Genomic DNA, 72,089 nt, shown 5'->3' on the forward strand with positions numbered 1-72,089 from the left:
ATAAAAATAATTTTTTTTATTTTTATCAAAAATAAATTGATAAAAATAAATTTTCGTTCAAAATGTAAATTTTGTATGGATTTATTTGACCTGCTAAGATTTTAAGTGCATATTCGCTTTCAGACCCATATTAAAGAAAATTTTAAATTTTTTTTAGGGACAAATAATATATAGAAAATAATTTGTTCATATACAATTTTTTGTTTTTCTTAAGAATTCCCATGGATCTTTGTTTTGATTTTTTTTTAAACTTTTGATTCATATTCTTTTTTTTTCAAGGATGCATATTTAAAGAGATAAGAACAAAATAATACTTTCATTCATACTTTAAATTTGCAATTTTTGTGAGTGGCCAAGAATTTTCGTCTTTCTCGCTCCAAAACGAAGATATCATACTATTTATGGAAATCTAAAGATTTTTTTTGGGAAGTCACAAATTATCGTTATTTAGGCTATAGGAGGTACATTTAAAAAGTTTTTCGTATAAAAATTTGGATCTTTTGAGAATTCTTGGACACGGTTGCCACTCAAGCCAAAAATAATCTACCAAAATTTGGAGAATATTTTAACAAAAAAATACCAAACAAAAATTTATTTCTACAGAAAATATTGTAAAAAATTTATTTCTATAGAAAATTTTTTCAAAATTTTATTTCTATAGACAATTTTTTCACAATGTTATTTCTATAGAAAATTTTTTCAAAATTTTATTTCTATAGAAAATTTTGTCAAAATTTTATTTCTATAGAAAATTTTGTCAAAATTTTATTTCTATAGAAATTTTTGTTAAAGTTTTATTTCTATATGAACATTTTGTCAAAATTTTATTTTTATAGAAAATTTTGTCAAAATTTTATTTTTATAGACAATTTTGTCAAAATTTTATTTTTATAGAAAATGTTGTCAAAATTTTATTTTTATAGAAAATTTTGTCAAAATTATATTTCTGTAGAAAATGTTGTCAAAATTTTATTTCTGTAGAAAATTTTTCCAAAATTTTATTTCTAAAGAACATTTGTGAAAATTGTATTTCTATAGATATTTTTGTCAAAGTTTTATTTCTATATGAACATTTTGTCAAAATTGTAATTCTTTAGAATTCTCTAGAATTCTTTAGAATTTTATTTCTATAGAAAATTTTGTCAAAATTTTATTTCTATAGAAAATTCTGTCAAAATTTTATATCAATAGAAAATTTTGTCAAAATTTTATTTCTATAGAAAATTTTGTCAAAATGAAATTTCTATAGAAAATTTGTCAAAAATTTATTTCTATAGAAAATTTTATCAAAATGAAATTTCTATAGAAAATTTTGTCAAAATTCTATAGAATATTTTTCCAAAATTAAATTTCTATAGAAAATGTTGTCAAAACTTTATTTCTATAGAAAATGTTGTCAAAATTCTATTTCTATAGAAAATTTTATTTCTATAGAAATTTTTGTCACAGTTTTATTTCTATATGAACATTTTGTCAACATTTTATTTCTATTGATTTTTTTTTTGTCAAAATTTTAATTCTATAGAAAATTTTGTCAAAATTTTATTTCTGTAGAAAATTTTGCCAAAATTTTATTTCTATAGAAAATTTTGTGAAAATTGTATTTCTATAGATATTTTTGTCAAAGTTTTATTTCTATATGAACATTGTGTAAAAATTTTATTTCTGTAGAACATTTTGTCAAAATTGTAATTCTTTAGAATTCTCTAGAATTCTTTAGAATTTTGTTTCTATAGAAAATTTTGTCAAAATTTTATTTCTATAGAAAATTTTGTCAAAATTTTATTTCTAAAGATAATTTTGCCAAAATTTTATTTCTATAGAAAATTTTACCAAAATTTTATTTCTATAGAAAATTTTGTCAAAATGAAATTTCTATAGAAAATTTTGTCAAAATTTTATTTCTATAGAAATTTTTGTCAAAATGAAATTTCTATAGAAAATTTTGTCAAAATTCTATAGAATATTTTTCCAAAATTAAATTTCTATAGAAAATGTTGTCAAAATTTTATTTCTATAGAAAATTTTGTCAAAATTCTATTTCTATAGAAAATTTTATTTCTATAGAAATTTTTGTCACAGTTTTATTTCTATATGAACATTTTGTCAAGATTTTAGTTCTATTGAAAATTTTGTCAAAATTTTAATTCTATAGAAAATTTTGGCAAAATTTTATTTCTATAGAAAATTTTGTCAAAATTGTATTTCTATAGAAAATTTTGTCAAAATGAAATTTCTATAGAAAATTTTGTCAACATGAAATTTCTATAGAAAATTTTGTCAAAATGAAATTTCTATAGAAAATTTTTTCAAAATTCTATAGAACATTTTTCCAAAATTAAATTTCTGTAGAAAATGTTGTCAAAATTTTATTTCTGTAGAAAATTTTGTCAAAATTTTATTTCTATAGAAAATTTTGTCAAAATTTTATTTCTATAGAAATTTTTGTCAAAGTTTTATTTCTATATGAACATTTTTCCAAAATTTTATTTCTATAGACATTTTTTCAAAGTTTTATTTGTATGGAAAATTTTGTCAAAATTTTATTTCTATATAAAATTTTGTCAAAATTTTATTTCTATATGAACATTTTGTCAACATTTTATTTCTATAGAACATTTTGTTACAATTTTTTTTCTATAGAAAATCTTCTCAAAATTTTATTTCTATAGAACATTTTATCATATTTTTTCTATTTTTTATTTTTTCTTTTATCAAAATTTTATTTTTAAAGAAATTTTTGTAAAAATTTTATTTCTATAAATTTTGTAAAAATTTTATTTCTATAAATTTTGTCAAAATTTTATTTCTAAAGAAAATTTTGTCAAAATTTTATTTCTATAAAAATTTTGCCAAAATTTTATTTCTATAAAAATTTTGTCAAAATTTTATTTCTATAGAAAATTTATCAAAATGTTATTCCAATAGAAAATTTTGTCAAAATGTTATTTCTACAGAAAGTTTTGTCAACATTTTATTTCTATACAAAAATTTTGCCAAATTTTTATTTCTATACAAAATTTTTGTAAAATTTTTATATCAGTATATTTTGGAAAATCCACCAAACTGTCAAAAATTCTACCAATCTACCAAACAATAAAAAAACTACCATTTTTGTTTTTGTTTTATAGAAATAACATCGACGTTTAAATTTGTTGCCGGTGGTATCGAATAAACCTCCCTTTCGCTCTACATTTAGAGATATGACCAAGATAAGTTTTTCAAATAAAAAATTGAATTTTTCGAGGATTTTCATCAAAATTTTGATTTTGTGGCAGTGGTCACGAATTGAGGTCTTTTTCGCTGTAGGACGCATACTTAAGGATATGTGGCCAAAATAAATTTTTCATGTAAAATGTTTAATTTTTCGAGGATGTTCATCAAAATTTTAATTTTTTGGCAGTGGTCACGAATTAAGGTCTTTTTCGCTGTAGGAGCGCATATTTAAGGAGATGTGGCCAAAATAAATTTTTCATAAAAAATTTTAATTTTTCGAGGACTTTCATCAAAATTTTGATTTTTTAGCAGTGGTCACGAATGAAGGTCCTTTTCGCTGTAGGACGCATATGTAAGGAGATGTAGCCAAAATAAATGATTCATATAAAAATTTCAATTGTTGAAGGATTTCCATCGAAATTTTGATTTTTCTGTGGTGGTAACAAATTGAGGTCCTTTTTGCTCTATGGCGCATATTTAAGCAGATGCAGCCAAACTAAATAACGGCAATTCAAAATAAGCTTTAGATTTAAAAAATTAGTTTTTTTTTATAGCAATTTTGAGTTTTGGTGGGGATGGCCACGAATTAACGTCCTTTTCTATCTAGGATGCACATTTAAGAAGATATGGCCAAAATAAAAGTTTCTTATAAAAATTTGAATATTCGAGGATTTTTATTGAAATTTTTATATATGGGGAATAGCCCGAATTGACGTCATTTTCGCTCTCGGACGCTTTCATAAAAATTTTTATTTTTTCATTTTGAGTTTTTGGGGGGTGTTCATGAATTAACATCCTTTTCGCTCTGGGACGCATATTTTTTGAGGATAGTAAGGAATTATCATCCTTTTTGGCTCTTGGATATATTTTAGGAAGTTTTTCGTATAAAAATTTACATTTTTGTATTATTTTTATCGAAACTTAAAGAGATAAAATCAAAATGGATTGTTGTCGATATTATTGGACGCATGTTTAAAGAGATATGGGCCCAATAAGCGTGTTATATAAAATTTTTAATTGTAATGATTTTCATTGAAATTTAATTTTTTTGACAAAATTTCCTATAAAAATAAAAATTTTTATATAGAAATAAAATTTTGCAATAACTTTGTATAGAAATTAAATTTTGACAAAATTTTCTACAATTTTCTATAAAATTTAAACTTTTGTTTTATTAATTTAATTTGGAAAAATGGTGCGCTCGTACGAATTTTGGTCCAATTTTGGAAAAATGTTGGTTCAAAATAAAAATTCATTGTGACAACGCTGATCTACATGGAATGGGAAAATGTGCTTGTTTTGATATGCAAATATGAGACATTCTTAAAACATGTTTATTTAATTGCAAAAATTTAAGGAAAATCACAACGAAAAAAATTATTTATTAATTGAGACAAGGCGCAATTTTTCTTTTTTTTTTTCTTCTTTTTAACAACCGCAACTGTATAGTCCAACTGTAAAATCCAGCTGCTGTTGTTAAAAAGAGACAAAGAAATGCTTTCAATCTTCTCAATCTATTTGCATGGATCAAAGGTTTGTGCCGCTCTCAATAACAGGGTCTCATAAATATTTTGATAATATAATAGAGAACATATTAAGAGGGTACAATTATGATGTTTCCTAATGCCTACAACGAAACAAAAGATTGTTGGAATACGTTTTTTTCTATTACCATCTAACTTTTAACATTATTTTGCATAGGTACCCTCTAAAGGGAAATAACAATGGCACCATTCATTTTCACCCGTATCAAATTAATTTCCTCTATAAAGGGAGAGAACACATTCATATAAGTGTGATAACATACATTAAGGGTCCCTTTTGTATCAATAACACTTTAATGATGGTTGATTGTTACTTTAATTGTTTCCTTCCGTTCCCTGAGTTATGACAAAAATTTCAAAGATATTTGCCGCTCTTCATACCAGGCATTCAGAATTAGGGAACACTAGGGATAAAGATTTTTTATTGGTGTATTTTTCTAATATGGGAATTAGATCTGCATTTAAAAATTATATAAAATTAACAAAAAATTGATTGATTGATAAAATGTATACAAGAATTTGAATTATTGAGGGTTTTCATCGAAATTGTGATCCCTTTCGCTCTATGTCGCATATTTAAGGAGATAGGGCCAAAACAAGTATTTCATATAAAAATTAAGATATAAGGATTTTCATCGAAATTGAGATTTTTTGAAGTAGCTCACAACTAAACGGCGTTTTAGCTCTTGAACGCATATTTAAGGAGATATTAATATTTGGAGATCAGACTTCTAAAAATATAGAGTTTATGAGAAGGATGGAGGGGCTCTTCTAATAATAAGAGCGGCATAACTCTCTGATCTATGAATGTCACTTCCTACCCTGATGTAAGGGATACTTACTTATAACATACATAAAATAAGGGAATGTGTTTTTGTTGGGTTTAATGAAATACAAATATTTGGTTATTATGATATTTACGTAAGAAAAAAAATCTAAATAAAAATTAGTTTATTTATTGGCAAACATTTTGAGGATCATCAGAATGAAAAATTATCTATTGCTTGAGATAAGGCGAATTTTATTACAACAACAATTGTATGGCAAACAATCAAAGAGTCGTTTTCAATTCTCTCAATCTCTTTGCAATGATCAAAGGTTTATTCCGCTCTCAATTATAGGATCTCATAAATATTATGAAAAAAGAGAATATGAAGAACAGTGTACGATTATGATGTTTCCTAATGCATATAACGAATCGAAATATTATTGGCGTACGCTCTGTTCTATTACCCTCTCAATTTCAGCATTTGTAGCATGTAGGGTATGTACCCTCTAAAGGGAAATAACAAAAGGCATCAATAATTTTCACCCATATGAAATTAATTTCATCTATGATGAGAGAGAGAGCACATTCATATAAGTGTGATAACATGCATCAAGAGTCCCTTTTGTTTAGTTAACACAATAATGATAGTTGATTGTTACTTTAATAAACGTACTTTTACCTCGTGAGCGTATATTTCAGCAGATATGAAAATGGGTTTTAAATTTGGAGACTATCCAGCTAAAACATACAGTTTGAGAGAAGGATTAAAAACCAGTGCTATGTCAAATCTGTCAGTGATCAGTGAACATGATTTGGGTTGTGGTCGATCCATTATTATGTAGGTCAAATTTATTGTACCCTGAACACATATCAATACATTTTTGTCTCTACTAATATTTATGAATTTCAGATAGCAAGAGCGACAAAACTTTTTGATTAAAAATGTTAATTGTTCCCCCGTTAAAAAGGATACATATTTATACCATTAGTCTACATAGGATATGGGAATGTGTTTTTTAGTATTAAATGCAATAAAAAATGCAAATATTTGGTTTTGTTTATTTAATTGCAAAAATTTGAAATTTAGTTTTTTTAGTATTAAATAAAATACTAATATTTGGTTTTGTTTATTTAATTGCAAAAATTTGAGGATCATCAAAAGCGTATATTTCAGCAGATATGAAGATGGGTTTTAAATTTGGAGACTATCCAGCTAAAACATACAGTTTGAGAGAAGGATTAAAAACCAGTGCTATGTCAAATCTGTCAGTGATCAGTGAACATGATTTGGGTTGTGGGTCAAATTTATTGTACCCTGAACACATATCAATACATTTTTGTCTCTACTAATATTTATGAATTTCAGATAGCAAGAGCGACAAAACTTTTTGATTAAAAATGTTAATTGTTCCCCCGTTAAAAAGGATACATATTTATACCATTAGTCTACATAGGATATGGGAATGTGTTTTTTAGTATTAAATAAATAAAATGCAAATATTTGGTTTTGTTTATTTAATTGCAAAAATTTGAAATTTTGTTTTTTTTAGTATTAAATAAAATGCAAATATTTGGTTTTGTTTATTTAATTGCAAAAATTTGAAATTTTGTTTTTTTTTAGTATTAAATAAAATACAAATATTTGGTTTTGTTTATTTAATTGCAAAAATTTGAGGATCATCAAAACGAAAAAAATATATATCTATTGATTGAGACACGACGAAATTTTTAACAAAAAAAATGTATGGCAAACGAAAAAAGAGTCGTTTTCAATCGTTTCAATCTCTTTGCAATGATCAATGGGTTTGCCGCTCTAAAGAACAGGGTCTCATAAATTTTATTACAAAAGAGAGAATATGACGACGATCGTATAATTATGATATTTCCTAATACACATAATATTTTTAAACGGAAGATTGTTGGAATACCCTGTTTTCTATTACCCTCTCAATATCAGCATTTTTAGCATAAGTACCCTGTTAAGGGAAATAACAAAAGCCATCATTAATTTCCACCCATATCAAATAAATTTCATCCATAAAGGAAGAGAGCCCATACATATATAAGTGTGATAACATATATTAGGGGTCCCTTTTGTTTAATTAACACATTAATGATGGTTGATTGTGACTTTAATAGTTTCCTATTGTTCTCTGAATTATCGCAAAATTTTCAAAGATATTTGCCGCTGTTTCTACCAGGCATTCAGAATTGGGGAACACAAGGAATAAATATGTCTACTAGTGTATTTTATAATAAGGGAATTATATCTTAATTTAAAAAATATATACAATTATAAAAAAAAAAATATTGGTTGATAAAATGTATACAAGTATTTGAATTGTTGAGGTCTTTAATCGAAATTGTGAATAGAAAAATTTAGATTTTTAGGAAGTTTTGGTTTTTTGAAGGTAGTCACAAATAAACGGCGTTTTAGTTCTTGAACTCATATTTAAGGAGATATGAAGATCAGTTCGGAGAGTTTGTCAGAAGGAGAGCCAGTGCTAAATGAATTCTGCAAGCGAATTTGAGTTGAACAAGAAATATGATTTGTTATGTGGTAAACACATTTCTATGTAGATCAAAGTTATTTCACCCTTATAAAGCCAATATTATTTTAATCTCTACTAATATTTATGCACTTCTGATAGTCGGAGAGGCATAACTCTCTGATCTATGAAAGCCAATTCTTCCCCCGTTGTAAGGCATACTTACTTATAACATATAACATATCTTCATAAAATAAGGGATTGTGTTTTTGTTGGGTTTAATGAAATACAAACATTTGGCTTTTATGATATTTACGTGAGAAAAAAATCTAAATTAAATTTGTTTATTTATTGGCAAAAATTTTGAGGATCATCAGAAAAATGTTTTTTTTTTTTTATTGATTGAGATAAGGCAAATTTTTAACAACAGTAATTGTATGGCAAACAATAAAAGAGTCGCTTTCAATTCTCATAATCTCTTTGCAATGATCAAAGGTTTATCCGCTCTCAATAACAGGATCTCATAAATATTATGAAAAAAGAGAATATGGTGAAGAGTGTACGATTGTTGTATTTCCTAATGCATATAACGAAACGAAATATTGTTGGCATACTCTCTGTTCTATTGCCCTCTCATTTTCAACATTTGTAGCATACATACCCTCTAAAGGAAAATAACAAAAGACATCATTCATTTTTATCCATATGAAATTAATTTCATCCATAAAGGGAGAGAGCCAATACGCTTATAAGTGTGATAACATACAATAGGGGTCCCTTTTGTTTAATTAACATATTAATGATTTGAGTTTAGATAATATTTAGGTGAAAAAAAATCTAACCAAACCTAACTAAAATTTGTTTATTTAATTGCAAAATTTTGAGGATCATCAGAATAACAAATGGCCAATTGATTGAGACAACGTAAATTTTATAACAACAACAATTATATGATAAATAAATCAAGAGAGTTCTTCACTGAAATACATTTGCTGTTTTAAATAGGAGACAAAGAGTCGTTTTCAATCCTCTCAAACTCTTCCCAGTTATCAAAGGTTGATGCCGCTCTCAATAACAGGGTCTCATATATGTTATAAAAATAAAGAGAATAATATGTAGAGTGTATGATTATACATATGCCATTTATAAACGAACGATTGTTACAATTGCCTCTTTTTCTATTACCCTCTAAATTCCAACATCATTTCGTATAAGTACCCTCCAAAGGGCAAACCAAACAAAAGCCACCATTCATTTTCACCCATATCAAATTAATTTCATCCATAATGGGAGAGAGCATATACACATAAGTGTGATAACATACATTAGGGATCCCTTTTGTTTAATTAACACATTAATGATGGTTGATTGTTATTTTAATTGTTTCCTTCCGTTTTGTGAGTTATCGCAAAATTTTTCAAAGATATTTGCCGCTTTTTATACCAGGCATTCAGAATTAGGAAACACTAAGAATAAATATTTCTATTGGTATATTATGGGAATTAGATCTACATTTCAAATAAACAGAGGGAGAGTAAATTGTAGTTTTTGGGAAAAAACTGGGGGTTGAACAAGCGGAACTATAAAGGCAGCTGTGAGTAGTTTTATTTCTAATGGATATGCTCATTTAAAAATTTTAAGTGGTTTTCTATGTCAAAGGCTTCCGATTTCCATGTTTCTACTTAACATTCTGTTGATTCTTAAGTGATCCTATTTCTTTAAACATTAGCTATTGATGAATGCCAACACTACAAGTATTGAATACTATGAATATGACATTATATGGGTATTTTAAAATTCAAATAAAAGAAGGGATATACACGTAATTTGTATACCATACACACCATTTGATATATTGTGTGTGTGGTAAATAAAATGGATAATGGATGTATCACTTCTTTTGTAATACAGTGAAACCTCTCAAACTTGGACACTCCGAAACCCGGACATGGACAGTTGTCTGGCGACGTTTGCTATATTATAAGTTTGCTATATTATATTAAAATACCTCTCATGCCTGGACACCTGTCAAAGGTGGACAAAATTTAGGCGACCGTGGGTGTTCACCATTCAGAGGTTTCACTGTACATAGAAATATTAGACGTCTATCTATCTGTCCATTTTTTGTAAAAACTCTACCCAGAAAATATTATCACAAATAGTTTATCATTTAAATTTTCAATTCAATATAAGTAACTACACCCAGTAAAAAGTGACCATGAAAGACAATTTAGCTTCCCAGCAAAAAAATTTGGAAGTTCTTCCAAAGGCACAACTTTAAAAGCACGTCCAGAAGATGCGCTCCCAATGATGTTCTTTAGTTTAACTACCCAGGAAGTTCTTTTAATTTAATTTTGTATAACTTGGTTTTTTCATACTTTTAATGGGTAATTTAAACTTTTTTTGTTTCAAATACGTTAAAAACAGAGTAAGAATTCATGAAATGGTACAAACCAATTAAATTTTGTCGACAAAAATGCTGAATACAATCTGAAAAAATTGTGAATTTTAGAAAATATTTGAGGTCAAACATTTCCGGCAAGCGTTAGAATCCATTAAAAATTATAAAAAATATGAAAATTATTTATTTGACAAAATATCATAGAATTTTTTAATTTACATCCAAAACATTGAATTCGGATCATACCTAAAGAAGTGATGCAAATTCAGTGCAAGGGCTGTTGAAATGGAGGACTTCCGTCCTATGACAAGCCCATGTTAAATTCATCGCTTCTGCGTCAATTTTGCACCACTTCCGGATCCAAAGAGAACATTTTCATTACTTTTTTTGGCGATGCTTTTTTTGCTGGGTTTATTTGAGAAAATTTTTATTCAAATATTTTTCTAATTGCAGCATGCCACAAATAATTTTAAAAAAATTTTGTCAAATTGAAGAAAAAAAAAATTAAGATAATAATTTTTTTTTTCAGTTGTTTAAGAAAATGTCATATTTTGAAGGAAAAAATTGGAGTTACCAGTAGTTAAATTTTTTTTAGCGCTATATGAACTTCAAGACAGACACAATATTAGGTAAATTTACTCATTTCAGAAACTTATGCTGGCAATTTACCCACACATTCACCCATTTTAGGAAAATATTAACTACAGTGAAACCTCTGAAAGGTGCACACAAAAATTTTTTTTTCTGATTCAATCACGAAATTAATTGATCCAATTAATTTTTAATTGAAATGTCTTCAATCACAGAAATGATAGTATCAATTAAAAAATTAATTGAATGTCAATTAAAAAGTTAATTGATCCAATTAAAAAATTAATTGATACTATTATTTTTGTGATTGATTTTTGCTTCAATTAAAAAAATTTGTTGAATCAATTAAATATTTAATTGAATATTTTTTAAAACTCAATTAAAATTTTAAATGGAAAATTTTTCGTGAAATTTTTTGTGTGTGGACATCTACGCTAGAGGTGTGCACGGAAAAATCTTACTCACGCACGATATTGTTTGGTAGGACTCACGCTCACGCACACTCACGAAAATGTCGTGACTCACGAAAAATACCGTGACTCACGAAAAATATCGTGACTCACGAAAAATGTCGTGACTCACGAACAATTTTTTGAGTAATTTACCTTAGAGACGCGTCTGAAAACATGAGCATTATTAAAATCGAGAGCGTTATTACACTCTTAACATCCCAGGTTTCACTAAAATTGTAAATGAATTTAACTCTTAAGCGTTTTATGTTGGTGAGCAGGATTATTTTCGTGAGCGTAAATCTTTACTCACGCACACTCACGAACATAATATTTTCGTGACTCACGCTCACGCACGACATTTTGGTTTGTTAATCACGCACACTCACGCCGTTGCCATGAGCGTGACTCACGACTCACGCGTGAGTCACGAAAATTTTCGTGAGTCACGACAATTTCGTGTCACGTGCACACCTCTAATCTACGCTAGCCTAAATTTTGTCCACATTTGAGAGGTATTCAGGTATGAGAGGTTATTTTTAGGATGTGAAATTTACAAAATATTAAGGACAAATTTCTTTAAAATAATGAAATTTTAATTAAAATAAAGTTTATAATCTTTGCTTCATACTTTTTTTCATTAAATTTAGGACACAAATTTTGTAAATTTTCGTTCCTTCGTTAAAGTCGCATGTCTTTGAACTAAGGCCCTGCATACACAAGGCGGGCATGCACCCCGGGAGCCACCGTGGTGCAATGGTTAGAATGCCTGACTTGCATACACAAGGACGTGGGTTCGATTCCTGCTTCGACCGAACACCAAAAAGTTTTTCAGCGGTGGATTATCCCACCTCAGTAATGCTGGTGACAATTCTGAGGGTTTCAAAACTTCTCAATGTGGTTTTACTGTAATGTGGAACGCCGTTCGGACTCGGCTAGGAGGTCCCTTGTCATTGAGCTTAACATGGAATCGGGCAGCACTCAGTGATAAGAGAGAAGTTCACCAATGTGGTATCACAATGGACTGAATAGTCTAAGTAAGCCTGATACATCGGGCTGCCACCTAACCTAACCTAGTTCGTACTACTGGTTTTTGGTTTGAAAATATTTTTATATACGGCAAAATAAAAATTTTGTTGTAAATTATGTTTTTTTTTTTTTTTTTGTGGAAAAATTAAACTTTTCGGATAGATGCGAAAACCAATAACATCCGATTTATTTGTTTTGCGTGTACTCTCTTCGATTAGGATGATTTGAAAATTGCCTTTTAGAAAATTAAAAGTGTATCTGTTATAGTCATACCAGAGTCTATGAAATTCGAAAAATTATTTTTTATCTCCATAGAACGGGTGTTCTTCGGCCATATACAATTTTTTATACTACCCAGCAGTGGGGAAAGTACAACGACCTACCTCAATCCCCATAAGCAAATCTCATCTCTATGAATTGTAGAATTGTGGTAGTATTCCATTAACTCAGATTTTGCTTTTTTTTCAAGCAAAACGAATTAAAAACAAAACTGGAGATTCATTATTCCACAACGCTTAGTCTCAAAAATTTTTTTTTACGCTTCACTTGTCATTAAAACTCGAATAAAAGGTCATGCGGCACGTTTTATATCTGAGGTAATTAAAATTTCACAGGTGCGTTAGAGTAACGCTCAACTGCACATCTGGAACATGACGAATCAAGTGAATGTTGGAGTTGTTGGTCTCGTCGTCTCACAAAAAACAAACACTGGGTCAATATCTGCACACCTGGTAGACGGAAGCGGTTAACATTTTTGAAGTGTCGGCTTAGCAATTAGATCAAAGTAGCAATAAAAAAAAGCAAAGCAAAGCGAAAAAAACAATCTGCCACAGACCGAATGTATGTTAAAGTGGAGTGTTGCTGATGCCAATGAAATCAAGGCCGCTAAGGCTTTTAATCCAGTACGCGTTTATCTTATGATAAGCACTTGAAATTAAAACAGGATGTTCTATCAATTTCTATGGCCTCCAAAAGGGGTTGTTGGAGGGGTGGGGTGGGTCTCATTAGAGAAATCGCCTAATGTGGCCTACCTTTGATTTCTTCTGTCAGCCTGTTAATGTAAGCGGCATAAGCTTTTGAAGATGCCAATTTCCCCTTGAAAGATCAAAAGGAAGATTAAAAAACAAAACACACCACAGTACAACAACAACAACAAACATTAATGAAATTCGTCTCACTTTCATTTGAGGGGCTCTTCCCATGAGTCTCAAACACACACACACTCTCTCTCCCTCTCTGCCGTATGTTCGTGGCAGACAAAGTGGCACTTTAATCACAACACCAAAAAACATATGTAATTAAATTAAATTGTAATGGCCACTCTTAAAAATGATTTATTCCTCCTCCTTTGTTTTTGTTTTTGAGAAAATTCTCTTGATTACATAGTATGTGTGCCAATGATTGCATGTCAAGGTCGGTGTATCAAAGTGGTGTTGGGAATTTTAATGTTTTAACGCTTCTGGTTTCTCCACCATGAGAGAAAGGGATGATCACTCACATTTCTTTGAGTTATTTAGACGTAATAACACTTATAGAGAGGTAATGTTGCTGTTGCACAGTGGGTAAGTGAAAATCAAGTGAGCACAAATAATCGAAATAATTAAACCATTAGCGATTAATGAAATTTAATTGAGATTTAATTTAATTTTATTTATTTGGTATAATAGATAAAACTAAAAACACAATAATTGCAAAATTATTTGACTTACATTTTTTATTTAATTTATATTTCATTTAAATTTATTTTTACTCATAATTAACATTTTGTGTTAACTATTTGTATTTATAATGAAACAATGCCACAATTATATTATTTGAATTTTAATTGATTTTATTTAATTAAATTTATTTTGTTTGTATATATTTCATGTTAGTATTTATTATAAATAAAGGTAATCACAAAATTATTTATTTATTTGATTTGAATTTGAAATATATTTTTTATTTAATTTAAATTCATATTATTTTTTTGTTAGTATTAATTGTTTAAATTAAAATAAATAATCACAAAACTATTTGATTTTTCTTGATTGGAAATTGATTAATTTCATTTAAACTGTTTTTTATTTATTTGGTGTTAGCATTAATTATTTAAATTAACAAACATAATCACAAAATTATTTGATTTATTTAATTTATCTAATTTAATTTACTTATTACATATTTACATTTTATTATTACCATTTTAATACGAGCTTATGGACATCTAATTTAAATTGATTTATTTTGTGTTAGTTTTAATGATTTAAATTAATAAAAGCAAGACAAAATTATTTTATTTGAACTTAGTTTGATTAAAGCTTAACTGGTTTTAAGTTAATTCAATTCATTTTAATTTGTTTTTACAATTTTTTTTGGGAGCATTAATTATTTGAATGAATAAAGAAATAATCGCACACATTTTTTGTTTGGAATTTTTAATGAAGCTTAATTTTTTTAAATTTTTTAATTTAAATTTTAAATAATTTATTTTTTTTATTTGAATTAATAAAAATAATTGTTTCATTTAAATTTGAATTGATTGAAATTTAATTTTATTTAAGTTTTTTTTTTAATTAAGGTTTATTTTTTTGGTTAATATTAATTATTTAAATTAATAAATAAATAATAACAAAATTATTTGATTTGAATTTTATTGGAATTTATTAAAACTTTAATTGAATTTAACTTTTTAAATAAATAAATTTAATTTTTTGAAATAAATAAATAAATAATAAATTTAATTTTTTAAATAAATAAATAAATAAATAGATAACCACAATGTTTTTTTATTGGAATCTTAATTTATTAATATTAACATTAATTATTTAAATTAACAAATAAATAATAACAAAATTATTAGATTTGAATTTTATTAGAATTTATTAAAATTTTAATTAAATTTAGCTTTTTAAATAAATAAATTTAATTTTTTTAAATAAATAAATAATAAATTTAATTTTTTAAATAAATAAATAAATAAATAGATAACCACAATGTTTTTTTATTGGAATCTTAATTTATTAATGTTTTATTTATTTATTTTTAGTTTTTGTATTATCAATAAAAATAATTACAAAAATATTTGTGTTGAAATTATTTGAAACTTAATTTTATATAATTTAAATTTATCTTTATTTATTTAGTGTTATTGTATTTATTTAGTGTAAGTAAATCAGAAAAATTTACTTAAAGGCAATTTGATTTTGAATATTTATTTTAAGACAATAAACTTAGCTATGGGTGCTTTTTATTTTATAATTTGTAATTAAAAGGCACATTGTAATAAATAAACAATAAATGTATTTAGTTTAAGTTAAATACATATACTTTCTTTGAATTAGTTGTATGTAATTAAAGTAAATTTGGGTACACTCTTTAATTAATTACTTACATTAGATAATAAATAATTAGCGCCTTTTCATAAACTTGTAATTATTTTTCATTTTACAATTGTAAATTAAATACAATACAAATACAAATTGTTTAATTTAATTACTTATACCATATTTAAAATTAGTTTTTTATTATAGTTATTAAGGTTAGGTTATAAAAATTTATTTTTTATTTTTTAATAATAATAAATAGAATTAAAAAATCATTTTATTTGAATTTTAATTAAATTAAATTTAAATTATTTCATTTAAATTTCATTTTTTTTAATTTAGTGCTAATTGTTTGAATTAATTATTAAATAATTGCAATTTTTTTGTTTAAATTTACATAAAGGCAAATTTCGAAAATTTTTTAAGTCGATAGCCTTAGTTATTGGTGCCTATTATTTTATAATTTCTAATTATAATAAAGATTCTAATAAATAAACAACAAGACAAGTAAATAAAATGTTTTATTTAGTTTAATTTAAATATATATAAAGGGTGATTCTTTTGAGGTTAGGATTTTCATGCATTAGTATTTGACAGATCACGTGGGATTTCAGACATGGTGTCAAAGAGAAAGATGCTCAGTATGCTTTGACATTTCATCATGAATAGACTTACTAACGAGCCACAACGTCGAATTTTCAGTGAATGGGCCCTAGAAAAGTTGGCAGAAAATCCGCTTTTTTATCGACAAATTTTGTTCAGCGATGAGGCTCATTTCTGGTTGAATGGCTACGTAAATAAGCAAAATTGCCGCATTTGGAGTGAAGAGCAACCAGAAGCCGTTCAAGAACTGCCCATGCATCCCGAAAAATGCACTGTTTGGTGTGGTTTGTACGCTGGTGGAATCATTGGACCGTATTTTTTCAAAGATGCTGTTGGACGCAACGTTACGGTGAATGGCGATCGCTATCGTTCGATGCTAACAAACTTTTTGTTTCCAAAAATGGAAGAACTGAACTTGGTTGACATGTGGTTTCAACAAGATGGCGCTACATGCCACACAGCTCGCGATTCTATGGCCATTTTGAGGGAAAACTTCGGAGAACAATTCATCTCAAGAAATGGACCGGTAAGTTGGCCACCAAGATCATGCGATTTGACGCCTTTAGACTATTTTTTGTGGGGCTACGTCAAGTCTAAAGTCTACAGAAATAAGCCAGCAACTATTCCAGCTTTGGAAGACAACATTTCCGAAGAAATTCGGGCTATTCCGGCCGAAATGCTCGAAAAAGTTGCCCAAAATTGGACTTTCCGAATGGACCACCTAAGACGCAGCCGCGGTCAACATTTAAATGAAATTATCTTCAAAAAGTAAATGTCATGGACCAATCTAACGTTTCAAATAAAGAACCGATGAGATTTTGCAAATTTTATGCGTTTTTTTTTAAAAAAAAGTTATCAAGCTCTTAACAAATCACCCTTTACTTCATGTAAATTAATTGGATGTTATTAAAGTAAATTTGGGTACACTATTGTGGTAAAGATGAAAAAATAAATAGATTTTTTTATGATTTTTTTTTAATTTCACGTAAATTAAATTTAAATTTACACTTTTGAATTCACATTTAATAATAATTTTTTTAAATACATTTAAATATAACTTTTTTATTTTATTTTGTATTTTTTTTTTAATTATTTTTAAAAAATATTTTAATTTATATATTTTTATATTTAATTTATACTGAAATTAGACCAATTAATAATTTATTTAGTTTAGATTTAAAAAATTTTTTTTTATTATTTTTTTTTTTAAATAATGAAAATTGTTAATAACAAAAAAAATTGTAATACTAACATTAATTAAAATTCTTAGAAAATATTGTTTTGGTCAGTTTATGACATTAGTGTCTTCCAAAACAAAACCCAACAAACTTAGTGATTGAGTTTTAATTTGTCACCACAACCCACAGTTTGGTTCATTGACACCCCAAAAAAATTAGGCTGTTCTGATTTTTGATTTCATCTACATGATATTATGAACTCCTGTTACTGAAAGCGGCTTTGTTCTTTGAAGATTACCATAGTGAATGGATATATAATTTAATGGGCGGAATGATCTTTTCATGCGATTGCTGTTTAATTTCCAAAGGAAAAAAAAAATTGGCAGTGGCATTTATTTACTTAGGAAGTTAAACAATGCAAAATGTATTTATTTATTTTTGTACTTTATGAATGGATGATGGATGAAATAATACTGTTGTGGTGGTATATTCAATTTGTTCTTCGACTGACACTATCGAGGGAAGCAAATTTAATTTTTTTTTTAATTTTACGGCCTACACTACAATGTGTGCACAAAAAAATCCATCGTTAAACTGATGCCACAGTAAGATATTTTTATTGCATAAAAATATTTTTTTCGATTAAGTTTTTAATCGAATTTAAAAAGAATTCCGGTTTCCAAATCAATTAAAGTATTAGTGAAGGAATTTGCACTGTTTAAAAGGTATTGACGTTTTTACCTTAGTTTGAATAGCAGTTGTATTTGTAGGTTTTCTGTTGGCATTTGTTATGCTAAACAAGTTGGCGATTTCAAATAAATATTTAATACAAATACTATGACTACCATGATTGCGTCAGAAAAAACATTTTCACAGTGTATGAAAATTTCGATTCGTTGCAAACAAAATGCCAAAGTTGGTATACTTTCAATCCATGTTGAAGTGTATAAAAAATTTGAACTGAATATCCCTCTTGTTGAATGAAATCAAAGAAAGTAAATTTTAGCTTGCAATGTGACTTCTACAATGTCCCTGGTATGTTTATTTACATTACTGAGAATTCCCTCTCCCCAACAATTACTTCTGTGGTTGACCATACACTCGTCACACATTTGCTTTGATTGACCAAATGCAGAGAAATAAATCAGAATTAGTAAATAAATCCCCCCAAACAAAAACCACAATAAATACAACAACAGAGGTAGCAATAATAACAACAACAACGCAAGTAGAGAATGGAGATTTGCACATTGCCAAAAAAAGAAACAAAGGCCCAATAATTAAACCATGATGAGACGAACTATGAAGAGAACAAATGAACCTATAACACATGTCCATCTCTCTCTGTCTCTGTCTCTCCTTTTTCTCTTCTGTCAATTGTACAAAAACAGAATTGTAGGCCATTAGGATTGATAGACAGAAACCTTGGCAGTCTAATGGCAGACTAGACTTGCTGACCACCCAACAACAACAACAACAACAAAACTGGGCATGAAGTGCAATGCCCCTAGGACAGTGATAGCAATTCAAATTGCTTTCCGGTTGGTTGGTCGTTTGGCCACCTAAGCCGGACAAGCAGACAGACAGACATACGTTTGGTTTATTTGCAAACCAATAACCAAAAAATATATCAGCAACAGGAAAACGAGACAACCCAAGTACTTTAGCAATAACTACAATAACAATATCGACAACAACTGTTGTTGCTGACGTAGTAAAATCCAAAAAAAAAAAAGAAAATAAACTTTTCTGTAGTTTTGTTAGTTTATACAATGAGAGTTGCACAAACGACAACGACTGAGAGGGGGGGAGGGGGCTGAGACAAAGCGTTCGTCATATGGCCAGAGAGTCAAATATATTGCTGTTGTTTTGTTTGTCTGTTATTATTGCTGTTGGTGTTGTTGTTCGTCGGTAAGGGAAGCTATATTGGTGAGGGGGTTGTTGTGGGGTGAGGTGATCCCCATTGAATGAACAACACTTTTTGGTCGAGTGTAAACGAAAATGTTGATTGCTGCTGTTATTGTTGGTGCATATGTAGTTGTTGTTGTTGTTGTACTTATTGTTTCGTTCGTTTTCGTGTATTTGGGTCGGTTTGGTTTGGTGCAAATTTTTATACATTTTCTGTTCTCCTGTTAATAAAAGCGGCAATTATCTTTGATAATTTGCAATAACAAAAAACACCCCTTAGAGTCCAAGCAAACATTAATCCCTCGATTGACGGCAGTATGGCCAGACAGCAAAGTGGTCAACAAACCCAACCTCTATCAACCCTTAAAGATAATAAAGAAGACGATGAAGTTTCGTCCATGAAGAAGTTTTGTCATTACTCTTTGTCAAGAAGGCCTTTAATTGAGTGTCAAATGAGACCTAGATAATGAGTAGTTTGTGTTTAGTGAGAATACGTGTGTGTTAACATGTGCCATTGCATGACTTATGGTCATTTCATACTTGCTTGTTAAACACCAGTGTTTACTGTATGGGGCCTTCTTATAAAGAGACATAAAACAGCGAACTTGGTGACAACATGAAGTGGGAAAGAGAGTTTACTCTCAATGTCACTGCAGATGTAGTTAATAGCAAACTACTGTACGAAACCCCCCAAAATGCGTATTACTTAATAAAAGCCTAGTTCTCACGATTTCTCAAATGGAGCTAGACATTTTCGAATCAATCTAGACATACACTGAGAAAATGTTCGCCATAACAATATTTAGTACAGAAATTAATCTTAATCTAATACGAAAATATTTATCTTGACTCAATGGAAAATGTTGTCAACTTTTTGATACTACGAAATGTTGTCAAAATTGTATGTTATTCCTAATATTTTTTAATATTATTTCTATAGAAAATATTTGCAAAAATTGTGTTTTTTGTAACAAACTTTTTTTCAAAATGTACTTCTATAGATTTTTATACCCTCCACCATAGGATGACTTTGTCATTCATATTAACTTTGTCATTCCGTTTGTAACACATCGAAATATTGCTCTAAGACCCCATAAAGTATATATATTCTGGGTCGTGGTGAAATTCTGAGTCTATCTAAGCATGTCCGTCCGTCCGTCCGTCCGTCCGTCTGTTGAAATCACGCTAAACTATCGACTTGAAACTTGACACAAGTAGTTGTCATTGATGTAGATCCGATGGTATTGCAAATTGGCATCGGTTCACTTTTACGTATAGCCCCCGGCTGAAATTTGGTACATAGTTTTAGTATATGGTCTCTAACAACCATACAAAAATTAGTTCACATCGGTCCATAATTATATATAGCCCCCATATAAACTCATATTAGTATATGGTCTCTAACAACCATGCAGGAATTTGTCCATATCGGTCCAAAATTATATATAGCTCCCATATAAACCGATCCCCAGATTTGGTTTTGGAGCCCCTTGGAGGAGCAAATTTCATTCGATTCAGTTGAAATTTGGTACATTGTGCTAGTATATGGCCGTTAACAACCATGCCTAACCAGGTCCATATCGGTCTATAGTTATATATAGCCCCCAGATAATCCGATCCCCAATCATACAAAAATGGTTCCATATCGGTTCATAATACCGCGCAAAAGTCCATATCGGTTCGTAATTATTTGTAGACTTACCTATATATACCTTTTTTGTCTAATATATACCACGTATGGACTAACTTACAATTTAGAAGACGATGCTAAGAAATTTTAAGATACCTTACCATGGGTATGTATTACCACAACCCAAGTAATTCGATTGTGGATGACAGCCTTTCGTAGAAGTTTCTACGTAATCCATGGTGGAGGGTACAGAAGATTCGGCCTGACCGAACGTACGGCCGTATATACTTGTTTTTTTTTCAAAATTTTATTTCTATAGAAAATTTTATAAAAATTGTATAAAAATTTTATAAAAATTTTACTTTTATAGAAAATTTTAATTCTATAAAAAATTTTGTCAAAATTTTATTAATTAGAGAATTTTGTCAACATTTTATCTCTATAAAAAATTTTGTCAAACTTTCATTTCTATAGAAAATTTTGTCAAACTTTCATTAATAAGAAAATTTTGTCAAACTTCCATTCCTATAGAAAATTTTATCAACATTTTATTCCTTAGAAAATTTTGTCAAAATTGTATTCCTATAGAAAATTTTGTCAAAATTTTATTTCTATAAATATTTTTTCAAAATTTTGTTTCTGTAGAACTTGTTTACAAAATTTTACTTCTATAGATAATTGTCTCAAGATTTCATTTATGAAGAAAATTTTCTTAAACTTTTAATTTGTCAAAATTTACTTCAATAGAAAATTTTGTCAAAATTTGATTTCCATAGAAAATTTTTGAGAAATTTTATTTCTATAGAATTTTTTTTTTTCAAAATTTTATTTCTATGGAAAGCTTTTGTTAAATATATTTCTATAAAAAAATTTGGCAAAATTTTATTCTATAGAAAATTTTTGCCAAATGAACATTTTGTTTAATTTTATTTCTATAGAAAATTTTGTCAAAATTTTATTTCTACAGAATTTTTTGCAAAATTTTATTTTTATAGATTTTTTTTTTTGTAAAATTTTATTTATATAGAAAAATTTTGCAAAATTTTATTTCCATAGACAATTTGGTCAAAATTTTATTTCAAAAAAATTTGATTTCCATATAAAACTTTTGAGAAATTTTATTTCTATAGAATTTTTTATTTCAAAATTGTATTTCTATGGAAAGCTTTTGTAAAATTATATTTCTATAAAAAATGTTGGCAAAATTTTATTCTATAGAAAATTTTAGCAAAATGAACATTTTGTACAATTTTATTTCTATAGAAAATTTTTGCAAAATTTTATTTCTATAGAAAATTTTGTCAAAATGTTATTTCTACAGAATTTTTTGCAAAATTTTATTTTTATAGTTTTTTTTTCGTAAAATTTTATTTATATAGAAAAATTTTGCAAAATTTTATTTCCATAGAAAATTTTATTTCTACAGAAATTTTATTTTTATATTTATTTTTCATTCTACAGAATATGTTTGCAAAATTTTATTTCCATAGAAATTTTTGGCAAAATTTTATTTCTATAAAAAAATTTTGCTAAATTTTAGTTCTTAGAAAATGTTCCCAAAATTTTATTTCTATGGAAAATGTTTGCAAAATTTTATTTCTATAGAAAATTGTTAAAAAATTATATTTTCTATAAATTTTTTGAGAAATTTTATTTCTATAGAAATTTTATTTTATAGATTTTTTTTTTCAAAATTTTATTTCTATTGAAAGCTTTTGTAAAATTATATTTATATAAAGAATGTTGGCAAAATTTTATTCTACAGAAAATTTGTGCAAAAATTTATTTCTATAGGATTTTTTTTCCAAATGTTATTTCTATAGAACATTTTGTACAATTTTATTTCTATACACAATTTTTGCAAAATTTTGTTTTTATAGAATTTTTTTTCGTACAATTTTATTTATATACAAAATTTTTGCAAAATTTTATTTCCATAGAAAATTTTGTCAAAATTTTATTTCAAAAAAATTTGATTTCCATAGAAAACTTTTGAGAAATTTTATTTCTATAGATTTTTTTTTTTCAAAATTTTATTTCTATGGAAAGCTTTTGTAAAATTATATTTCTATAAAAAATTTTGGCAAAATTTTATTCTATAGAAAATTTATGCAAAATGAACATTTTGTACAATTTTATTTCTATAGAAAATTTTTGCACAATTTTATTTCTACAGAATTTGTTGCAAAATTTTATTTTTATAGATTTTTTTTTTCGTAAAATTTTATTTTTATAGAATCTTTTTTTTCGTAAAATTTTATTTATATAGAAAAATTTTGCAAAATTTAATTTCCATAGAAAATGTTGTCAAAATTTTATTTCATAGAAAAATTTTGAGAAATTTTATTTCTATAGAAATTTTTTTTCAAAATTTTATTTCTATGGAAAGCTTTTGTAGAATTATATTTCTATAAAAAATTTTGGCAAAATTTTATTCTATAGAAAATTTATGCAAAATGAACATTTTGTACAATTTTATTTCTATAGAAAATTTTGTCAAAATGTTATTTCTACAGAATTTTTTGCAAAATTTTATTTTTATAGAATTTTTTTCGTAAAATTTTATTTATATAGAAAAATTTTGAAAAATTTTATTTCCATAGAAAATTTTGTCAAAATTTTATTTCTACAGAAATTTAGTTGCAAAATTTTATTTTTATAGAAAGTTGCAAAATTTCATTTCTACAGAAAAACTTTCTATGGAAAGTTTTATTTCCATAGAAATTTTTGGCAACATTTTATTTCTATAAAAATATTTGCAAACTTTTATGTCTATAAAAAATTGTTTTCTAAATTTTAGTTCTTAGAAAATTTTCCCAAAATTTTATTTCTATAGAAAATCTTTGCAAAATTTTATTTCTATAGACATTTTTTAAAAAAATATATTTTCTATAAAAATTTTTGCAAACTTTTATTTCTAGAGATTTTTCTTGCAAAATTTTATTTCTATATAAATTTTTTGCAAAATTTTATTTCTATAGTTTTTTTTTGCAAAATGTATGTTTATAAAAAATTTTATTTCTTTGAAAAAATATTTTCTATCGATTTTGTTTAAATTGTATTTCATTGACATGCCATGTTTGCAATTGCAATTCCTTCGTGACTTTGGGGTGCATACAGTTTCTGCATCGGTCATGTTATTGAATTTCAAATTTTAGTGACATTTTGATTTCATTTTGTAGTTGAACAAGTACTAAGTAGGGATGACCTTAGTAAACTTGTTATGGTTGTTGTGCATTTAAGAGGTAAAATTATTGCCTGTGGGAATATTATGAGATATAATTTTTGTAACCATTTATGTAATTTGTACAAATGTAGATATTTATTTTTTTATAAACATTAAAAATATTTATTTTCTTAAAATTAGTTTAACATTTTTTGTAATTTTGGGTTTCACACTTGTAGTAGTCTCTAAATTACATGGAATTGTTTTCCATATAAATTTCAGGTAATTCTGAACTGTTTATCTTATATATTTTTATATATTATATTTAAAGTATTTATATATAAAGTGAAACCTCTGAAAGGTGGACACCCACGGTCGCCTAAATTTTGTGCACCTTTGAGACATATCCAGGTATGAGAGGTCAATTTTAATGTGTTAATATAGCAAATGTCCTCAGATAACTGTCCATGTTTGGGAGGTGTCCGGTTTTCAGAGTGTCCAAGTTTGAGAGGTTTCACTGTATTATATTTAAAAACTGTTAAACACATTCGATCACGATGATAACACCTCCCAATCCACTTTTCCTTGAAATTTTCCAAAAAAAAATCAGAGAATATAAATGACTACTTCATAATAAAATATCGAAAATTAGGAAACATATGTTATCATTATTTTTGTTCCCTAGAAATATTTAGCAACTAAGTACACAAAATTCTCTTAACCAAAGATATCTTCAAATCAAAGAAACATTTTCACTTATGTATATTCTAACATTTTTGTTTCTCTTCATATCCTAACTTTTGTTGGGTTATCAAGAGTTGATTTAGTATATAATAATTTAATTTTATGAATGATATTTGACGTCTCAAATATTTTGTCAAAGTATGTCTGGTTTGGCATCCCTATCTAATGAAAACCAAATTAGTTAGAAAAAAACTTGATACTGATAACTATCGTAACCTGTTTCAATCGTGCACAATTTGCTTTGCAGAAAACATTGGAATATTTTTAATGTTCCTCTAACATTAAAAAAAAATTAAATTAAAATCTCAGCTAAGCTTACTGAAAAATTAATAGGACCACAATCAACTATCTTTGAAAATTTAGTTACCTGCAAAAAAACATTAAACTTTATAAACAACTCGACATTTACTAAGCTCCCATGTTAAAAGAGACCTCAATGTACTTTCATACTCAATATTATTTATAGGTGACTGATGTCAAGTCTCTCCCCTGTGTAGATTTCTTCAATATGAGCGACTGTTTATTTTATTATGAACTCCTGATATTGCAAGCGGTTGAATTCTTTGATGATACGTTTGAGAAGTTGCGAGACATATGACAGACCGACCAACAAAAAAAAACAAAAACACAAAAACGTCTTAAATTGCAGCCAATGTTGACAATGGTTCACAGCTGCAACAAATGGCCAAGGCAATGTGGGACAAAGAAAAACAACAACAAAACATAAAAGAGGTCCTAATTGCAAAAGGCTTGCTTTGATGGTATTAAGGTAATGCCAACAAAGCCTTTTGACTTATAGAGAGCAAGGAAATACACAAATACCGATAGCATACAATGCTCGCACAATTTCAACGATAATACATGAGACTGGCGCAGATATTACCATATTGAACAGTAGCAGTCATATGGTATGTACATGTTGTGGTTTTTGGTGAGTTAAATGAGTGAATGTGGTAGATATCACATCTCTAACAGAGAGAGAGATTGGCAAAATTCTCTTAACGGTTCTATATTCTCTACCATAGGGAGTGATATTTAGTGAGTTTACCATTTCATTTGTAAATTATCTATATACAATTTTATTCATATAGAAAATTTTTGCAAAATTTTGTTTCCATAAAAAATTTTGTCAAAATTTTATTTCTACAGAATTTTTTTTGCAAAATTTTATTTTTATAGAAATTTTATGCAAAATTTCATTTCTACAGAAAATGTTTGCAAAATTGTATTTCGATGGAAAATTTTGGCAAAATTTTATATCTATAAAAACATTTGCAAAATTTTATTTCTATAAAAAAATTTTTGCTAAATTTTAGTTCTTAGAAAAAAATTTTATTTCTATAGAAAATGTTTGCAAAATTTTATTTCTATAGAAAATTGCTAAATTTCAGTTCTTAGAAAATTTTCCCAAAATTTTATATCTATAGAAAATGTTTGCAAAATTTTATTTCTATAAAAAAAAAATTTTGCTAAATTTTAGTGCTTAGAAAATTTTTCCAAAATTTTATTTCTATAGAAAATGTTTGCAAAATTTTATTTCTATAGAAAATTGCTAAATTTCAGTTCTTAGAAAATTTTCCCAAAATTTTATTTCTATAGAAAATGTTTGCAAAATTTTATTTCTATAGAAAATTGTTAACAAAAATTATATTTTCTATAAAAATTTTTGCAAATTTTTATTTCTAGAAAATTTTTTGCAAAATTTTATTTCAATAAAAATTTTTTGCAAAATTTTATTTCTATAGATTTTTTTTGCAAAAATTTATGTTTATAAAAAATTATTATTTTTATTTCTTTAAAAAATATACATTTTCTATCGAAAATTTTATCCAAATTGTATTTCATTGACAAAATTTGTCCATGCCATGTTTGCAATTGCAATTCCTTCACGATTATCTTATAAATTGAATTAAGTTTACAATAGCTCTGTTCGAAAACCCGATAATTTTTGATTATTATCACAAATTTGTATTGGAAGTCGTTCGTTTACTTCAAAAAGCCAACAAAAGAGAGCCATAGAGAAATCAAATTTGACGCAGATAATGCTGAATATAATTTGGAAGTTCTTCTAAACGCACAACTTTAAAAACACTTCCAAAAATTTCCTTCCAAATATGTTCTTTATTTTAACTATCGAATTAAAAAGTAATTTTAAGTTTTTTTGTTTCATACATGTTAAAAACAGAGTAAGCATTAATAAAATAGTACAAATAATTTAAATTTTGTTATAAACAAACGCTAGAAAAATTGCGAATTTTCAAAGCAACGGCTGTTGAAGTGATGGACATCCGTCCTATAAGCACAAGTTAAATTTATCGCTTCTGCGCTAATTTTTCACCACTTCCGAATCCAAAAAACATTTCCACTACTTTTATTGTTTTAATTGGTATAAATGCTGTAAATTGGTTTACGGCAAATTGTTATTAGAATTGTTACTAGAATTCACGTACATTTCTGCTAATTTTAGCAAAGAGAGTAAAATCAATTTTTACTCTCTTACAACTGTTTGCCACCGTGGTGCAATGGTTAGCATGCCCGCCTTGCATACACAAGGTCGTGGGTTCGATTCCTGCTACGACCGAACACCAAAAAGTTTTTCAGCGGTGGATTATCCCACCTCAGTAATGATGGTGACATTTCTGAGGTTTTCAAAGCTTCTCTAAGTGGTTTCACTGGAATGTGGAACGCCGTTCGGACTCGGCTATAAAAAGGAGGTCCCTTGTCATTGAGCTTAACATGGAATCGGGCAGCACTCAGTGATAAGAGAGAAGTTCACCACTGTGGTATCACAATGGACTGAATAGTGTAAGTGAGCCTGATACATCGGGCTGCCACATAACCTAACCTAACCTAACCTACAACTGTTTGCTGGATAATTCTTAATGAACCTAATAATATACCGATAAATAGAAAAATATTATAAAATAATTAAACGTATTATATAGAAAATTTATGATAAAATTTAATTTCTATTGAAAATTTGTCAAAAATTTATTCCAATAGAAAATTTGGCAAAATTTGTTGGTCGTCGCCACTAGGTGTCATATTCTGCAGGCCTCGAGAAAACGTATATTTTTAGCGGGCCAAAAATAGTTGAATTATCGCAGGACCAACTATAACGACTATTTTGAAAGAAACAATTTTTGTTGTTTGTTGCTTTCTTTTTGTGTAGGCTAAGTAATTATCAGACCATCCTTCCAGGAGATGGTCCAAGTTGACAACTAGGGTATCTAGATGCAATAACTTTGATACGATTATCAGGAAATTTTATTTTAAATTAAAAAAAAAACGATATGCCAAATACGTATTAGTATCACGGTTGCCACTCGAGCGAAAAATAATCTATCAACATTTCGTACCAAACAAAACATTTAATTCTTGTACACTGAAAAAAATATTGACCTAATATTGAAGATTATGCATCTTAAACTTTACGCAATGCTAAGGACAAAATTCTTTGAAATAATGACATTTTATTTAAAAGAAAGTTTATAATCTTTGTTTCAAAAAATTTTTTTTTCATTAAATTTAGGACACAAATCTTGAAATTTTGCATCCCTCTGTTGAAGTTGTAGATCTGTGAAGTAAGGCTAATGTTCCTTAAAATAAAGAAAAACATTTTTAATTTAAAGAAATCGTCTTTAACTCAACTGACATATTGAATTTTTAAATTTAAGATAAAAATGCTTCAAATATAGGCTAGGATTTATTTTAAGGATTAGCATCTTTGGTTTAAAGTTTTTTTAGCATTAAGAAAAAGTTTTTACTTTGAAGTACTTGGCATAATTTGGATTTTGAAACTCGAATTTGTTTGTACATGAATACCTTTATTAATACATCGCAAACAGAGAATAAAAATTCGATGAATGAGATCTGTATCCAATTTTAATTTTATCGATCGTAGATTTAAAGCCAGGGCGGTCCCAACAGAATGTCTTTATTTTAAAGAAGCCGCATCCTTAGCTCGGAATCAATACCAAACTCCTTAAAGGAAGGTCAAAATCTTTGGATCCAAGTAAACTTTTTTTGAGTGTAGAAAATTTAATATATATTTTTTAGGTGGTAAAATGTGCTAGCGGAATTTTTTTTAATTTTGTTTATAAAGTCGTAACCATAACGTTTTCAGATCATGAACGCTTGTTGTTGTTTTGCCAATGCATTGTGTCATTATATCCTTGTCAGATTGACACCGCCTGTTCTCAGTTTGACACCACATATGTGTTGATTCAAAATTTTATTTCTATAGGAAATTGTCAGAATTTTATTTCTACAGAAAATTTTGTCAAAACTTTATTTATGTAGAAATTTTGTCAAAACTTCATTTCTATAGGAAATTGTGCCAAATATTTTTTTCTGCTGAAAATTTTGTCAAAACTTCATTTCTAAAAAATTTTGTTACAATTTTATATCTATAGAAAATTTTGTCAAGATTTTATTTCTATATAAAATTTGTGAGATATCTCCTGGAGGAATATTTGCCTAAATCTACCAAAACATCAAGAATCTAACAAGTAGTAAAAAATGGACCAAATGGATATTTTGTCAAAATTTTATTTCTATAGGAAATTTTGTTAAAATTTTATTTCCATAGGAAATTTTTTCAAAATTTTATTTCCATAGGAATTTTTTTCAAAATTTTATTTCCATAGGAATTTTTTTCAAAATTTTATTTCTATAGGATATTTTGTCAAAATTTAATTTTATAGGAAATTTTGTCAAAATTTTATTTCTATAGGAAATTTTGTCAAAATTTTATTTCTACAGAAAATGTTGTCAAAATTTTATTTCTACAGAAAATTTTGTCAAAATTCTATTTATGTAGAAAATTTGTCAAAACTTCATTTCTATAGGAAATTTTGCCAACTTTTTTTTTTTTTTGCTGAAAATTTTGACAAAACTTCATTTCTATACAAAATTTTGTTACAATTTTATACCTGTAGAAAATTTTGTCAAGATTTTATTTCTGTAGAAAATTTATGGGATATCTCCTGGAGGAATATTTTTCCAAATCTACCAAAACATCAAGAATCTAACAAGTAGTAAAAAATTAACCAAATGGAAATTTTTCCAAAAATTTATTTCTATAGGAAATTTTGTCAAAATTTTGTTTATAGAAAATTTTGTCAAACTTTTATTTCTATAGGAAATTTTGTTAAAATTTTATTTCCGTAGGAAATTTTTTCAAAATTTTATTTCCATAGGAATTTTTTTCAAAATTTTATTTCTATAGGAAATTTTGTCAAAATTTTATTTCTATAGGAAATTTTGTCAAAATTATATTTCTATAGGAAATTTTGTCAAAATTTTATTTCTACAGAAAATTTTGTCAAAACTTGATTTCTACAGGAAATTTTGCTAAATATTTTTTTCGGCTGAAAATTTTGTTAAAACTGTAGAAAATGTTGTCACAATTTTTATCTATAGAAAATTTTGTCAAAATTTTATTCCTATAGAAAATTTGTGAGATATCTCTTCGAGGATTATTTTCCCAAATCTACCAAAACATCAAGAATCTAACAAGTAGTAAAAAATGGACCAAATGGGAATTTTGCCAAAATTTTATTTCTATAGGAAATTTTGTCAAAATTTTGTTTATAGAAAATTTTGTCAAACTTTTATTTCTATAGGAAATTTTGTTAAAATATTATTTCCATAGGAAATTTTGTCAAAATGTTATTTCTATAGGAAATATTGTCAAAATTTTATTTCCATTGGAAATTTTGTCAAAATGTTATTTCTATAGAAAATTTTGTCAAAACTTTATTTATGTAGAAATTTTGTCAAAACTTCATTTCTATAGAAAATTTTGTCAACATTATATTTCTATAGGAAACTTTGTCAAGACTTAATTTCTATAGAAAATTTTGTCACAATTTTTATCTATAGAAAATTCTGTCACAATTTTATTTCTATAGAAAATTTGTGAGATATCTCTTATTAGGATTATTTTCTCAAATCTACCAAAACATCAAGAATCTAACAAGTAGTAAAAAATGAACCATTTTTGGTAAAATTCTACCAACTGTGGCTACCGTGATTGGCGTAACGCTATCTCTCGATTTCAGTCTTTGAGATGTAGGCTAGTCTGAAATTCTGAATCTAGTAGGCAATTAATTTCCATACAGTAATATAACTTCATATTGCGTACATTAATACATTAATATCACTTCATATCTCTAGGTTCGACATTTTGATGATATTGAAATCCTTGTGTTCCTTGTGTTGTCTCAAAGGTAAAAAAAATTCAAACATTGTCATCAACCCAAAAAAAATTTTTGGCCAGATGTGGATTGCTATTTAGTCGTAGGGTATAGGGTGGTCGGTTTCGTGCAACTTTTAATAAATGTTTACTTAAATTCTTTCTTATTTCGATATCCATTTATATTTACAAAACTTAATGAGAGGATTGCTTGCGAATAAAGAGATGGAGGAAGATATCTTTAATCTCACAGTATAAAACAATTGTGAGAATTGCATTTGGGCACTCACATACCCAAATATACGAATGGGGCAATAATAGTGAGAATTGCATTGGAGCTCTTACACACACACACATACATAGATACGAATGAGGGAAATACTACAGTGTTGTTGTATACAAACAATGCTTTATGCAATAAAACAAATACTCTGGGGGATCAGATAGATTTAAGTGAGTGATATCGCGTGTTGAGTGACTGTAGCATTGGTCCCATGTATTAGGATGGATAACGATTGATTTGAAATTGAGAACTTTTGTATGTAAATGTTCACTCGATTTTATATTGTACTAACAATAACTACCTATTACGACTAGATTTAATCATAATTTAAAGATGAAAATCCAAAGAAATGCAAGAAAAAAGAAACATTTTTTTTAATGATATTAATACACAGATTAAGTAAGGGTTGCCAGCACTAAATTTAATCATAGGGCTACTCTATGTAACTATAGGGGAACCAAACATTACTTATATGTCTTATAAACTCAGATATTGTACGGGGTGGCTGATATTTAAAGTAAATTGGAAACCAATTTCTGTAAGTTGTCACAGGTTGTTGTAGTTGACTGTAGAAACAATAAGCATTGTTCGACTGTTCACCACTTAGGTGAATTCTAACAAATTAACTTTCTAAAAATAAATTTCGTGTTGTTGCATTACTATGTAACAAAACGAAATAAAAATAAAAGATTAAGGGACTTGTAAGTTATATGAAAAGATGATGTACAGTGGGAGAAAAGATGTTTTCTCCATAAGGAGTTAGCATAAAGGGCCCAAAATTGAGTTATCTCTCCCAGCCAGATCTATACTAAAGGCTGTGGAAAGGTTCATTCGCCCGAACTGAAACATGAAATTGTTGAATCAGTTTATATTTGTTCGTATTAGCTACCGTTGGCACGAATTGTGGCGTTCGAATGGCCGACAAAGACATCAATCGCTGAATGAATATAGTATTTTGACCCATTCCCGGCGGAGCTGTGGCTTGAGATGATTGACATTTTTTCGTGCCAGTTTTTCTCTCTTAAAATATCCCAAAGGCAAAACTCCAACACATTGAGACCCGGAAATTTTGGTGCCCATTGTGCGGTAGAATTTACTACGAGTTTCCAGCATTAAATTTATGTATATTACTCTCGAAAATGCCCAGCTGCAAAAGTACAACGAATTGAGATCCGGAGATTTTGCTGACCATTATACCGGTAGAAATGAAGCGAGGAACCTCCTTTTTAAGTCATTCTTGGTTGATGATGCTGAGTTCTTTTGGAATGTCCACGATCTGCAGTCGAAATGTTTGTCGTCTTCAATACTATGTTAAGGAAATTTTCACTATAATATTCGACCCACGTCATCACCATCGGCGGTGCTTGAATTCTGGTGACCAATACAAGGTGACCTCGCAACAGTCCAACGGAATGAGATCCGGATATTTTGGTGGCCATTGTGCGGTAGGAACACCCAGAGAAGGAATACGATCACCTCAAACATGTTTGAGAGCAAAATGTTTTTTTTGGGTGTTGATCATGTAACATGGTTTTCGCAACCATGTTATTTTCTCGGAAATCATGTATCTGATTTCTGCAAGCAGGTTATATTTGACGAGAAAATAACATTTTAGTGACAAACAAAAATAACATTTTGCTCTTGAAACATGTTTGAGGTGATCATATTCCTTCTCTGCGTGAATGAAGCGAAGAACCTCCTTTCTAAGCCATTCAGGGTTAACGCATGCCCAGTGCGATGGTGCTGGCCAGTCCTGCTGGAATGTCTACGGTCTGCAGTCGGAATGTTTGTCTGCGCAGGGTTTCAATACTGCCTTTAACACATTTGCCCGATAATTTTAAGCCCACACCATTACCGACGACGGCGCTTGAGTTCCGGTGGCATAGTGCCTTTACACATTTGCCCGATAATTTTAAGCCCATACCATTACCGTCGACGGCGCTTGAGTTCTGGTGGCCACACAATGGTGTACATTTTCAGCTGACCTGGTAAAAGTTGAACGGAAATAAGGTCCGGTGTTTACTCTGCGATAAATGTAGAGAGGAACCTCCTCCATAAGCCATACTTGGTAGACGCGTGCCGAGAGCGATGGTGCCGAGTCCTATTGGATGGTCCATGGTCTGCGGCCGAAATGTTTGTCTCCCCAAGGCTGCAATACTGTCTTTAGGACATTATTCCGATAATAGTCGGCCGACACCATTACCATCTGAATTCTGGTGGCCGCAAGTGGAAGGTATACATTTTCAGCTGACCTCGTAAAAGTCCAACGGATAGAGATCCGGTGAGTTTGGTTGCCATTGCGTGGTAGAAATGAAGCGAAGAACCTCCTTTTTAAGCCAGGACTGAGAGCGATGACGTTGAATATGAAATGTTTCTCTGCCAAGGTTTTCAATACTGTCGGTAGGGCATATTCCCCACAATATTCGGTGCCGCTGAAGTTCTGGTGACCAATCGAAGGTGTAACATTTCAACTGACCTCTTTGGTAAGTAAATCTTATCATTTTTTTCACAAACTGCTCAGGTTGGAATGGCTTCTCGTGGAAGAAAACCACATTCTGTAACTGGCCTCTTTCGTGCAGGCGATGCAACTCCTCAGCCCTTTCCAGTATAACTTTTTTCTGTAAATCGATGACCTTAGACTAAAGCATTTTCAATAGCTTAAGTTCAAGCTCATTTTTCTATATATATATTGCATTGATTCTCATCGTTGACCATATCAGCTTAAAAGAAAAGTTTTCTACGACTACGGAGTGAATTTCTATAAAATCTGACGTTCACTTTTCAAATAATTTCTGGTATTTTTCGTCCATTTTTTGTACGCAATGCAACCACGATTGCCACAGTTGGTAGAATTCTACCAAAAATGGTAGATTTTTTACTGTTTGACAGATTGGTAGAATCCTCGATGTTTTGGAAGATTTTGCAAAACATTCCTTTTCAACTACAAGAGGTACATAAAATTTCTATACACAGAAAAAAATATCACCAAAATATTTCCACTTAAAAAGTAATTGAAGTTGAATGTTTTTTCAGTTAATAAATTAATTGATACAATTAACTTTTTAATCAAGAAAGATACATTAAGTTAATTAAGTCAATGATTGAAATTTTTAAATTTTTTAATTAAAAATTTAATTGATACAATTAACTTTTTAATCAAATTCGGAAGACTAAGTCAGTTAAAAAAGAGATGAACATTTCTTAATCCAAATGAAAACTCTAAGCCAATTCAGAAAGTAATTGAAAATAGTTACCTTTTTAAATAAAAAATTAAATTGGGGTTTGCATTCAAAATCAATTAAATTTTTAATTGAATCAATTAAAAAATTAATTGAAAATTGCTAATGACATCAATTAATTTTTTAATCAAGAATTTTTTCTATGCCCAATTAAAACTGTGATTAATACTATCATTTTCGTGACTGAAGACATTTCAATTAAAAAATTAATTGGTTCAATTAATTTCGTGATTGAATCAGAAATTTTTTTTTTGTGTGTAGAAATAAAATTTTGAAAAAAAAATTCTATGGCAATAAAATTTTGAAAAAATTTTCTATAGAAATAAAATTTTGAGAAACTCTTCTATAGAAATAAAATTTGGAGAAAATTTTCTATAGAAATAAAATTTTGACAAATTTTCTATAAAAATAAAATTTTGAAAAAAAAATTCTATAGAAATAAAATTTTGACAAAATTTTCTTTAGAAATAAAATTTTGACAAAATTTTCTATAGAAATAAAATTTTGACAAAATTTTCTTTAGAAATAAAATTTTGACAAAATTTTCTTTAGAAATAAAATTTTGAAAAAAAATTCTATAGAAATAAAATTTTGAAAAAAAAAATTTATAGAAATAAAATTTTGAAAAAATTTTTCTATAGAAATAAAATTTTGACAAAATTTTCTATAGAAATAAAATATTGACAAAAATTTCTATAGAAATAAAATTTTTACAAAATTAATTTGTTTTTTAATTTTTGTGTTATTTCTTCCCAAAAAATTGTCACTAACAGGTGGGAGCTTTCATTCATTCGAAGAAAAGTATGTTTTTTTTATTTAAAATAATTTGATCAAAAACTTCAAAAGCAAGATATTTTAAATTTGGTAGATTCGTGGTAAAATTTTCTTAAAATGTTGGTAGATTATTTTTGGCACTTGTGGTAAGCCCCTCTAGAATGCACTTGACATTTCTGAGTGTGTCAATGTCCACCTCAGTAATGTGAAACACCAATCGGACTAGAGAAATAAAAGATTTGTTCCCAAAAGCATGAGGGCAATACACATCAGCCACCCTTTATAGTGGTTGCTAACTTGCTAATGGTTGACAATTTTTGCTTCACTTATTCAACATTCTCAATACACCATGCCACAGGCTGTGCCGTAATGTAAGCCTCTGGGCTAAATAAATTGTTTACTCTGAAGTTTAAATCAAGACAATTTGTTTAAATGTCGACGAAAGAGGCACACTAAAAATCTCCTCTATGTCGGCGGCGGCGGCATTTTGATTAAAATGCGATTACCAACAACTGCGACTGACAACAACAACAGCATCAACAAAAACAAACAGTAAAGCTTGATTTCTTGGTTGCTTCATTTGTGTCCAGGGAATTGGCAGACATGCCACATAGCATGGCTGATGGCGGTGATGAGGACGACCGCGTCCGCGACGATGATGGTGGCTATGGCGGTCGACCTTAGCAAAGGGTTTATTGATTTGTTTGTTTTATTTATGAAACGTTTTAGCCACTACTACCAGCTCCAGCAACAAGCAATAAAACAATAACAACAACAAAAAAGGGAATGCAAAGGCATCATACACTCTGGGAAACTGATACCATTTTCAAGATTATATGACTGCAATAAGAAGAGTGTTCGGCTATTATTATTATTGCCGCTAGGACGCAAAAAGATTGGTCACAATGTTGGATTGATGCTGTGGCATTTCCCTTGTCTACTTCTTAATAAAGTGAACGCGCGAGCTTTAATCGCAGCTTTGATTGCAATAAACATTGTTTTGCTCTTGATATTAAAACCGGCCTTGCCGTAGCCTTTGAAGATTCCGCTGCCCAAGCGTAAATGCATATCAATGGCGATGGTGATGGCATTACCCTAGCTGTGGTAACTGTTTTCGTCGACGTTGTTGTTGCTGCTGTCAACATTGCCCTGCATTATGGTGTATCCGCTCAAAGGTTGCCATTTCCCCTTTGGATAATTTTGCCCTAACAAACATAGACATCCGAGGATAGGAACTTCACAGAGGTGTTTTAAAATGAGCCCTTCGAATTGTGAAAGGCCTTTTTCACACACATGAGGGTATGTTAGACGGTGAGCTAACTGAATGTCATCTGCATCATGTCGTTCTGTTTGGTCCACATGAAGAGCAAGAGACCGCGAAATGACTCACAAAAAACATCGCCGCCTTTTATATATGATATATATGTTCAGACCAGTTTTGCAAGTATTTTTCTGGGTCTTGTCCCCAAATTATGATGTTTTCGTCCCCAGAAATTTTGACAAAGTTTTTTATATAGAAATAAAATTTTGACAAAATTTTCTATAGAAATAAAATTTTATAAATTGTCTATAGAAATAGAATTTTGACAGAATTTTCTATAGAACTATACTTTTAACAGAAATTTCTACAGAAATAAAATTTTGACAAAATTTTCTATAGAAATAAAATTTTGACAAAATTTTCTATAGAAATAGAATTTTGACAAAATTTTCTATAGACAAACAATTTTGACTAAATTTTCAATAGAAATAAAATTTTGACTAAATTTTCTATAGAAATAAAATTTTGAAATAGAATTTTGACAGAAATAGAATTTTTGACAAAATTTTCTATAGAACTAGAATTTTGACAGAATTTTCTATAGAAATAAAATCTTGATTAAATTTTCTATAGAAATACAATTTTTCTATAAAAATTAAATTTTGAAAAAAAATTTCTATACACGCAAAGAAAAAAAAAACGTTTGGAAAACGTGTACCGAAAACGTTTTTCTTTTGTTAGAGTTTTTTGAATTACTTCGAAAATTTTAAACTTTTATCACCAAAAAAATTCGTTTGTTACAAAATTTTTATTTTTTCAATAAAAAAAGTTATTTTTGAAACAACAACACAGTCCAATTCGTTTATATCAAACACTGTTCTTTTCTGACTTTAGGTCCTTAATAAGACACATTTTACAGTTCAAAATTTAATATACTACAATGTAATGTTGAACATTTTTTCGGAATCTTCCGAACATATCTGGAATATATGTAAAAAAAAAAAACTTTGGTCGAAGCAGGGATCGAACCCACGACCCTTGGCATGCAAGTCGGACGTAGCAACCACTGCTCCACGGTGCCAAAGTAAATGTTTGTTTCTGTTAAATAAACTTTGTTTATTCGGTTCGTGGGCGCCGCAAGCTATGCTATATAAATATAACTTATATGGATATTTATCTATTGATGACCATAACAGGTACATAGCTCAGTGGTTAGTGTGTTGGCTTACAAAGTGAATGGTTCGCGGTTCGATTCTCCGTACAGGCGTAAGGTAAAAAAATTTTAAAAATGTATAAAATCGTATAATTTCTTCTACATTGTTGGTAATACAGGAAAAGGTGTTAAGAACTAAAAAAAATCGTGGATGTGAGAAAGATGTGAGGGAAAATGCAATTAGCAAGAAAACAATGTTTTTTTTTGAGTTTGTCTTTATGAAATTGTTTTTACATCCTGGAAAAGAATAAACGTTTATCACAAAAAGTATATACTTTTCTTCCAAATACACTTCCTTACAGCGAAAAGCAAATGAGAAACGAACTTTGTTTGTCTAAAATTTCGTTTGGGAGGAAAGAATTATTTTTTTGCGTATAGAAATAAAATTTTGACAAAATTTTCGTTAGAAATAAAATTTTGAGAAACTTTTCTATAGAAATAAAATTTGGAGAAAATTTTCTATAGAAATAAAATTTTGACAAATTTTTCTATAAAAATTAAATTTTGAAAAAAATTTTCTATAGAAATAAAATTTGGACAAAATTTTCTTTCGAAATAAAATTTTAAGAAAAATTTCTATATAGAAAAAAAGTCTATAAACTTTTCTATAGAAAAAAAATGTTAACAAAATTTTATATAGAAATAAAGTTTTGCCAAAATTTTCTAGAAAAAAAATTGACAAAATTTTCTATAGAAAAAAAAATTGACAAAATTTTCTATAGAAGTAAAGTTGTGACAAAATTTTCTATAGAAATGAAAATTTCTATAGAAATAAAATTTTGACAAAATTTTCTATAGAAATAAAATTTTGACATAATTTTCTATAGAAATAAAATGTTGACAAAATTTTCTATAACAATAAAATTTTGACAAAATTTGTTACAGAAATAAAATCGTGGCAAAATTTTCTATAGAAATAAAATTTTGATAAAATGTTCTATAGAAATAAAATTTTTACAAAATTTTCTATAGAACTAAAATTTTTACAAAATTTTCTATATACAAAAAAAAAATGAAAAAATTTCCTATAGAAATAAAATTTTGACAAAATTTTCTATAGAAATAAAATTTTGACAAAATTTTCTATGGAAATAAAATTTTGACAAAATTTTCTATAGAAATAAAATTTTGACAAAATTTTCTATAGAAATAAAATTTTGACAAAATTTCCTAGAGCAATAAAATTTTGTCAAAATTTTCTATAGAAATAAAATTTTGACAAAATTTTCTATAGAAATAAAATTTTGACAAAATTTTCTATAGAAATAAAATTTTGACAAAATTTTCTATAGAAATAAAATTTTGACAAAATTTTCTATATACAAAAAAAAATTGACAAAATTTTCTATAGAACTATAATTTTGACAGGATTTTCTATAGAAATAAAATTTTTACAAAATTTTCTATAGAAATAAAATTTTGACAAAATTTTCTACAGAAATAAAATTTTGACAAAATTTTCTATAGAAATAAAATTTTGAGAAACTTTTCTATATACAACAAAAAATTGACAAAATTGTCTATAGAAATAAAATTTTGACAAATTTTCTATAGAAATAAAATGTTGAGAAAATTTTCTATAGAAATAAAATTTTGACAAAATTTTCTATAGAAATAAAATTTTGAGAAAATTTTCTATAGAAATAAAATTTTGAAAAAATTTTCTATATACCAAGAAAAACAATTTTGACAAAATTTTCTATAGAAATACAATTTTGATAAAATTTCCTATAGAAATAAAATTTTGACAAAATTTTTTATAGTCTATAGAAAAACAATTTTGACAAAATTTTCTATAGAAATAAAATTTTGACAAAATTTTCTATAGAAATAAAATTTTGACAAATTTTCTATAGAAATAAAATTTTTACAATATTTCCTATAGAAATGAAATTTAGACAAAATTTTCTATAGAAATAAAATTTTGACAAAATTTTCTATAGAAATAAAATTTTGACAAAGTATTTTATAGAAATGAAATTTAGACAAAATTTTCTATAGAAATAAAATTTTCTACAGAAATAAAATTTTGACAAAATTTCCCATAGGAATAAAAATTTGTTAAAAAAAATTAATCCGATTCCTTGCAAAATCCGCAGAAAAATCTCCAAATTTATGGAAATTTACCACGAAATCCCCAAGTCCCCAACTCGGAAATTTCGTCCCCATCTACGAAAAACATCCCCAATTTGGGGAAAACCCCCAATATTGGCACCACTGGTTCAGACCACATGGAGTGACTAGCTCACCACTTTAGTCCAATGGTCAGACGACATGGAGTACCTAGCCCACTTTAGTCCAAACATATGATTGTTGTTATTGTAGCCCCTTGGCATTGATGTATGAAAACAAATAGAGAGAGTAAAAAGACAAAACATTTAAAGCCCTTACTGGATGAGTCCGCAATGATGTAGGTCAGGTCTGTAGGTTTTGCAGGACACGCGAGGATATGCTATACGATGTGAGGCGAATGTCCACAAATTGGCAAACAGCTTGAATTGCCGGTAGAGGTAATTGTTGTGATACCAGATCTTAACTGAGATAGCTCCGACCTGGTCCCTCTAGGCAGTTTTCTCCCATCATCGCTAACAGGTGGTCGCGCTCCACCCAGCACAGCGCTGCACTGATAGAAATTTATTGCCTTGCCTCATAATTGTCATCCATAATATTCGGCCCATGCAATTACCGTCGGCGGCGCTTGAGTTCTGGTGACCAATCGAAGGTGTACATTTTCAGTGACCTCGTAAAAGTCCAAGGGAATGGTATCCAGAGATTTTGATGACCTTTCCGCGATATAAATGTAGAGGGGAACTTCCTTTTTGAGCCATTCTTGGTAGACGCGTGTGGAGTGCGATGGTGCTGAGTCCTATTGAATGGTCGTTGGTCGATGTTATGAGTCCATTGCCATCGTCGATCAATTTTCAGGTCAATTGACTGTATCTCTTTCCTGAAATCGAATCAAATGGTTTTTGCTCTTTCGAATGGTAAACTCCTGGATGTGACATGGTTTGGGTGGATTACCCCTCTGCACTTTCGGAAGTGCTGGTGGATGAGGAGATCGCAATGTTTCCTCCCCAAGAGCATTATTGACTCATGCTGCATATACATTTCTGGTCTTTCGGAGTCGCATCCAGTGGCAAGCCGCAGTATTTTGCACCTTTTGAAAATTTATCCATTGGGTATCGCCAATACTGGGAGTCCAATCGGAGATCGCATGGTTTGGGGTTGTTCATCCCGCTATGGTGGTGGGTGAAGAGGTAGCAGTGTTGCCTCACGGAGAGCATTATGGACTCATGCTGCAGATGCTTTTCTGGTGTTTTAGAGTAACATCCAGTGGCAATCCCCAGCGTAGTATTTTGCACCATTTGAAGATTTCTCCATTGGGCATCGCTGATACTGGAAGTCCAAACGAAATTTGCATAATCCATAAGGTGACGACCAATAGACTCATAGGACTTTTGTATCGTCTCTTTATCTTTCCCCAAGTGCTATCAGTCAATGCCTTCAGGATCTTGTTTCTACTCTCAACGTTTTTAGTAACCATTTCCACATGCTTTCCAAAGAGGAACAAACTATCAAACGTCACACCAAGAACCCGCGGCTATTCTGGCCACAACTGTAGATATCGAGCTTCTAGTTCATTTCCTAGGTCCACGATGTGAAAATGGTACGAGGTTATTGCTGTAGCTCTCGGCTTGGTGACCAAAAATTATTCTTGGTGATGTTGTTGTAAGAAAGTTTTGTGTAATCTTCGAGTTTTGTGCTGTGCTATTGGTTACCAGCTTGTTTCCAGATCGATGCGTCCTGGTGATGAGTCGGGCAGAGTTTTCTTGGGCAAGCGAAAAGTGTGGCGTGGTCTGCTATCCTTATTTACAGATGGAACACACGTCAGCCACGCTGTTATCAATCACTGGTAAATTGGAATTGAGGTGGACTGAATAAGTGAATAAGTCGGGAAAGGCCTGTTTCCTCCGTTGGACGGTGGTAGGACTCCGAAAATTGTATTACCCTTCTAACTTCTCATAGTTTTAGCCGCAATATTCCCATGAATCGTGTTGAGAACTGCCTTGTATGATGTCTGATCTGGAGGCTCCCATTTGTAACGATGGATCTCGCGCTCTAGAAAATGAAGAATAACCCCTTACATTACTGGTTGTTCTAAGTTGTCTATCCACAAGACTGAGATTTGGATGGTTACTGCGATAGCATTCCAGGAAGTACTGCTTTGACATTATTTATTTTTGGATACGAACGGATGGACTCCACATAAAGGTGATCTAGGGGGTAATATGGAAATATCCTACCTAACTTCTAATGGCAACGTTCTGACAGGTCTGGATGTTGTAAGCACTTGTCGAAGGTTTCCACACTACATAGTCTGCCCCAGACCGGCTAATTGCCTTATAGGTAGTCATTTCGCACTAGGCTATAAGTAGGGAGTCCCTTGTCATTCAACTTAATATAAAATCGCTGATAAGAGTGAAGTTTACCATCTGTGGTTTCCCAATGAGGTGATTAGAAGAGGTAAAAATATCGAGCTGGCTCTGTATCTTATCTTGCCCTGGATGCTTTGCGAGTTTCTCCATATTTTTTTAAAATTTTCGACATTCTTTTATTATGACTTTCCAAGACTTTATATGAACTTCAAAATTGAGGCCCTAGTTGGAATTCTTGCCCAACCCATACCATACACCATTCAAATTCACCCACTTGAATGGGGAGTGGAACAAAAAAGTGAGCCATTAAAACATAATTTCACACTTAATGTTATTTATAGGTTAAATTGTATCTGCGCTTCATCCGCATCAACATTTTCCCAAGAGGCAGTTTTCAACATTCTGAACTCCTGGTATTGCAAGCGGAAAAATTCTTTGATGATGACGACGTAGCCGATGGTGGACTAAGAAAATACAACCACCACGACCACCGCCACCAAGCAAATCGAATCGCACTAAAGGTCTTAATTAATTTTATGACGCCGCTTTCAGGTGCAAAAGGTAATGGCCCAGGCATTGGAAACTATTGTTGCTTGGAGTTATCAAATTTGTGATGGATTGATTCGTTTGGCTATTCGGGACATCAGAAGACCATCGTTGCCGCCATGGGAACATTTGCCCTGGTGACCTCGTCCATCATCTTTACTATACCAGCTGGAAATTATTTGTTGTGGAAGGAAGCTAGTCAGGCAATGTGTTCTTGGCGTTTTGGTCTCCTATTACAAAAAGGCGGTATTCATCTTTGATAATTTCATGGGCATACCACCCCGACTTTAAAGGGCAAACGACAACGACGACAAACAACACCCTCTAATGGAGGACCTCCTCTACTGGCAATCACTATCGCTCTACTTACTCATTCACACACTATTCGCCTACATTTGCTTTGCTTGTCGCTGTCCAGGATTGACACTGAACCATAGTTAGATGTGCATATGTATATCCATCCACATCCATTTGAAGAAAAGAAAGAGGATTTGTGACCCTCGCAACAGCATTCCTTTCTAACGTTGGGGTGTCCTCTTCAATGTTGCAGATTTTCGTTGAACTCAAAGCGGGTTATGAGCTCCTGTTATGCGATGCGGCAAATGTCTTTGATGATGCGACAAAAGCCGACAACATCCTTTGCCAAAGCATCATCGCAACCAAAAAGGGGCGGTGGTTGAATAGAATTATTAGCAACTACACACACACACCAATAAGAGTCGCCAAGGATCCCCTGGCAAAGGTTAAAGGCTTAACAGAGTGCGCGTGTATCTAATACGAATGCAAAAGAGAATCATCCACGAAATTTCTACATTCAAGGTAAACTATTATCTTATTCTGGTCACGCATAAAAAACCATGGGGATGGAAGGCCAGTTTTGATGTGCTTCATGCGATTGGATGGTGGTATGGTTAGCCAAAAAGTAAATATTATTGTCTATATTCGTAGAATGCCATCTATCGGTCGATCCCTGGTAACCTACAAAGGATGTTGTACTCCAATGAATATAAGAGGGAAGTTCAACGATTTAAGTAATGAAAAATCTAATGGCAGTACAGACCTGAAGGTATCAGAAGGGGAACTGTGGTCCCTCAAAGGGGGAGTGTAGATCACAATATGGGAATAGTAGTCCCTCAGTGTAGGAATTGTAGAACCAAATGTCTCTATATTGGGACTTATAGACCCTAAGTGGGGAGGAAAGCCAAAGATTTCAGTAAGGAAACTGAGGTCCCTTAATGATGAGCTTATGGGCGCAAAAGTCTCCGCATGAAAACCGTGAGCCATAAGGCCCGAAGATCTCCGAGGAAGGGGAACTGAAGTCCCTTAAAGGGGAACCTAAGGAAGCGAAGGTCTCAGTATGGAAACTGTAGGCCATAAGATCACAGGCCCTAAGATCGAACAGGAGGAAGTGTAGGCCCATAGGTCTCAGTAGGGGAACTATAATCCTTCAAAGGGGGAGGGATCTCAGTAGTTAAAAATCTCAGTAAAGGAACTAAAGTCCGTTTATGGGGATCCTAAGGACGCGAAGGTCTCAGTATAGAAACTGTGAGCCTTAAGGTCACAGGCCCGAATATCTCATAGGATGAAGGAGGGGAAGAGAAGTCTCTTAATGGGAACCTAAGGACATGAAGGTCTCCGTATAGAAACTGTAGGCCATAAGGTCACAGACCCGAAGATCGCACAAGAGGACGTGTAGGCCCAAAGGTCTCAGTAGGGGAACTGTAATCCCTTAATTGGGGGAGGGTAGGCCAAAAGATCTCAAGACAGGATTGTAGTCCCTTAATGGGGAGCCTAAGGACGCGAGGGTCACAGTATGAAAACCATAATGTCACAGGCCCGAAGAACTCAGAGGAGGAAGGAGGGGAACTGAAGTCTCTTAATGGGAAGCTAAATATGCGATGGTCTCAGAATCGAAATTGTAGGCCATAAGGTCACAGGCCAGCAAGTCTCAAAGGATGAAGGGTAGCCTCGCAGGTCTCGGTACGGGAACTGTAGTCCCTCAAAAGGGGAAGTGTAGACCCGAGGGCCCCAATAGGACATCTGTAATTCCTTAACCGGGGAAATGTAGGACGAAGATATAAGTAGGAGAACCGAAGTCATAAATTGGTGGAACTGTACACATGAAGGTCTTGCATTGTACATTATGGTCTCACTATGGCAACTGTATGCGTGAGTGCAGGAAATGTAGGTCCGAAGATCTCAGTATAGGGACGAACGCCGCAGCATAGTAACTGTAGGCCAAAAGGTTCTAGTATGGCAAATAAGGCCCGAAGATCGCAGTAGGCTCTAGGGTCCCTGCATAGTAACAGTTGGCTCGAAGGTCTAAATTGGGAAAGTGAAGGTCAAAAGTTCTCAGTATGAGAACTGTAGACATGCTAGCCTCAATGGAGAATCTATAGACTCGAAGGTCTTAGTAGACGAACTGAAGTCGCTCGGTTGGTACCCTATGGGCACGACGGTCTCAGAATGAAAACTTTAGGCGCAAAGGCCTACGTAATGAAACTGAGGTCTCACAGTGGTAAACCTAGGATCGTGACGGTCTCAGTAAAAAAAATTGTAGACCCAAAGCTCTACATAGTGGAACTGTTGGTCCTAAAGTCACAATATGGAAACTTTAATTTCGAAGATCTTACTAGGGTAACTGTAGACCCGAAAGTCTCATTAAAGGAAATGAAGTCCCTTAATGAGGGACCTAAGGTTCCAGTATAAAAATTGTAGGTCCGAAGGTCTCATTAGAGCCAGGAGGTGATTACCCGAAGATCTGAGCAGGGGACAGAAGTCCTTAAGTGGGGGACTTGTGGGGACGGAGGTCTTAGTATGGGAACTTTTTTCCATCAATGGCTGGAAATGTAGTGCCGTATATCCTCAGTATGGGAGCCGCCCAAAGTATTCAGTAGGCGAACTGTAGTTCCTCAAATGTAATTCCTCGGTGATGGAAATATAGACTGAAGATATCAGTATGATAACTGAGGTTTGTCTGTAGGCTACGGGAACAGTTTGTCTGAATATCTTACTCATGGAAGATTGGACATGATGGTCTCAGTATGGCAACAGTAGGCACGAAAATCTCAGTGGAGACAGTGTAGGTCCGAATGTCGCTAAATGGGAACTGTAGGCCCAATGGTCCTGGGATGGAAAATGTAGGTCCGAAGGTCTCAATAGGCTCTAAGTTCCCTGTGTGGTAAAGGTTGGCCCGAAGGCCTCAAGTAGGCCAACAATTCTTAGTAAAAAATTGTAGATATAAAGGTGACAATGGAAAAACTATTGGTGGGGAACCTTTGGCCACGAAGGTCACAGTGGGAATCTTTAGGCTTGAATGTCTCTGTGGGAACTTAAATCCCTCGGTGGTGAACAATTATGGGCTCGTCGGTATCAGCATGTAAACTGTAGACCCGGAGATCTCAGTAGGGGAACTTTAAGCCCGGAAGTGTCAGTAAAGGAAGAGAAGTCCCTCATCGGGAACCTACGGCTCAGTAAGAAAATTTTAGGTCCCAAGGTATCTGTGGGAGAACGGAAATCCCTAAGTCAGAAAGTTTTGGGTACGTTGGTCACAGTAAAGAACCAGTGGATGGAAGAGTATTACCGCAAAGTCTAAGTATGGGAACTGCCCAACGTATTCAGTTAGGGAACTGTAGATTCCCATTTGGAAAACTGTAGTTCCTCTTTAGGGAAACTCTAGTTCTTCAGTAGGGGAATTATATGCCCGAAAGGTTTAGTGGAAATTGTATGTATGAAAATCTCAGTAAGCGTACTGCTGTCTCTCACTGGGAGGACAATAGGCACATAGGTCTAAGTAGGGAATTCGTCCTCATTGATGGATCTACAGACCTGAAGGTCTCAGTAGGGGAACTGTAGTCTCTCATTGTAGTCCCCTATTGAGACATGTAAACGTCTAAATAGCGAAAATGAAGTGAGTCAGTGGGGATCCTGAGATCTTAGTACGGAAACCGTAGTCCCCCAGGGGGAACTAAATCACTGTGTGGGGAACCTATGGACACGAAGGTGCAATATGAAAACTGTAAGCCCAAAGTTATCCGTAACATAACTGTAGGTCCGAAGGTCTCAGTAAGGGAAGTTTAGACCCAAATGTGTCTATAAGGTAAATTAAGTCCCTTAGTCGGGGACCTAAGGTCCCAGTATGGAAACTGTATGTCCAATAGTCTCAGCAGGGGAACAGAAGTCCCTAAGTGAAGAAGCTATGGACACGTAGGTCTTAGTAGGGAAACTGTCACTCCGAAGGTATTAGTAGGGGAACTATAGTGGGTGGAAGTGTAGTCACGTAGGACTCAGTAAGGGAACATTAGGCCCAAAGATCCCAGTGGGGGGAATGTATTGATTGATTGACTATAGGTCTGAAGGTCTCAATAGGAGTATAGTTTTCTCTCATTGAGGGAACTGTAGTACCAAATGTCTCAGTAGGGAAAATGAAGTGCCTGCGGAGGAGGGTCCCAGTATGGAAACTAAAGGTTAGAATATCTAAGTACGGGAACTAAAGTCACTCAGTAGGAGAAGTGTAGACCCATAGGTCTCAGTAGTGTATTAAAGGGTGATACGGTCAAAATTTGGTCAATATAAACTTGACGTATTTCTTTCAATTTTGCATTTAAAAAACCTGAACACCCCTCATTTTGAAGGTGTGTGTCTGCAGAATGTTGTTCCTATTTTGATTTTGGAATTCACTCTTCAGTTGTCAAAATGCCGACCAAGTAAGAAGAGCAGCGTATCAAAATTTTACTCGCGCATCGCGAAAATCCGAGCTACTCGCACGCAAAGCTGGCAAAATCGCTAAAAGTTGCCAAATCAACCGTTACAAAAGTAATTAAAGTGTTTGGGGAACGTTTGTCGACAGCCAGGAAGTCTGGATCGGGGGGAAACCGGAAGCCGCTGAGACGACAAAGAGTTGCCGGTAGTTTCAAGCGAAACCCTAACCTCTCTCTCCGGGATGCCGCAAATAAGCTGGGTGTATCGTCTACAACCGTGCATCGAGCCAAAAACGAGCCGGACTATCTACTTACAAGAAGGTAGTGACTCCAAATCGCGATGATAAACAAAATACGACGGCCAAAGCGCGTTTACGGAGGCTGTACACGACGATGCTGACGAAGTTTGACTGCGTGGTAATGGACGACGAAACCTACGTCAAAGTCGACTACAAGCAGCTTCCGGGACAGGAGTTTTATACAGCAAAAGGAAGGGGAAAGGTAGCAGATATTTTGAAGCACATAAAACTGTCAAAGTTCGCAAAGAAATATCTGGTTTGGCAAGCCATCTGTACCTGTGGCTTGAAAAGCAGCATTTTCATAGCTTCCGGGACTGTCAACCAAGAAATTTACGTGAAAGAGTGTTTGAATAAACGTCTGCTGCCTTTCCTGAAGAAACACGGTTGTTCCGTACTGTTTTGGTCGGATTTGGCATCTTGCCATTACGGTAAAAAGGCCATGGAGTGGTACGCCGCCAACAGCGTGCAGGAGGTTCCCAAGGACAAGAACCCTCGCAAAACGCCAGAGCTCCGCCCAATTGAGATATACTGGGCTATTGTCAAGCGGAACCTAAAGAAGACCAAAAAACTGCTAAGGACCAGCAGCAGTTCAAGGCAAACTGGCTTTCTGCGGCGAAGAAGGTGGACAAGTTGGCTGTACAAAATCTGATGGTAGGTGTCAAACGTGAGGCCCGGCAATTCGGATTTGGAAAAGCGAAAGCCTAACTGAATATTTTTCCTGAATTTTATACTAATTGAACTTGAAAAAGAAATTTAATTTGATTTTTTAAATAAACGATTTCACCGATTTACACGCGTTTTCCCTTGACCAAATTTTGCCCGTATCACCCTTTACGATTGCTTCCCTTCACTCTCCATTCCTACCTCGTCCGGCTAATATCCTCAACATACAATCCCTTCTACAATGCCATGGCGCTTCTTATTTTACATACAAACCGACAGCACCCACAGAGTATGAGTATGAATGCTTTGATCCCATTGACAACAGATCCGCTTCAAAGGACGCCCATGGCTCACGTTTATGGTACTGGTGCACTGGACACAATTTGAATACATCTAGTGAGGCTAATAACAACAAGAACCACAAAACACTCCAGCCAGGAATTAAAACGTTTATGTGCGTGTTCGATCGCTGGGACATGACTCAATTGTTCGTGGTGGTGGTCTACACCATACCATGCAACGTCTGTGGAATGTTAAAGAAGAAGCCTAATTTGCCATTTTGCTTTATACCCTGAAATTATAAACACCTGATATTAAAAGGCGGAATTGTTCTTTGATGCTGCCTTACCTCTGTGGTCATATGAAGGTATGACCATACGTAGACATGCATGCAGCACACGGATTCAATGTCAATCTCAAATATAAAGCGAACATTGTTTTTGCCTAAAAGTCTGGGAGCTCTGCTTTAGTCCGTATGAATATGTAGTGCAAGACAAAGGGATAGACGGATGGATGAACGGACGGACACAGGGTCATATATGATATACATTTTCACACACTCAGCTCTGACAGTAATAGCTTAATTATGTCTGTTGGCCGCACCCCTAACAAAACCAAATAAAGCGACATCATTCAGCTGGTGGCAATGGTGGTTCTTCTACTGCTTCTCTTGCTTGGCATTGCAAATGGCTTTTCTGTGTGACGGATATGGAAAACGGAAAATACCGCCTTTGAGGATGCGGGATGTGTGGCTTTGTCGTTTTTGATGATCGGTCAGTTGGTCGGTCGGCCGGCTGTCGGTCTCTCAATGCCCATAGTACATCACCATAGGTACCTTAGCATTGAGTGAATATGGAAAAATTGAAATATTGAGTGTGTACATGCCTGCAAGATGGTATCCACCATAAATGTCCAACGGTAAATGAAATAAAACTGAGATTCTGCTCTCCTGATACGCAAAGCGGCATCACATCTTTGATATACCACAAAACTCCCCCCCGCCTCTTAAATTTTTTGACATAATGCAAATAAACATTTACAAACGATTGGGAGTGACCGCATAATGTCTGTGACCCTCTGCCATGTGAAATAATGAAGGCAGCGCTTTGTGGTTTAATACTGAACTGAGGCCAAAAGCAATGGTAGAGCAATTGCAAAAGGGAACATCACCAAAGCGATGTTGTTTATGGTATGGACAGAACGAACCTTTCTCTTGTAGGAAATTCAATGCAATGGTGTATTGCATGTCTGAAGGACTATTATTAATAGCACGTAATAATAATGTCCAGGTATCACAGAAAGGAAAATATTGGTCATTTGAATATGGGCCATGAAGATGAAGATACAAATTCCATAATTTCGATTTTTTTTCCGTAAATAAATTCCAGTCGATACTTTTGCGCTACTAAATGATATACTTATTAAAATTTTGTGCCACCTTTTTGTCACGTTGTGCCATTTTTAAATAAATTTCTTTGCGGCTTTTGGACATTTTCTAAATTTTGACTTCATCCTGTTAAGATTATAGAGGTGATTGGTGCCTTAACAGTGCCAATACAGTGTGAAATCACTTTTTTCAAATTAGTTTTAAATTCACCTAAGAAAATTTCAGGCTGTATATGTATCCACTTGACAACACTACTGATTTATGTCTAATTTGTTTGAGGAATCTTAAATGGAGGAATCTAAGCGTGCACAAAAATTCGATTAAATAAGGCCTTTAATATGATTGGAAATCTATATTTTAAAAATTTGTACCCGCATTACTGGAATGAGAACGAGAAGTAAAATCGAGCAATTTTCCTTCTAGATTTTGTGAAATTTGGCATTTTCGATGTAAACCACTCAGATCTTTTTGAACCTAAAAGACCTCTGGATTTCTAATTTAAGGAAAATCGAATAAAAATCGCTGTGTCTCCAAGCTCATCAAGTCAAATGGGGGATTTAAAATAATTCTAGAAATTTCAAGCACAGGCGACAAAAATGTGGTATGTATAAGCCCAAGAAATCGGATTATATGGATCAGGACGATAGCGCCATTATTGAGGCTGTAGAGTGATTACAACAGAGGGCCACACAGATAAACGGGCATGGTTATATAGTCATATAAATTCTACTTAATCAAGAAGACCTTCCTTAAGGATTTTAAAAAATGTGGGACAACTTCCCAAAAAAATTGGCAGTTGTCCCACAAACGAAAGTACGGAAGTACGTTTTATGTGAAAATTAAAAAAATAATTAAAAAAATAAATAAAACAAAATGCATCCCCGCTGGGACTTGAACCGATGCCGTTTGACTTTTTCGCTTCCATGGAAGTGCTTTTTTTGCAAATTACGATCGTTTTTAATTTTTTGGTAATCTTTAATGGAACAAATATATGCCGAAAAAAAATAAAATAAAAACGATGTATAACATAAAAAAATATTGTTTTTTAATAGAACAAAGTAAGGGGTGGTTAAAATTTCAATGGCCGATGTTGATTTTGAATAAAACACAAACTATTTGGGAAATTATTGTAATTTTATTTTATTATGATACATTGGTATTACTCAATTATGTATGGAACAAAATATCGGCCAAATGTGTACCGCGACCTCGGTGGCACACCTTCATCCGATGGTTCGTTATCGTTATCATCTCACGATAGCGAACATCATTCACAGTAACTGCCTGACCGGCCTCATTTTGGAAAAAATACGGCCCGATGATGCCGCCAGCCCATAAACCGCACCAAACAGTCACTCTTTGTGGGTGCATTGGTTTTTCGACAATCACTCTTGGATTCTCATTCGCCCAAATGCGACAATTCTGTTTATTGACGAATCCACTGAGGTGAAAATATGCCTCATCACTGAAGATGATTTTCTTCGAAAATTGATCATCCACTGTTGCCATTTCGTGGAACCACCCTTTATATACGGCCGTAAGTTCAGTCAGGCCGAATCTTATGTACCTTCCACCATGGATTGCGTAGAAACTTCTACTACAGACTGTCATCCATAATCGAATTACTTGGGTTGCGGTAACACTTGCCGATAGTAAGGTATCTTAAAACTTCTTAACACCGTCTTCTAAATTGTAAGTTATTCCATACGGGGTATATATTAAACAAAAAAAAAGGCCGATTAAAAAGGCATATAATTCAGTTTGACAAAATTTTCTATAGAAATAAAATTTTGACAAAATTTTCTATAGAAATAAAATTTTGAAAAATTTTCTATAGAAATAAAATTTTGGAAAATTTTCTATAGAAATAAAATTTTGAAAAAAAATTTCTATAGAAATAAAATTTTGATAAAATTTTCTATAGAAACAAAATGTTGACAAAATTTTTCTATAGAAATAAGATATTGACAAAATTTTCTATAAAAATAAATCTTTGACAAAATTTTATATAGTAATAAAATTTTGATAAAATTTTGTATAGAAATAAAACTTTGAAAAAATTTTTCTATAGAAATAAAATTTTGACAAAATTTTCTATAGAAATAAAATGTTGAGCAATTTTCTATAGAAATAAAATGTTGACAAAATTTTCTATAGAAATAAAATTTTGACAGAATTTTCTATAAAAATAAAATTTTGACAAAATTTTCCATAGAAATAAATGTTTGCCAAATGTTATATAGAAATAAAATTTTTACAAAATATTCTATAGAAATAAAACTTTGACCAAATGTGGTAATTCCGAAACGGTCATCCATCCAACCATCTTGCAGTCTATAGAGCTATGCCCAAATAAATTTGACAAACATTCTTTTCCTCTGCTGGTTAAGCTACACTTGTAGTTTAGTCAATGCATGGTTTTAAGCTGAAATCAAAAAACAACAACAATTTTGACAAAATTTTCTATAGAAATAAAATTTTGACAACATTTTCTATAAAAATAACATTTTGAACAATTTTCCATAGAAATAAAATGTTGACAAAATTTTCTATAGAAATAAAATTTTGACAGAATTTTCTATAGAAATAAAATTTTGACAAAATGTTCTATAGAAATAAAATCTTTAAAAATTTTCTATAGAAATAAAATTTTGAAAATATTTCTATAAAAATAAAATTTTGAAAAAATTTCTATAGAAATAAAATTTTGATAAAATTTTCTATAGACACAAAATGTTGACAAAATTTTTCTATAGAAATAAAATGTTGACAAAATTTTTTATAGAAATAAAATGTTAACAAAATTTTCTATACAAATAAAATTTTAACAAAATTTCCTATAGAAATAAAATGTTGACAAAATTTTCTATAGAAATAAAATTTTGACAAAATTTTCTATAGAATTAAAATGTTGACAAAATTTTCTATAGAAATAAAATGTTGACAAAATTTTCTATAGAAATAAAATTTTTACAAAGTTTTCCATAGAATAGAAATAAAATTTTGACATTATTTTATATAGAAATAAAATGTTGACATTATTTTATATAGAAATAAAATTTTGATAAAATTTTCTATAGAAATAAATCTTTGACAAAATTTTCTATAGTAATAAAATTTTGATAAAATTTTCTATAGAAATAATATTTTGACAAAATTTTCTATAGAAATAAAATTTTGACAAAATTTTCTATAGAAATAAAATTTTGACAAAATTTTCTATAGAAATAAAATTTTTCTATAGAAACAAAATGTTGACAAACATTTCTATAGAAATAAAATTTTGTAAAATTTTCTATAGAAATACATTTTCCACAAAAGTTTCTATAGAAATAAAATTTTGAGAAAATTTTCTATAAAAATAAAATTTTGAGAAAATTTTTTATAGAAATAAAATTTTGTATAGAAATAATATTTTGACAAAATGTTCTATAGAAATAAAATGTTAACAAAATTTTCTATAGAAATAAAATTTTAACAAAATTTTCTATAGAAATACAATTTTGACAAAATTTTCTATAGAAATAAACATTTAACAAACTTTTCTATAGAAATAAAATTTTCTATAGAAATAAAGTTTTCTATAGAAATAAAATTTTGAAAAAATTTTCTATAGAAATAAAATTTTGACAAATTTTTCCATGAAAATAAAGTTTTGGCAAAATTTTCTATAGAAATAAAATTTTGATAAAATTTTCTATAGAAATCAAATATTGACAAAATTTTTCTATAGAAATAAAATTTTGACAAAATTTTTCTATAGAAATAACATTTGTTGCAATTTTTTTTTAATAAAATTTTGACAAAATTTTCTATTTTGCAAAATTTTCTATAGTAATAAAATTTTGAAACATTTTCTATAGAAATAAAATTTTGTATCGTAATAAAATTTTGACAAATTTTCTATAGAAATAAAATGTTGGTATTTTATTTTTGGCGATATGGACCAATTTTTGTGTGATTGGGGATCGGCTATATATATAACTATAGACTGATATGGACCAATTTTGGCATGGTGGTTAGCGGCCATATACTACCTTCATGTACCAAATTTCAACCGAATCGGATGAATTTTGCTCCTCCGAGAGATTCCGGAGTCAAATTTGGGGACCGATTTATATGGGGGCTATATATAATTATGAACCGATATGGACCAATTGTTGCATGGTTTTTAGAGACCATGTACTAACACCACTTACCAAATTTCAACCGGATCCGATGAATTTTGCTCCTCCAAGAGGGTCCGGAGGTAAAAACTGGAGATTGGTTTATATAAGGGCTATATATAAATATGGACCGATGGGGACTAATTCTGGCATGGTTTTTAGAGACCATATACTTATACTACGTACCAAAATGACAACAGGATCGGATGAAATTTGCTTCTTTAAGAGACTCCGCAAGTAAAATCTGGGGATCGGTTTATATGGGGGCTATATATAATTATGAACCGATATGGACCAATTTTTGCATGGTTGTTAGAGACCATATACTAACACCACGTACTAATTTTCAACCGGATCGAATGAAATTTTCTTTTATAAGAGGCTCCGCAAGTCAAATCTGCGGGTCGGTTTGTATGGGGGCTATACGTAAAAGTGGTCCAATATGGATCATTTGCCATACCGTCCGACCTACATCAATAATAACTACTTCTGCCAAGTTTCAAGTCGATAGTTTGTTTCGTTCGGAAGTTAGAAGGACGGTCGGACAAGTTTAGATCGACTCAGAATTTTACCACGACCCAGAATATATATACTGTATGGGGTCTTAGAACAATATTTCGATGTGTTACAAACGGAATGACAAAGTTAATATACCCCCATCCTTGGTGGAGGGTATAAAAATTGCCGCTGGTGAGAACCAGCGTTCTTTATTTGTTCATTCATAACAATAAAGAACATCTCACGAAGTAGTTAGAATGTCATGCCGTGGTGTCATATTATTAATATTGTGAAGTTGTTTTTTCCAGTGTATCCCTTTCTTATTTATTATTTACTTGAGTACATGAAAAATCTCAAGTTTTTTGACTGTGTACAATTTCTTAAAAAAAATCATCATAATCGAATGTTTTTCACTTCACTTAATTCTCCTATTTTGCCTTACGGTATGGTCACACTGGACAATTATTTGACAGAAATCTAAACAGAATTCGTCGCCACCATAAAACCAGAAAAACATTTTTAGCTCATATTGAAGATATATTAACATCACGGTAGAATTATTTTCCACAGCCGGTATCCAGATATTTCGATGATGGAAAAAAGTTTAACACTCATTTTGGTTAAATATTTGCCTAGAGTGACCCCATACCCTTAGTTTCTTGCGGTGGTCTACTTGTAGATCTGTTTCATCCGATTGTTTGATGTACGTAACATAAAAACTCTCTTCCAAGGCACTTTTACACACGTGACAACAGAAAAAAAACAATCAAAACAAAACGTTCCCATGATACCACTTAACTCCACTTGCACTTCAAAGAGATTTATCTGTAACAAAAAGAGGGAAAACAACAGGAAACAGTAGCAATAGCTGCCACTGCATCAAGGTATTTATGATTGCCGCCCAAAAGAGTGAGCAATTCAGTGAAAGAGTGGGGGGATTGTCCCCTTTCCCATAAACAACGACACCACTTAGCAAAGTCATAAAATTCTATGGCAACGACGATATTGCCGCAACTTCAAAGGCCAACTCCGCTGCCAAGACCAGGAGCTCATAATGTGATGGTATGGTACCAAATGGGACATTAGAAACACAATTCCCAATATCAAAACGAGCCATGAAACACCCTTCAATCCCTCCCCCCAGTATACACTTCTTCACACACTTAATAACAAATAATAATGGTGTTGTCATGGTATTTTCTGAGGGTACTTCCCCCCTCATCACTGACGTTTGTTCTCATCTGCCGGCATGTCGTGTTACAAAAGTATCAAAGTTATATGCCGCCTTTGAGTAATGGGAGAGGAGAATATATGAGAGGAGAGAAACTGGAGCGGGTCAATATGGTATCATCACCATCATCACCTCCAAATTCCTTGAAACACCAAAAACTCATAAAAATAATGACGAACGAAAATCTCAAATAAGAGTGGCAAAATATTGAGAGGAGGATTTTTTTTTTTGTTTTCTTCTTCTGTGGCCGAAATGCCAATAATCAGTAAAAGAGTGGAGAAAAAGAAGAAAAGTGTTAATGTCTTGCATTTGTCTTTAAGAGAGAGCCAAAATAGCTTAAAACTATCATTGAAGATGTGTACATAACACCTTACACTAGGTGTGGCGTCATCGTCCACTTTACTTGTATCCTGAATGCTATACAATGGCGTGACCAAAAAACGAGCAAATAGATATGCATTTTTTACGCCAAAGATCAAAAAACATTTTCCGCATACATTACCAGGAGTCAAGAATGTACCAAAAAGTAAAGCATCCAATGTGAAATAGTTTCCTAGCACAAAAAGGACAATACATCCTGCCAAAACCCATCCGTGTTCCACTCCTTTTAGTGCATACAATCAGCGTTGCCACAATGTATTTTTATTTTGGACCAACATTTTGTCCAAAATTCGTAACACCGGACCATTTTTCCAAATTAAATTAATATAATTTAAAAGTTAAAAATTTTACATCGATAGAAAATTTTGTCAAATTTTTATTTCTATTGAAAAATTTTATATCTACAGAAGATTTTGTCAAAATTTTATTTCTATGGAAATTTTTGTCATAATTTTATTTCTATAGAAATTTTTGTCAAAGTTTTATTTCTGTAGAAAATTTTGTCCAACTTTTCTTTCTATAGAAATTATTGTCAAACTTTTATTTCTGTAGAAAATTTTGTAAAAATTTTATTTCTATAGAAACTTTTATTTCTATTGACAATTTTTTCCAAAATGTATTTCTATAAAAACTATAGAAAATTTTCTCAAAATGTTATTTCTATAGAAAATTTTGTCAATTTTTTTTTATAGAAAATTTTGTCAAACTTTTATTTCTATAGAAAGTTTTGTCAAAAAATTTTATTTCTATAGAAAATTTTGTCAAAATTTAATTTTTATAGACAATTTTGTCAAAATTTTATTTCTATGGAAAATTTTGTCATTATTTTATTTCTATAGATTTTTGTCAAACGTTATTTCTATAGAAAATTTTGTCAAAATTTTATTTCTATAGAAAATTTTTTAAAAAAATTTTTCTATGGAAAATTCTGTGAAAATTTTATTTTTATAGAAAATGTTGTCAAAATTTTATTTGGGTAGAAATTTTAGTTCCTTAGAAAATTTTGTCCAAATTTTAGTTCATTAGATTTTTTTTTTTCAAATGTTAGTTCATTAGAAATGCTGGTGACATTTCGGAGGGTTTCGAAGCCACTCTAAGTGGTTTCACTGCAATGTGGAACGCCGTTCGGACTCGGCTATAAAAAGCAGGTTCCTTGTCATTGAGCTTAACATGGAATCGGGCAGCACTCAGTGATAAGAGAGAAGTTCACCAATGTGGTATCACAATGGACTGAATAGTCTAAGGGATACATCGGTCTGCCACCTAACCTATTCTAGTTCATTAGAAATTTTTATCCAAATTTTAGTTCATTAAAAACCTTGTCCAACTTTTAGTTCATTAGATATTGTCAAAATTTTGTCCATATTATTTCTATAGAAAATTTTGTCAAAATTTTAGTTCATTAGAAATTTTTGTTCAAATTTTCATTTCTATAGAAACATTTTGTCAAAATGTCATTTCTTTACAAAATTCTGCCAATATTTCATTTGTATAGAAAATTTAGGCAAAATTTTATTTCTATAGAAAATTTTGTCAATATTTTATTTCTATACCGAATTTGTCAAAGTTTCACTTCTATAGACCGTTATTTTATCTTTATATAAAATTTTGACAAAATTTTATTTCTGTAGAAATTTTTGTCAAAATTTTAGTTCATAAGAAAATTTTGTGAAAATTTTATTTCTATTGAAAAGTTTTACAAAATTTTATTTCTGTAGAAAATTTTGACAAAATTTTATTTCTGTAGAAAATTTTGTCAAAATTTTAGTTCACTTGAAATTTTTGTCAAAATTTTAGTTCATTAGAATTTTTTGTAAAAATTTTAGTTCATTAGAAATTTTTATCAAAATTTTATTTCTATAGAATATTTTGTCAATTTTGTTTTCTGCAGAAGATTTTGTCAAAATTTTATTTTTATAGAATTTATTTCTATAGGAACTTTTGACAAAGTGTTATTTCTGTAGAAATTTTAGTTCTTTAGAAATTGTTGACAACATTTTAGTTCACTAGAAAATTTTGTCCAAATTTTAGTTCATTAGAAATTTTTGTCCAAATTGTAGTTCACTAGAAACTTTGTCTAAATTTTAGTTCGTTAGAAATTTTTGTCAAAATTTTAGTTCATTAGAAATTTTTGTCAAAATTTTAATTCATTAAAAATTTTTGTCAAAAATTTATTTCTATAGAAAATTTTTACAAAATTTTATTTATGTAGAAAATTTTGTCAAAATTCTAGTTCATTAGAAATTTTTTTCAAAATTTTAGTTCATTAGAAATTTTTATCAAAATTTTATTTCTATGGAAGATTTTGTCAAAATTTTAATTCTATAGAAGATTTTGTCAAAATTTTATTTCTATAGAAAATTTTGTAATAATTTTATTTCTATAGAAAATTTTGTGAAAATTTTATTTCTATAGAAAATTTTGACAAAATTTTATTTCTGTGCAAATTTTAGTTCTTTAAAAACTTTTGACAATATTTTAGTTCATTAGTAATTTTTGTCAAATTTCTACAGAAAATATTGTGAAAATTTTATTTTTATAAAAAATTTTGACAAAATTTTATTTCCGTAAAAATTTTAGTTCATTAGAAATTTTTGAAAAAATGTAAGTTCATTAGTAATTTTTGTCCAAATTTTAGTTCATTAGAAATTTTTGTTCAAATTTTCATTTCTATAGAAACATTTTGTCAAAATTTCATTTCTATACGAAATTCTTTCAATATTTCATTTGTATAGAAAATTTAGCAAAATTTTATTTATATAGAAAATTTTGTGAATATTTTATTTTTATAGCAAATTTGTCAAACTTTTATATTATAGAACGTTAACACAAAATTTTGTTTCTATATAGAAAATTTTATTTCTATAGAAAATTTTCTCAAAATTTTATTTCTATAGAAATTTTTGACAAAATTTTATTTCATTAGAAATTTTTGTCAAAATTTTAATTCATTAGAAATGTTGGTCAAAATTTTGTCCATATTTGATTTCTATAGAAAATTTGGCAAAATTTTAGTTCATTAGAAATTTTGTCAATATTTTATTTCTATAGCAAATTTATCAAACTTTTATTTCTATAGAAAGTTCTCACAAAATTTTATTTCTATATAAAAAATTTTTATTAAATTTTCCTCATATATAAAATTTTTGCATAATTTTGTATCTATACAAAATTATTTTTTAAAGTTTTATTTGTATAGAAATTTTTGTCAAAATTTTATTTCTACATAAAATTTTGTTAAAATTTTACTTCTATAGAAAATTTTGAAAAAGTTATCGATTTGACGAAAATAGACAATCGGACACCAAATTTAAAAATTAAATTTTTTTTGGACCAGTTGTGGTCCAATCGGACCAAAATGGCAACCCTGCATACAATGGAAACTGACATATTGAGTTTTTGGCAAAAGGACATCAGCACTATTTGAGTATGGGTGTGGGAGAGTGTGTGTATGTGTGTGGAGGAATGTATTGATATGTATTCGTTACCAAGTGCACATAAAATCTTTTCCATACACCGAAAAAATGATTTCATAAAAACCCCAAACTGTTTTCAAGAGCATAATGTTAAGTTTTCACGGTGGACATTGAACTTTTTTTGTCGCAAAAATACTTTATTCGCCAAACAGAAAATGCTCATCAATATACGCCACCTTAGCCTTTTGAACATTTTAAAATAATATCTTTATAATCCTCCTAATGCTTCTTAATTCAATATTTTACCCAAAACATTCTTAATCGTACATATGTGTATGTGCGTGTGTGTGTGTGCACTTGCACTCCAGTGTAATGAAAGATAGGTGGGTGTGTTCTTGAGCTTCCATTTGAACCTTAATGCTGTTATCACAAATTCCATAGCTTACCAATAGCCTATAATAAAGTCAATTAAGACCTTTTGCGATGGCCCAACATTTAGTGGCGGCATTTAATAAAAGACCATAAACCAACAATTTTAAAACGTAGGGATTTTGTTTTTTCGTATTCGTATATTGCGATCAAAGACTTTTTCCGCACTGTCTACCAGGAGAGCATATTTTTCAAGCAGAAAATATAAATCTCTAAATTTTTTTTCGTATGCATTAAAACGAATTATTTTCAAATTTAAAATTTTTGTTTGGTTAAATCAAAGTTAAATGCCGCTTGTACTGGAGCATGAAGAGAAAAATCCAAATTAAATTCGAATTATTATAAACGAATTGATGAGTGTACAAAAAAAAAAAAACAGAAGGTGATAATGGAAACACATAGAGGCTAAGCGACATTGTATGAAGTGAAAGGTGTATGAAAACAAAAATTTAAGCAAGGTCAGCATATAGATTTTAACTAAAGCTATGAGTTTTTTTCTGTGGTGGTAAAATAACTTAATAATTACAAAACAAAACAATTATCAATGGTATGTCAATTTCAATTTTTTTACAGAAATAAAATTTTTACAAAATTTTCTATAGAAAAAAAAAATTTGCAAAAATTTTCTTTCGATATAAAATTTTGCAAAAATTTTTTATAGAAATAAAATTTTGCACAAATTTTCTATAGAAATACAATCTTGCAAAAATTTTCTATAAAAATAAAATTTTGGCAAAATTTTTTATAGAAAAAAAAAAAATTACAAAAATTTTCTTTAGAAATAAAATTTTACAAAAATTTTCTATAGAAATAAAATTTTAACAAAATTTTCTATAGAAAAACATTTGAAAAAAATTTCTACAGAAATAATATTTTGACTAAGTTTTCTATAGAAATAAAATTTTGATAAAATTTCCCATAGAAATAAAATTTTGACAAAATTTTCTATAGAAATAAAATTTTGACAAAATTTTCTATAGGAATAAAATTTTGACAAAGTTGTCTAAAGAAATAAAATTTTACAAAAATTATCTATAGAAATAAAATTTTGCAAACATTTTCTGAGAAATAAAATGTTGACAAAATTTTCTATAAAAAGAAAATTTTGTCCAAATTTTATTACTATACTAAGTTTTTGCAAAATATTATTTCTGTAGAAAATTTTTGCAAAATTTTTATTCTATAGAAAATTTTTGTAAAATTTTATTTCTATAGAAAATTTTTGTAAAATTTTATTTCTATAGAAAATTTTTGTAAAATTTTATTCTATTGAAAATTTTGCTAAAATTTTATTTCTATAGAAAATTTTGTCAACATTTTAGCTCTACAAAAACTCTATAAAAATTTTTGTCGAATATTATTTCCATAGAAAATTTTGTAAACATTTTATTTCACAGAAACTTTTTGCAAAATTTTATTTCTATAGATAATTTTTGTAAGATTTTATTTCTTTAGAAAATGTCAAAATTTTATTCCTATAAATATTTTTGTCAAAATTATATTTCTATAGAAAATTTTGTCAAAATTTTATTTCTATAGAAAATTTTGTCAAAATTTTATTTCTGTAGAAATTGTTTTCAAATGTTTTTCTATTGAAAATTTTGTCAAGATTTTATTTCTATAGAAAAAAAATGTCAAGATATTATTCCTATAGAACATTTTATCAAAATTTCTATAAAAATAAAATTTTGACAAAATTTTCTATAGAAATAAAATTTTGACAAAACTTTCTATAGAAATAAAATGTTGACAAAATTTTCTATAGAAATAAAATTTTGACAGAATTTTCTATAGAAATAAAATTTTGACAAAATTTTCTACAGAAATAAAGTTTTGACAAAATTTTCTATAGAAATAAAATTTTGACAAAATTTTCTATAGACATGAAATTTTGACAAAATTTTCTATAGAAATAAAATTTTGACAAAATTTTCTATAGACATGAAATTTTGACAAAATTTTCTATAGAAATAAAATTTTTACAAAATTTTCTATAGGAATAAAATTTTGACAAAGTTGTCTAAAGAAATAAAATTTTACAAAAATTATCTATAGAAATAAAATTTTGCAAACATTTTCTGAGAAATAAAATGTTGACAAAATTTTCTATAAAAAGAAAATTTTGTCCAAATTTTATTACTATACTAAGTTTTTGCAAAATATTATTTCTATAGAAAATTTTTGCAAAATTTTTATTCTATAGAAAATTTTTGTAAAATTTTATTTCTATAGAAAATTTTTGTAAAATTTTATTTCTATAGAAAATTTTTGTAAAATTTTATTCTATTGAAAATTTTGCTAAAATTTTATTTCTATAGAAAATTTTGTCAACATTTTAGCTCTACAAAAACTCTATAAAAATTTTTGTCGAAATATTATTTCCATAGAAAATTTTGTAAACATTTTATTTCACAGAAACTTTTTGCAAAATTTTATTTCTATAGATAATTTTTGTAAGATTTTATTTCTTTAGAAAATGTCAAAATTTTATTCCTATAAATATTTTTGTCAAAATTATATTTCTATAGAAAATTTTGTCAAAATTTTATTTCTATAGAAAATTTTGTCAAAATTTTATTTCTGTAGAAAATTTTGTCAAAATTTTATTTCTATATTTCTATTTCTACTTGCAGCAAACTATAGAGGATGCTGATGAGGAATGTGGTAATTCCGAAACAGCTGTACATCCAACCATCTTGCAGTCTATAGGGCTTTGCCCAAATAAATTTGACAAGCATACTTTTCCTCTGTTGGTTAAGCTACACTTGTAGTTTAGTCAATGCATGGCTTTAAGCTGAGATCAAAAAAAGAAACAACAATAACGATTGAAGAGAAGCCAACAATAACAAACAAAACGAATGAAGATAGAGGAAGCATGCTCAAAAACAAACCCAGCCAAATACATACAAATCGATGATTTGAGTTTGGCAAAGGAAAAGAGATATGCTGGCAAATTTGTTTAGGCAGTAGCCGACTATCAAACCCTTTTTCGGGAGGTTCAAGTGTAGTTCACGTTGGGTTGAGTGAATTACCCGAATTTATTCTGATAATTGGTTGATAGTTTTGCTGCAAGTAGAGGATGCTGATGAGGAATGTGGTAATTCCGAAACAGCTGTACATCCAACCATCTTGCAGTCTATAGGGCTTTGCCCAAATAAATTTGACAAGCATACTTTTCCTCTGTTGGTTAAGCTACACTTGTAGTTTAGTCAATGCATGGCTTTAAGCTGAGATCAAAAAAAGAAACAACAATAACGATTGAAGAGAAGCCAACAATAACAAACAAAACGAATGAAGATAGAGGAAGCACGCTCAAAAACAAACCCAGCCAAATACATACAAATCGATGATTTGAGTTTGGCAAAGGAAAAGAGATATGCTGGCAAATTTGTTTAGGCAGTAGCCGACTATCAAACCCTTTTTCGGGAGGTTCAAGTGTAGTTCACGTTGGGTTGAGTGAATTACCCGAATTTATTCTGATAATTGGTTGATAGTTTTGCTGCAAGTAGAGGATGCTGATGAGGAATGTGGTAATTCCGAAACAGCTGTACATCCAACCATCTTGCAGTCTATAGGGCTTTGCCCAAATAAATTTGACAAGCATACTTTTCCTCTGTTGGTTAAGCTACACTTGTAGTTTAGTCAATGCATGGCTTTAAGCTGAGATCAAAAAAAGAAACAACAATAACGATTGAAGAGAAGCCAACAATAACAAACAAAACGAATGAAGATAGAGGAAGCACGCTCAAAAACAAACCCAGCCAAATACATACAAATCGATGATTTGAGTTTGGCAAAGGAAAAGAGATATGCTGGCAAATTTGTTTAGGCAGTAGCCGACTATCAAACCCTTTTTCGGGAGGTTCAAGTGTAGTTCACGTTGGGTTGAGTGAATTACCCGAATTTATTCTGATAATTGGTTGATAGTTTTGCTGCAAGTAGAGGATGCTGATGAGGAATGTGGTAATTCCGAAACAGCTGTACATCCAACCATCTTGCAGTCTATAGGGCTTTGCCCAAATAAATTTGACAAGCATACTTTTCCTCTGTTGGTTAAGCTACACTTGTAGTTTAGTCAATGCATGGCTTTAAGCTGAGATCAAAAAAAGAAACAACAATAACGATTGAAGAGAAGCCAACAATAACAAACAAAACGAATGAAGATAGAGGAAGCACGCTCAAAAACAAACCCAGCCAAATACATACAAATCGATGATTTGAGTTTGGCAAAGGAAAAGAGATATGCTGGCAAATTTGTTTAGGCAGTAGCCGACTATCAAACCCTTTTTCGGGAGGTTCAAGTGTAGTTCACGTTGGGTTGAGTGAATTACCCGAATTTATTCTGATAATTGGTTGATAGTTTTGCTGCAAGTAGAGGATGCTGATGAGGAATGTGGTAATTCCGAAACAGCTGTACATCCAACCATCTTGCAGTCTATAGGGCTTTGCCCAAATAAATTTGACAAGCATACTTTTCCTCTGTTGGTTAAGCTACACTTGTAGTTTAGTCAATGCATGGCTTTAAGCTGAGATCAAAAAAAGAAACAACAATAACGATTGAAGAGAAGCCAACAATAACAAACAAAAAGAAATAAAATTTTGACAAAATTTTCTATAGAAATAAAATTTTGACAAAATTTTCTATAGAAATAAAATTTTGACAAAATTTTCTATAGAAATACAATGTTGACAAAATTTTCTATAGGAATAAAATTTTGACAAAAATTTCTAAAGAAATAAAATTTTACAAAAATTATCTATAGAAATAAAATTTTGAAAACATTTTCTTTAGAAATAAAATTTTTCTATAGGAATAAAATGTTGATAAAATTTTCTTTATTAACTCATGTTCAATATCTAAGTTGCAAATTCTATAAGCCATGTTTCATATAAAATTTAATTCTCGTGCATAAGTTAGTCAAATAAAATGAATAAATTCCTATTGATTGCTATAGGAAATTTTTTTTCTATATACACAAAGAAAAAAAAACGTTTGGAAGACGTGTACCGAAAACGTTTTTCTTTTGTTAGAGGTTTTTGAATTTCTTCGAAAAGTATACACTTTTATGACCAAAAAAATTCGTTTGTTACAAAATATTATTTTTTTTTAATATAAAAAGTTATTTTTGAACCAACAACACAGTCCATTTCGTTTATATCAAACACTGTTCTTGTCTGACTTTAGGTCTTTAATAAGACACATTTTACAGTTCAAAATTTAATATACTACAATGTAATGTTGAACATTTTTTCGGAATCTTCCTAACATATCTGGAATATATGTAAAAAAAAAAGCAAAAAAAAATCTTTGGTCGATGCAGGGATCGAACCCACGACCCTTGGCATGCAAGTCAGACGTAGCCACCACTGCTCCATGGTGCCCAACTAAATGTATTTTTCTGAGAAATAAACTTTGTTTAATCGGCTCGTGGGCGCCGCAAGCTATGATATATAAATATAACTTATTTGGGTAATTGTCTATTGATGACAATAGCGGCTACATAGCTCAGTAGATAGTGTGTTGGCTTACAAATTGCATGGTCCGCGGTTCCATTCTCCGTCCAAGCGAAAGGTAAAAAAAATTTTAAAAATTTATAAAATCGTATAATTTCTTTTACATTGTTTGTATTACAGAAACTAAAAAACTTCGTGGAAGTGAGAAAGATGTGAGGGAAAATGCAATTAGCCAGAAAATTTTTTTTTTTTTTTGAGTTAGTCTTTATGAAATTGTTTTACATCCTGGAAAAGAATAAACGTTTATCACAAAAAGTATATACTTTTCTTCCAAATACACTTCCATTCAACGAAAATCAAATGAGAAACGAACTTTGTTTTTCTAAAATTTCGTTTGGGAGGAAAGAATTATTTTTTTGCGTGTAGAAAAATTTGTAAAAATTTTATTTCTATAAAGGAATTTCATTTCTTTTTATTTCTATAGAAAATTTTTCAACCTTTTATTTTTCGAGAAAAGTTGCCAAATCCTATAAAAATAGGAAAGGTTTGTCAAAATCTTATTCCCTTAATCTTATAGAAAAATTTTTAAAAAATGTATCTCTATGTGAAAATTTTGAAACGTTTTATTTGTAAGAAAAATTTTGTCAAAATGCTATTTCTATAGAAAATTTAGTCATACTTTCATCTCTATAGAAAATTTTGTCAAAATTTTATTTCTATAAAAAATTGTGTCAAAATTTTATTTCTATAGAAATTTTTATTTCTATAAAAAATTGTGTCAAAATTTTATTTCTATAGAAAATTTTGTCAAAATTTTATTTCTATAGAAAATTTTTTCAAAATTTTATTTCTATAGAATATTTTGTCAAAATTTCAATTTTATAGAATTTTTTTTTCAAATATTTTTCTATAGAAAATTTTGTCAACATTTTATTTCTATAGCAAAAAAAAATGTCAAGATATTATTCCTATAGAATATTTTGTCTAAATTTTATTTCTATAGGATTTTTTTATCAAATGTTTTTCTTAGAAAATTTTGTCAAAATTTTATTTCTATAGAAAAAAAAATTGTCAAGATATTATTCCATGGAAAATTTTATCAAAATTTCTATAGAAAATTTTGTCAAAATTTAATCTCTATAAAAATTTTTATCAGACTTTTATATCTATAGAACATTTTAACAAAATTTTATCTCTATGGAAATTTTGTCAAAATTTTATTTACGTAGAGAATTATGTCAAATTTTTATTTTTATAGAAAATTTTGTTAAAATTCTCTATAGAAAGTTTTGTCAAAATTCATTCATTTTTCCCCCACTGGGAAAAAAGTTAAGAATTTCTGAAATCATTTCATTGATTTCCATCAACATCAATCTGCCAATATATCAACAAATTAATCTAATTTTAATTATGTCATTTTTCCCATATTAACAAAAACACCAACGTATATTTCGTATTTTGATCGTTTTAAAATTTAAAATTGAATATGGTTTTAAGTCTTCTCTAGAAAATCAAATCGACGTATTTGGAAAATATGCTAGCCTGGTATAGATTGCGGAAAAGGTCTTTGATCGCACAAAAAAAACAAAAATTGAAAAAAACTCACCCAAATTTCATTACCAAAAATAAAAGATAGCATTTTATTCATTCATGCGTTCTTTTATTATAAGCCGCCTATCTAATGCCAGTGTGCAGCAAAGGGTCTTAATTGACTTTATTATGGTCCGTGTTGTTTCTTTTTTTGTATGAGCGAGCCTATGATCGCTGACGATGGTATGGCAAAAGACAATGAAGCGTGCCCACACACCCACCTTTTATGATTTTATTATCAAATATCAAAAAACCTATCGAATGTGTGGTGGACTAAGAAGTGATGATCGATTTCATTTGAGTAGGCCAATTGGTTGAGGCTACACTGGAAAAAATTAATCGTGATAATATGTTGAGGTGTAAGGTGATAGGAGTTTCCTATGAAAAAAAACCTGAATTCGGGGTTCATTTTGAGAAATTCAAACCACAATTTCCCTGTGTATATCTACATTACCATGCATCCTATGTGACTAACACTCACACATACATTGTTCCGTAATACGAAAGTGTATACAAGCACATATATAGCATATACCGAAATTATTAGGATCCTTTGTATGAGCTGCAAAAATATTCATGTAAATCCCTAAGGGAAAAAGAGTTCAAGTAAATCGGAATTTTTGATGATTATTACGGGCAAATCTTCAAAGACTTTTTCCGCATTCACAACCAGGAGTTCATAATCACAAGGATGTTCTTTCTCTCTTCACTGAAATTGCATTATTACGAGTTATATTCAATTCTTGCATTCACTACCATGGTGCATAAATATTTAAACTACATACGGGGATGGTAGAGATGTTTGGGTAAATTGCCAAAAATATAGTTTTGGCATTGATTGTGTTCATATACGAGTTGGCTCGATAGTGAGAAATTTATACATACGGATAGCATATATTACGGTGGAAATAAATATAAGGGTAGAAAAGGTTTACTTCCAATGTAGCAAGAACAAACTGTTACAAATATGGGTGATACATGGCAAATTTAAAGACTTAGTTTCAAATTTAATAATATCGGTTCCAACGTGAGGACAATATAACCAAATTTTAGCTAAATAGAATATTTTGTCATACCATTATTGCTATAGATTTTTTTTTTCAATTTAATATCTATAGAAATTGGGTCAACATTTTTTTTCAAAAAAATTTGCAAAATCCTATAAAAATAGAAAAAGTTTGTCAAAATCTTATTTTCTTAATCGTATAGAAAAAGTTTTAGAAATTTTCTTTCTATGGAAAATTTGTAAACGTTTTATTCGAAATTTTTTTCAAAATATAGAAAGTTTTGTAAAAATTTAAATTTACTCTAAATTTTTTTACTATAAGAAATTTTGTCAATTTTTTTTGTTTTTTAATTTTGTCAAAATTTTATTTTTATAGAAATATTTGTCAAAGATTTATCTCTATAGGAAATGCTGTCAAAATGTTATCTCTATAGAAAATTTTGTCAAAATTTTATCTTTATAGAAAATTTTGAAAAAATTTTATTTATATAGAAAATTTTGTCAAAATTTTATTTCTATAGAACATTTTGTCAAAATTTTATTTCTATAGAACAATTTGTCAAAATTTTATTTCTATAGAACATTTTGTCAAAACTATATTTCTGTAGAAATCTTTCTCACTATTTTACTTATATATAAAAAAAATGTGAAAATTTTACTTCTATAGAAAATTTTATCAATTTTTTTTATACAAAATTTTATCAAATTTTTATTTTCATAGAAAATTTTGTCAAAATTTTATATCTATAGAAAATTTTATTAAAAATTTATTTCTAAAGAAAATTTTGTCAAAATTTAATTTCTATAAAAATGTTTTTTAAAATTTTATTTATTTATTTGTCTAAACTTTATACCTCTAGAAACTTTTCTCACAATTTTACTTATTTTTGATTTTGATTTCTATAGAAAATTTTGTCAAATTTATATAAAAAAATGTTTTTCAAAATTTTGTTTATGTAGAAAATTTTGTCAAAATTTTATTTACATAAAAAATTTTGTCAAATTTTTATTTTTATGGAAAAATTTTGTCAAATTTTTATTTTTATCGAAAAATTTTGTAAAATATTTATTTTTATTGAAAAATTTTGTCAAATTTTTATTTTTATAGAAAAATTTTGTCAAATTTTTATTTTTATAGAAAAATTTTGTCAAATTTTTATTTTTATAGAAAAATTTTGTCAAATTTTTATCTTTAACGAAAAAATTTGTCAAAATTTTATTTGTATAGAAAATTTTGGTAAAATTTTATTTTTATAATTTTTTTTTTTTTTTAATATTATTTATATAGAAAATTTTGTCAAAATTTTATTTCTATAGAACATTTTGTCATTAATTTACTTCTATAGAAAATTTTGCAAAAATGTTATTTCTATAGAACATTTTGTCAAAAATTTAATTCTGTAGAAAATTTTGTCGAAAATTTGTTTCTATAGAAAACTTTGTCAAATTTTTATTTCTATAGAAAATTTTGTCAACATTTTATTTCTATAGAAAATTTTTTTCTATAAAAAATTTTATCAAATTTTTATTTTCATAAAAAATGTTATTAAAATTTTATTTCTATAGAAAATGTTATTAAAATTTTATTTCTAAAGAAATTTTTGTCAAAATTTTATTTCTAAAGAAAATTTTGTCAAAATTTAATTTCTATAAAAATGTTTTTCAAAATTTTATTTATTTATTTGTCAACATTTTATACCTATAGAAACCTTTCTCACAATTTTACTTATTTGATTTTGATTTCTATAGAAAATTTTTGTCAAATTTGTATTTCTATAAAAATGTTTTTCAAAATTTTATTTATATAGAAAATTTTGTCAATATTTTATTTACATAGAAATTTTTAGCAAATTCTTATTTACATAGAAAATTTTTGCAAATTTTTATTTCTACAGAAAATTTAGTCAAATTTTTATGTTTATCGAAAATTTTTGCCAAATTTTTATTTTTAACGAAAAATTTTGTCAAAATTGTATAGATTGTATAGAAAATTTTGGTAAAATTTTATTTTTATATTTTTTTAAATTTTATTTATATAGAAAATTTTGTCAAAAGTTTATTTCTATAGAAAGTTTTGTCAACATTTAATTTTTATAGAACATTTTGTCATAATTTTATTTCTACAAAAAAAATTGTTAAAAATTTAGTTATAAGAAAATTTAGAAAATTTTATTAAAATTTTATTTCTATAGAAAATGTTATTAAAATTTTATTTCTAAAGAAAATTTTGTCAAAATTTTATTTCTAAAGAAAATGTTTTTCAAAATTTTATTTATTTATTTGTCAACATTTTATACCTATAGAAACCTTTCTCACAATTTTACTTATTTGATTTTGATTTCTATAGAAAATTTTGTCAAATTTGTATTTCTATAAAAATGTTTTTCAAAATTTTATTTATATAGAAAATTTTGTCAATATTTTATTTACATAGAAATTTTTAGCAAATTCTTATTTACATAGAAAATTTTTGCAAATTTTTATTTCTACAGAAAATTTAGTCAAATTTTTATGTTTATCGAAAATGTTTGCCAAATTTTTATTTTTAACGAAAAATTTTGTCAAAATTGTATAGATTGTATAGAAAATTTTGGTAAAATTTTATTTTTATATTTTTTTTAAAATTTTATTTATATAGAAAATTTTGTCAAAAGTTTATTTCTATAGAAAGTTTTGTCAACATTTTATTTTTATAGAACATTTTGTCAAAATTTTATTTCTACAAAAAAAATTGTTAAAAATTTAGTTATAAGAAAATTTAGACAACATTTTATTTATATAGAAAATTCTATTTATGTAGAAATTTTATTTGTATAGAAAATTTTGCCAAAAGTTTATTTCCATAGAAAATTAACTTTTGTCAAAATTTTATTTCTATAGAAAATTTTTGCACAAATGTATACAGAAAATTTTTGCGAATTTTTATTTCTATAGAAAAGTTTATCAAGATTAAAAATTTATCAAAATTTTATTTCTATAGAACATTTTGTCAAAATTTTATTTCTATAGAACAATTTGTCAAAATTTTATTTCTATAGAACAATTTGTCAAAATTTTATTTCTATAGAACATTTTGTCAAAACTATATTTCTGTAGAAATCTTTCTCACTATTTTACTTATATATAAAAAAAATGTGAAAATTTTACTTCTATAGAAAATTTTATCAAATTTTTATTTTCATAGAAAATTTTGTCAAAATTTTATATCTACAGAAAATTTTATTAAAAATTTATTTCTAAAGAAAATTTTGTCAAAATTTAATTTCTATAAAAATGTTTTTCAAAATTTTATTTATTTATTTGTCAAAACTTTATACCTCTAGAAACTTTTCTCACAATTTTATTTATTTTTGATTTTGATTTCTATAGAAAATTTTGTCAAATTTATACAAAAAAATGTTTTTCAAAATTTTGTTTATGAAGAAAATTTTGTCAAAATTTTATTTACATAAAAAATTTTGTCAAATTTTTATTTTTATGGTAAAATTTTGTCAAATTCTTATTTTTATAGAAAAATTTTGTCAAATTTTTATCTTTAACGAAAAAATTTGTCAAAATTTTATTTGTATAGAAAATTTTGGTAAAATTTTATTTTTAGAATTTTTTTTTTAAATATT

The sequence above is a fragment of the Haematobia irritans genome, chromosome 2 (genome assembly GCF_050003625.1).
Source record: "Haematobia irritans isolate KBUSLIRL chromosome 2, ASM5000362v1, whole genome shotgun sequence".
NCBI lineage: Eukaryota > Metazoa > Arthropoda > Insecta > Diptera > Muscidae > Haematobia > Haematobia irritans.